General features: G+C 37.8%; 5 protein-coding genes across 5 annotated transcripts; 2 read left to right on the forward strand and 3 right to left on the reverse strand.

The window, feature by feature from the left end:
- Positions 1-231: 231 nt before the first annotated feature.
- On the reverse strand, positions 232-6,526 carry LOC140238319 (carbohydrate sulfotransferase 1-like). Its single transcript, XM_072318254.1, has 2 exons — positions 6,447-6,526; positions 232-1,240 (listed from the first exon to the last, which is right to left on the reverse strand). Exons 1-2 carry the CDS (start codon positions 6,524-6,526, stop codon positions 232-234), a joined length of 1,089 nt encoding a protein of 362 aa, XP_072174355.1.
- A 5,310-nt stretch (positions 6,527-11,836) lies between these two features.
- LOC140238320 (carbohydrate sulfotransferase 1-like) lies at positions 11,837-14,232 on the reverse strand. Its single transcript, XM_072318255.1, has 2 exons — positions 14,139-14,232; positions 11,837-12,987 (listed from the first exon to the last, which is right to left on the reverse strand). The coding sequence occupies exons 1-2, from the start codon at positions 14,230-14,232 to the stop codon at positions 11,837-11,839; spliced, it is 1,245 nt and encodes a 414-aa protein (XP_072174356.1).
- Positions 14,233-23,846: 9,614 nt separating this feature from the next.
- Positions 23,847-25,703, forward strand: LOC140237974 (E3 ubiquitin-protein ligase TRIM45-like). Its single transcript, XM_072317903.1, has one exon. The coding sequence runs from the start codon at positions 23,847-23,849 to the stop codon at positions 25,701-25,703; it is 1,857 nt and encodes a 618-aa protein (XP_072174004.1).
- An 18,471-nt stretch (positions 25,704-44,174) lies between these two features.
- On the forward strand, positions 44,175-46,028 carry LOC140238019 (uncharacterized). Its single transcript, XM_072317946.1, has one exon. It carries the CDS (start codon positions 44,175-44,177, stop codon positions 46,026-46,028), a length of 1,854 nt encoding a protein of 617 aa, XP_072174047.1.
- Positions 46,029-51,929: 5,901 nt separating this feature from the next.
- LOC140238321 (carbohydrate sulfotransferase 11-like) lies at positions 51,930-52,838 on the reverse strand. Its single transcript, XM_072318256.1, has one exon. The coding sequence runs from the start codon at positions 52,836-52,838 to the stop codon at positions 51,930-51,932; it is 909 nt and encodes a 302-aa protein (XP_072174357.1).
- Between the last annotated feature and the right edge of the window lie 19,251 nt (positions 52,839-72,089).

Below are 72,089 nucleotides of genomic sequence, written 5' to 3' on the forward strand. Positions count from 1 at the left end.
TATCATTGCATAGGGCCCCGTTTTAATTTTTTTGGGGACATACGGTATACTTGGAATTTATTGATTATTCTTAGTCATACAGAAGTTTTCTACAGTAGCTATTGGTCATGATGATATCGATTGTATCAATGACACATCGCACTAACTGCTCTAGTATACTATAATGACACTGATAGTGATACGCAGTCATCTCAGATGAGATCCAGACATTTGTCTCATACTCATATCAGATCACGAAATATCATATGCCAATTTCCTCATAACGTGTCGACACTTTTTCTCGACATCTTTTCTCATTGCTGTTGGAATGCTGTTTTTCCATGCTGTTACAACCGCTGATGTGTTTCTGTGGCGGGAAAATGGGTTCGCCTCCTCGGGAGTTTGGTTTGTATTTTGCTCGATCCAATCCATCACGTCTTGGTGAATGGGAAGTCCAAGCGCAGAGTAAATGCGTTTCGTCTCTTCCACAGGGTTTCTGGCAATGTCCTCAAATCGAACCATAATGTATTTCCCTTTTAGCCACGAGGGAGGATTGTCACGATATTTTAAATTTCGTGCCATGTGCTGACACAAATCTAGAATTTCATCTGCGCCTTTGCCCTTTCTTAGTATGAGATCAACATTTTCTTCCTCCAGTTTCCATCGGGAATTCATCACCGCCCGCGGGTCTCGTATTAGATGAAGAATTTTCGTGTTAAGAGTTGGATCCTCAAAGAAGCTTTGCAGCTCTTTAATATCCATAACCCTGATTGTTTTGAACACGGCAAATGAATGATCTAAGCACAACTGAGATATGACATAGCCAACTTTCTCTGGATTAACACTATGTCTTTCACACAGCGAGCTGGATCTGCTCAAGGCATTACTCTTACCACACATGTTAAATCTTTCAGTTTGAACCCACTTGGTTGGTTTTGGATATGAGGTAGAATAATTGCATCGCAATATATGGTTCCAGATATTCAAGGATTCCTTCACGACATTCTTCGGTGAAAGGCGATGGTATAAAACATCAAATGTAATGCAGCATAAAGGTTCAAACAAGTAGAATATTTGTGGATTGGAATTGAAGAGTTCTCCAACAAAGGAAGAACCAGACCGTTTAGTCGAAACTATGATGACCTGAGCTGGTGGTGGCGAGCTGCCAATTTGTAGATCATGTTGAGCAACTGATGGTGAAGACTTCCAAGTTTGAGACTTGACTCGTGAGACAGGATGTTTGGGTCGTTGAGGTGATACTCTGGTATGGAATTTGGAAGAATTGTCAAATTCATCTGAAGTACGTTTTCCAAAGATGCCTTTTGAAAATTTCCAATGAAGGCTTGAATTTGTTATCCCACCCCCAGCTGTCGTAACAGAACTGATGATGGTGCTGTAATCTTAGACAAACAAACAAAAAGTGGGGAAATACAATGTAAGACAAAATCTTTCTCTTCAAAGGTAAAAAGGCATGATATATCATGCTTTCAACATTTTCAATTGATAATTGCAAAAAGGATCAAAATATTACACATTTCATACCTTTCCAATACAGTGCACTCCCATTATAACAAACAAGGCTATAACTAAATTCGGGTTACAATGAAGTAAAAATTCAGGCCCCACTATTATCCATGCTATATTCTCTACTGTTTATTTGTTCCATTATTACGAAATTTCAATATAACGAAAGAAAACTGCTGGTCCCGAGGACTTTGACCCCGTTTACAGTGCGAGGCTGGGCCGCGGCTCGGCCGTGGCCGAGCCCAGCCCCGCTTCAGTGTAAACGCACAAAAGGCCAAATGCGAGGCCAAAATTGGCCTCGCATTTGGCCTCGCTCTGGAGGTGGTCGCGGCCGAGCCTGGCCTCTTCTTGGTGTAAACGCAAACTGGGCCAAATGCGCGGCCAATTTTAGTCTGGCTTCCAGACCCTCTGCCCGTACTATTTCGCTATTCATGATATTACCCCCCTCAACGTGGAAAACTAGTATAGTTTAAGTTGGTTTTGTCCTGCAAAGGATTTTTCCTTCGGCAAAGGCCTTTGCCCGAACGGCGACTTCGTCGCCATGGAATCCAGTTGGCAAAGGGTCTGAAAACCAGGCTATACCAAATTGCGCTTGTTTACAAGCAGAGCGCCACTACGACAAAATATTGAAAGGTTTGAATTAAAAGCGCGGCCGAGCCCAGCAGTGTAAACGGACAAAATTGCGAGGCTCGGCCGCGCAATTGAGGCCGGGCTGTAAACGGGGTCTTTGTTATAATGGGATTGCACTGTACCTTCATTCTTTCCATCATGTCAGTAATTATATGTAGGTAATCTTGCCATCAATATTGAATTATGAAATCAACAACATCTTATATCTGTACATCTGGCAAGCACTAATGTTACGGAATGACTAATTAGCAAGCATTGCCATCTTTACTCGGCTTCCTGAAAATACTTTGTGTCCAAATTTGCATGTGCTAAGGTGATGTCAACAAGAACTTTCAGATGTAATGTCCTAACCTAAGTCCTAACTGAATGGTTTATGTTATCAAGTCACATGCCAGGGGTGGAACCAGGAATTCCTTAAAGAGGGGGCGCCTTTACGAAATAAAGAGGGGGGCGCACGCACCCCTCCCCAATTTTTCTTTTTATTTCTTTTGTTTTGGCAAAAAATAAAGGGGGGGCGTGCACTTGGTGCACTCCCCTGGTGCGCTCCCCCCTGGATCCATCACTGCATGCACACATGCACATTACATACATATGATGATACATTTACAGAAACTGAGGTCAGTGTGCTATGAGGAAAGATAGGAATAAAAGCGAGTCATTTCTTATGAATCAATTCCAGAAGTTCACAAGCCACTGTGGAAAATTGGTGTAGGGCCCCAAGTTCGCTCACATGATAGGCCTACTAGAAGCAGTACAACTTAGTGGTAGTTAGGACACAGCTGACACAAAGGTCTTCCTTGGATGAGATCCTCACAGCAATTTTATTGTATGGTTCTTGTCCACGCCCTTGACATTCAATGAATATTCATTGTATGCAAATAAGTCAACAGAGGATCTGAATATTCAAGAGGCTCAACAAAGGATCTCATTAGAGGGTGAATTACTATAAATGACTCATATATGTAAATTTGTAACAAGGATGGCTGCACAAATGAACATTCATTACAGGGAAAACCAATCAGGAGAAATGAAGGGAAATTCTAACAATGGCTCATGTACTGGTAGAACATGAAGATATAATTATGCCTTGGTGGGTGTAAAAGGAGAGTGGAGTGTATCAGATTGTGAAAGAGGTATGACATGGTGGATGGCATAGGAAGAGATAAAATCTGTCTGAGCTCACTTGGCACAGGGAAAATAAATTCGGTTCAAAAGCTCTACATTGCCAACATTGTATTATGCCAATGACTTACCCGACTGGTACAGAATTAGGTATAAAAAGGTGAAAACGCCAAGGATGATGATGGGCAAGAGGCAGCGCCTGACGAAGACCCATGCAGAACTCATAGTCAATAGTGCCTGAATGGTGATCACACAACCATCCTTGTTCTGAAGAGGATAAAAAAAAATAACCAATGCTAGGTTAAAACAAGTGCTCAAAAAGTTTTAAGGTGTATTTCAGAGCATGATGATCAGTGTGCCGTTACTCTCACCAATACAAATTTACATCGTTTCATCTAAATCATCAAAATGAAGTGTACCGCAGAATTTGACTGCATTCTGCAATACTAATATCATTCTATCGTATTTCCATTTTCAAGATGGATTTGTTTTATACAAATGTGCTTCCACTATGTACACTAGCTGTATTATGTTATGCACCCACAATGCAGTTTAAAGGGATCGTATAGTTTTGGTTGAGACCTAATTTCAGATTTCTAACATTTTTTGGTGAGAAAATGAGAAACCTCTTATGAAATATGAAAGAGCATATAAATCCATGAGGAATTCAACGTTTGTTTGATAAAAATTGGTTTTGAAATGGCTGAGATATCCAAAACAGAGCGATTCTAATAAAGTGTGGGACCCACCTTTTATTACGATCGCTTTGTTTTACCTTGTTTTTGGATGTTTCAGTCATTCCAAACCGATTTTCTTCAAAGAAACTTTGAATTCCTCTTAAAATGGTATGCTCTGTACTATTTCATAAGTGTTTTCTTGGTATCTCACAAAAATTTAAAAGCCCAATTATCATCTCCACCAATACTATACTATCCATTTAACATGGCTCCACATCACATGTCCATAACTTTTTCATACTTGTACAAATTGCTTGTTTCTGTATACAAGTATGCATACTAGCACCTTGGTCGGACAGTCCCTGTGAGCTGATCAATAAAAATCACTGTCGGACCAGTAACTTTTTCCGGAATGGACCAGTAAAACATGGACAAACTGGGTACCGGTAATCTGGTACCTATGCTGGTCTGACAGATAGGTCGACAAGTAGAAAAAAAAAACTGGGTTAGTGTGTTCTTATTCTTATTCTTATTCTTATTCTTCTTAAGTCTGCCTCGTTTAACTGAACTGAACTGAACTTGCAAACTGAATTATATTGAATGCCAAAACCAAAATACTGCCAGGGTTTTAATGTTCAAATTCATTTATTTGTCTCTCTTCAAGATGTATAACAAAGAATAAACATATTCTCGCAAAAGAAATGAAAATTAGACAAAAGGAAACAAGAATGTGGCAGAGTAGAGTTTGAGAGGAAAGAAAGATGAGGTAGCCTTGGTTGAAGCAGAGCTTGTATTGTAAGGCTCCTCTGAAAAGTACAAGGTACATGTATGTGATTTGAATTAAACCTTATAAGTGGCTTAATTAGCAACTGGGGGAAAAAATAATGAACATGAAAAATAAATACACAGAATACTGCTTAATATATATATATATATATATATACATACATATATATATATATATATATATATACATACATATATATATATATATATATATATACATAATTTGTTTTTCTTTGCTCAAAGTTTTCGCTATTTATTATTACAATTGTTTCTGGTCAGTTTTTCCTTCCTTGTTTAAAAAAAAAAAATATATATATATATATATATATATATATATATATATATATATATATATATATGTGTCGTCGCTGGGGTGACAAGACCTTGTATCTGCAATTTTGGCGAAAATGACTTTTTCAGATTAATGGTCAAATAGTAGGTTAAGTGATGTCCTGTCCAAATCCCAACTGTTTTACTACAAAAATGAAGCCACCACAGTATGTCAAAGGAAAGGCTATCCCATTCGCCACAGTGCTTTGGCCGCCATGTTTTTTTGCTCTCCTGAACATTTGACATTTTGTAGATACAAAGTCTTGTCGCCCCTGCGACGATATATATATATATATATATATATATATATATATATATATATACATACATATACATATAAACAAAAGCAAGAGTATGAGAAAGCTTGAGAAAGAAAATATATAGTGAAAAGAAAAAGAGATGAAATATAGAGATTAGGAGGTCAAATGAGCACGAGATAATTTATGTATAACCGTTGGTTAAAATTTATGTGGAATTTACATTTATCGCATCATAATAACGTAAATGGTTGAGATCATATATGGCTATTACTGTGAGGATGTTTGACTGCTGTTTATATTGTTTATCTCCTACTGAATAATTTAGGATGCACCCTAAATTATTCATGCAATAGGAGCTGTTTTATTTGTATAATAACTCCCTGCAATTTTAACTGGAGACATGCCAGCGTCAGCATCAACATTAAGTCTGGCTCACAACAGTATTCAGCCCTATAGATTAGATGATCAGACCCTGGGTGTTTATAGAATGTATTCCTAAAATAAACCTGTAACCTCATCTTTCATTTCTCTGGCCATTTACACAGGTCATGAGGTAGGCTCCACAGTGATTACTAGTACTACTAGTAGTGTGTCATCTAAAAATTAGTGCCCGTCATCGTAATAATACTCGTACAATGTTATAGTTTTCATCATCTGCCCTCAACTTCTGTTAAATTCATGAAATTACAGTGACAGGGCTATAGTATAGCGTTAGTCCCCCCCCCCCCCCCCCCAATCAACCCTTACTATATTCAGGGAGGTGAGAGTCTCACCTCCCTGCTATATTCTAGGCCTTATTAGTCTATGCACACAAAATAATAGAGTTCATATGGTACACGATGTATTATCGTTCATAAATCAACTAACCTCTTTGCTTCGGTCTAGAGTCTCCGTGTTGGATGACCGTGAGGGCCAGGATCTCCTGACCTGGAAATCGGCTTCTTGCGCTTTTGCATTTTGACCAAAGATCCTACAAAGGATCTTTGATTTGACCGCAAATTTTGCGGTAGCAAAACAATAATCAGTTCATAATGCTGAGTTGGTCACAAGCTGGCGCTATGAACTTGCCACGTATACAGGAACACTAGCCACGTACAGAGCCATCACGTTGAGGGACTCTCGCCACGTTGAAGTTCACCCATTCAGTATCACTTTGCCATGGGAGGTGGACAGGAGGAAGATGTTGTTGACGGCTGTCGCCAAATCTGACATCGACATCCTGGTCCAATCATAGGCATAAATCCGGGTGGGGGTTGGGGGGGGGGGGGGATGCTCCCACCCCTGCTCTCGGGAGGGGGGATCCGACCTCTATATGTATACTCCCCCCCCCCCCCATTAAGGAGAGAGAGAGAGAGGGGTGGGGGTGGGGGGTGGGGGAGGGAATGCATCCCCGCTTTTGAAGAGGGGGGGACTCACCCGCACTACCTCCCCTCACCCCCTGCCCACCCCGAGATTAGAATAATGAGAATGATGATGATGATAATAATAATAATAATAATAACAACAACAACAACAACAACAACAACAATAATAATAATAATAATAATAATAATAATAATAATAATAATAATAATAATGATAATAATAATAATAATTATAATAATAATAGTGATAATAATAATAATAATAATAATAATAATAATAATAATAAATAATAATGAGATTGAAGAAGAACAGAAAGAAATTTTAATAGGGCCTATTTCAGCATAACACATGACGTTCGCAAGCCCGCCAAATAAGCATACAATTACGTGTGTCTCTGGGGGAAATCAGTGGCACATCAAGTGAAATATACTTGACAATGTATAGGTCTGATAAGTTGTGTAAATGACATTTCAATAGCGTCATGACCATGTAGATCCCTACCTTGGCCGCCATATCAATGAATTGATTTGGTATGAAGTAATTGTATAAACGACAACTGATTACATTAAAGATTCTTGATACTTGTCGAGCCTAAAAGGGCCGGGGATGTTATCTTTCGTCGTTTATTACAATTACTGAAATGAAATATGTAAGGTTTTAATTCGCTGTAGGCTAAGATTCATATTTGTGAATGAGTGAACCCGGAAAACACTGGCTCATTGATGATGAACAGCAGAGAAAATTAACTCGTATGCACAATATTGTCAAGTTAGTGTCATGTCATGGCTCTATAACATCCTTACTTTCAATTAAACAAACTAACTTGTTTTAGGGCGCATAATGAAACGATACGTTGTTAATCGTAAAATTTCTTAACGAACTTTGAAGCCATTCAGTTATTCTGTCTCTAAAAAGAAAAAAAAATCATAAGCGATCTGTCACAGGCATGTCACAAAGAGTAACAGTTAAGAAAAACCTCAAAACATGCAAACACAATAAAATAACATAAACCCAGACATATACCATTGTCTGCTAGTTATATACCGAGTAATGAGTTGAGAACATAATTACATATGTACAACATTGTTTATTCAATAGCAAAATTTTTCATATTGAACTTTGCCGAATAATCTAAATACAACAACTTGATTGCCACCGATCAGAATCTAACTCATTCCAGAAAGAGGGGCCGGTATAGAAGTAATTGTCGTAAGGGCTAAAACTGTAAGAACCGGGGGGAAATGATATTTAGGATCCAGTGTGTATTGTATGGTTCTGGATATCAATTGCTTTTAATGAACACTGCGGGAAATTATTAATATACTATAGGAAGATCGCCAATATTCAGCTTATACATAAAATTCCAACGTGATACAACTCATACAAATCAGATTTTTTTTTTGTATGATCCAAAAATGGGCACGATTTATAATCCGCAAGGCCTTTTCTGAATAAAAAATAACGAATCAATTTCAGTCTTGGAGCAATTCCCCCAAGCCAAAATTCTGTAATTCAAGTAACGTAATAGAGTTGATTCATAGAAAGAATGCAATATTGGCTTTGGGCAGAGATATTTCAGTTTGTGAATAGAGTCCAACATTTTTACGCAATAATCAAATAATCGATATGAACCTTCCATGAAAGATTGCTATCAACAGAAACACGTTTTTAAAAAAAATGTTGAATCTATTTGGTTTAACTGCAATCCTTTCATTAGTACTAAACCTGGAAGAGACCTTGTTGAGTTACTTAAAAAAAAAAATAGTCTTATTTATATTGAGCGATAATTTTGTTCGCCTGAATCCACTCAAATGCCAATTGCAGCTCAGCATTCGAGGAATTGAGCAATACATCGGATCTGAGTGAGAATAAAAAAGACTTGTGTCATCTGCGAACAGAAGAAAGGACAGTCAAGGGGGTAAGTTCCGGGAATCAATTTTCAATCAAGACGGTAAACATATATATATATATATATATATATATATATATATATATATATATATATATATGATAAGGATATTGACCAGGTTGTGTTAAATTATCAAATTGCGATAAATCATGTTATTTACATGTTGCACGACTGACTTATTTGCTATTAAAACCGAGTAGCTGGAGGATGTGATGGGAGGGAGTATCCCCCTCATTACGAGGGAGCTATATCATTTGCATTATGAATTGAATTCAACAATCTGGTGCACACTTAGAATGGCGTGTTTGGAAAGTTTTCAATGTGAAAAAAGGACGATACTTTTGGGGAGTTTTCATACTAAATTGCAAACACACACACACACACGCACACATACCCACATACACACAAACACAAACAAACAAAAAGCACCTTGAATTCTCTGCTCCATTGATACAAAACAAAACAATTGTTCAGCGGACTCTTCCCGTTATAGTTACATTATACAACGGCGTATAATAGACATTGCAGGTCCACAGCCCAGAACAATATTCTGATGTTCAAATAACAACAACAACAACAACAACAACAACACACACACACACACACACAACGGAAAAAGAAAAACAAGGAAAAGTAGCAGCTCTCCAATTTCTGTATAGGGGGTACAGATATAATTTCTACTGATATTTTGTGGGGAACACTCGAGCTAGAAGGCAGCGAAAAGAGCGAGCGGGGGACAGGGTGCGGGAGGGGGTATCCCCCTTGAGCACGAGGGAGATTTTGCATTTTTAGCACTGAATGCAATGATCTGGTGCACACCTTAGGGGCATTTTTTTTTTTCAAAATTCTCAATCGAATAGGAGGAGAAACTAATATTCCTGGACATTCAAATGTATTATTGTGATATCTGTTATCCGCGTGTGTATCTTAAATTTGTACTATGGTATAAGTCTATGGGATATGGATCAAAGGGGATGGTGTGGAGCCTTTGCGCTTTTAAAACTGAATTTCTACGATTTTGCGAACACTTTTGGGGAGGTCTGGAATACTGTCTATTGAAAAGTAGGAAAAATGAACATTCAAGGCAATGTACAAGGCCAATGTGGTATAATAATAATGATAATAATAATGCAGTGCTTATATAGCGCATAATAAATCACTATCTTAATGTCTCTATGCGCTTTAAAGAGAGGCATGAAAATGGAAAAAGAAATGTATACTGTTCAATGTCCCGTACACCAAAACTCATTCATAATACTTTTGAAACAGAAATGTCTTGAGCACAGTTTTGAACTTTAACACTGTGGAAGCTTCCTTTATATAATATAGGACAGTGTTCCACAGTGTGGGAGCAGCATGCAGCATAAGCAAAAGTTCGGTCACCATAAAACTTAGTTGTGATAACAGGACATTGGAGAATATTTTTCTGAACCGATCTGAGATTACGAGAGGGGGCGTACCTTACCAAGGACTCACTGAGATATTCTGGTGCCATTGAGTGCAGGCACTGGTAAGTCAGTAACAGTATCTTAAAAAATATGCGTGATTGGATGGGGAGCTAATGTAGCTGCTTCAAAATGGCACTCACTTTCCACGCCTGCGTCTTCATAATATTTATATAACTTATATTAGTCTATAATACGAAAATGGAAAGAAGGGGAGGTGTAGAAGGGGGTATCCCTCTCCCACAATATGGAGCTTTTGCATTTCTAGAACTGAAAATTCAACTATGTGGTGCACACTGTTAAGGGGAATATTTGGATTTTTTTTTTTAATCAAGAACAAAAAATTATATTCAAGGACATTGACTAATGGCTAGATTATGGTATCTGTGACCTCTTTTTCTGTGTGTGTTTTCATTTTGAACTGTGTTTATGGAGCTGGAACAAGGGGGAGGGTGTGGAGCTTTTTCATTTTCAAAGTGATATTCAACGATCTGGTGCATAAGGGAAATAAATCGAAAACGTTCAATCGCAAGTAAGAAAACTTAATATTCATGGAGTGTGAATGACTAAATTTTGTGCGTCTTTTCACTAGTGTATATAGCCTATCCTATCCCTTTTGAGATGGTCAAAAGGAGGAGGGTGTATGTAGGAGGGGGCATCCCCTCCCATACGATAGAGCTTTTGCATATCATAGAACTGAAATTCAACTATCTGGAGCATGCTTCTGGGGGAATGTGAAGAAAAAAATTTAAATCAAAAGCTTGAGAAACAACTATTGAGGTCAATCAGACATGAATGACCTGATCAGATCTCTTCGTTTTCGTCTTTTCACTGTCACTGACTGTGTAAATAGTTTATGACGCTTGAACTAGCGGGGGAAGGTACGGGATGGAGTTCCACCTCCTTCTCAAGGGAGCTTTTGAATTTTTAGACTTGAAATTCAACGATCTAGTGCACTGTTTTGGTTGAATTTTGAAAACATTTTCATCAGAAAAGTTCGACAAATAAATATTTAGTGATGGTAACCGAACGGCTCAATTTTGTGCAGTGCTATTTAAAGGGCAAGCGTCGACGCGCCCTTCAACGACACAGGCCCTCGCTTACTGTTCATGTATTATAATTTCAAGATTACAAGACAAGTAGTAATACAGATAGTAATAAGATTTATGCATCAAACTCCATCTCCATTGTATACTTGTCTTGATAATAGGGGCCTATTTATTGACATTGTCCCAGAAGAGGCAGAAGAAAATTGTATTTAGGGATCAGAAGGATGGAAATAAAGACGAAGCGACGATGACGAAGATGACGATAAGGATTGTAATACTGATAATAATGATGATGATGATGATAATAATAATAATAATGATTATTATTATTATTATAATCATACAAATCATAACAAGTGCCGACCGATACTATCATTATTATCGTAATATTAATGATAACAATATTGATAATAATGATAGTAATGATAAAAAGATAAGAGATATCATAATCACGGTATACCCCCATTTACCCTCCCTCCTCCCTCTGTCTACCATTTGTCCACGCCCCTGCATGTATGCAGGAAATGAGAGAATAGTAACAAAGGATATTCAAGGATGAATGTTTGTTTTCTAATTTTTCGAATTAACATTTATTATGTTATATTTGTAAGTCACATTCAAGGAATTTGGTTGAGTAAGTTTCCTACTCTGCCTAATCGCCATGATGATATTGATTGTATCAATGGCAATGACAATAACGCTATTGATAGTGTACAATGCAGTCATCACAGAAAATGTTTGTCACACTCTGTCAAGAAGATTATGGAACATCGTACGAGAGTTTCCTCATAACGTCTCTGCACTTTTTTTCGACATCTTTTTTCATTAAAGTTGGAATGCTGTTTCTCCATGCTGTTAGCACCGCTGAAGTGTTTCTCTGGCGGGAAAAGGGGCTCGCCTTCTTGGGACTTTTGTGTGTATTTTGCTCAATCCAATCAATCACGTCTTGGTGAATGGGAAGTCCGAGCTCAGAGTAAATGCGTCTTGTCTCTTCCACTGGGTTTCTGGCAATGTCCTCAAATCGAACCATAATGTATTTCCTTTTTAGCCACGAGGGAGGATTGTCACGATACTTTAAATTTCGCGCCATGTGCTGACACAAATCTAGAATTTCATCCGCGCCTTTGCCCTTTCTTCGTACAAGGTCGCTGTTTCCTTCTTTTAGTTTCCGACGCGAGTTCATCACCGCACGTGGGTCTCGAACTAGATGGAGGATTTTTACGTTTAGTGTTGGATCCTCCAAGACGCTTCTCAATTCTTTTACATCCATGACCCTGATTGTTTTGAGCACCGTGAACGAATGATCCAAACACAACTGAGATATGACATGGCCAACTTTCTCTGGAGGAACACTGTGTCTTTCGCACAACAAACTGGATCTGTGCAAAGCATTACTCGCAACACACAGGTTAATTCCTCCATTTTTTACCCATTTGGTTGGTTTCGGATAAGATGTTGAATAATTGCATCGCAATATATGGTTCCAGATATTTAAGGATTCCTTCACGGCATTCTGCGGTGAGAGACGATGGTACAAAACATCGAATGTAATGCTAAATAAAGGTTCGAACATGTAAAAAATCTCTGGATTGGAATTGAAGAGTTCTCCCACAAAGGAAGAGCCGGACCGTTTAGTCGTAACTATCACAACCTGAGCTTGTGGCGGTGAGCTGCTATCGCGTAGATCATATTGAGCAGGTGGTGGTAGAGACTTGTGCGTTGGAGACTCGACCTGTGAGACAGGATGTCTGGGTTGTACAGACGATACTTCGGTGATGAATTTAGAGGTGCCGTTATGTTCAGTTGCTGAAGTCAGTTTTCCAAAGATGGCACTCGACATTTTTCGATAAAGGCCTGAATTTGTTATCCCATCCTCGTCTGGCGTTACAGAATTCACGATGGTGCTGTAATCTTTGACAAGAATAAAAAAGAAAATAAGTGGGAAAAGACATGAAGACAAAATACACACTGATATTTGTATTCAATGCATTGGGGAAATCATGATGATTTATATCTTTAATTACAATTAAGTAGTCACGAAAAGCATCAAACTCTTACAATGTTCATTTCCACCACCATTATTCTCCCATTGTATGTCTATAGTCGGTTGCCTTACCATCAAAATTGAATAAACTATACGTCCTATTGAATCTGTCCATTTGACAAGCTTTAAACAAAGTGTGCACTCATGGTACAAACTTTACAAAATGAAAAAAAAAATGAAATTAGATTAATTTACATACTTAATTATATCAGTCACATTGGGAGAAAATACTCTGCAATGTGAAACGTCAGTGATATACGGGGTCTGGGACAAAGTACTTGACAACCGAGGATCACTACCTAAAAATTGTGATTTTTTTTTTTTTTTTATCAGCCAAATGCTATAAGCTTTCTCATCAGTCTCACCAGAAAACACTGACACTGTAAAATGATGATTAACCGTGTAACATTCTCCACGTCACTGATATCAACAATAGGTTTTCTCCCAAGTGAGATGACAAAAGTGCTTCTAACTTTATTCCAGTGAGTATTCGAGGACGAGAAAGCAAAAGAAAGTTAGCTGTGATAGCAAACCCATTTCACGCTTGCCGCGTGCTCAGGACATGTCATCACATTTTCAGATGAAATAATAATAATGATAGTGATAATAATAATAATAATAATAATAATAATAATAATAATAATAATAATAATAATAATACAATGATGATGATTATAATGATAATAATAACAATAATAATAATGATAAAAACATTAATAACAATTGCATTTATATGGCGCTTCATACCAGTGGTCCTATAAGTGCACTGGTGCTATTTATACAAGAAAATAATTGGTTAATGTCCTGATGTAGGCTGTCTGAATTATCAATATAACGCATCAACGTGAACATAGGCAAAGAAGAAAGAAAATTGCATTTACAGAAATTGTGGTCATGGTGTGCTATGAAAAAAACAAAACAAAGAAATCTTTCGAATGCATTTTCACTGCTTTTAATCCAGTTGTAGGGAATAGGCAATGCTGGTTCGTATAATAATTATACTGTGAAAATGACTTACCATGCTGGAACAAGAGGAAGTAGAAGGAGACAAAAACACCAAGGATGACGACAGGTGGGAGACAGCGCCCGACGAAGCCTCGTTCAGAACTCATGATTATAGCGCTGTTGACTGCTGATCATGTAACCATCCTCGCTCTGCAATGCAGTGGAAATAGAACAAAATTATCAATGTCAGGTCAAAACCAAGTGTGGGGAGAAGTATTTAGATGCAATTCAGAGCATTCATCCATGCAACTAAGTGTGTAGTTATTGCTGTTTTGACAACAGGAGGAATTTCATTTCATCGATATCCTGGCGATGGAGTCACGTGTTCACACACCTCTCCTCACTCCTTCTCTGCCCCTTCTCCTCTTTCTTCGTTCTTCTTTGGGTCGTAATAATGTCACCGTATAGTCTTTGTTCTTGCTACAATTTTGCTTCTTTTGTCCATGTTTGAATAGGCCTATATATATTTTTTTCGGGGGGGGGGGAGGGAGGTGTTTTAGCGTGACCAATTGTGTGTATTTTATTGTTGAGTTATACGGTTTGTATTTCCTCTGTGTATACTTGAAAAAAACAAAACAAGTATCCTATCTATACGATATGTTTTTGTGTACATGTGTCTTAGTTTTGTTATCAAGAATGCACTCACAGCATCATAGATAAATTCGGGATACATGTGTTGTTTGCATGCCGGGTATGTAATATATATATATATATATATATATATATATATATATATATAGCCTATCTGAGTGGCCCACGTCTAACAAACTCCGTTTTTCAGTGCATAGGGTCTCTCTTTTCTATCGCTCTATTATGTACTTTTTCTCACTATTGCAAAATATCTATCATACTCATTCGTATTAGCATGCTTTATGACTTGTGTACTGTTTACAAATCGTTAAACAATTTGTCAAAATGTATACTTGTTACCCTGGATAGGAATAAAGCATGATAGAATTGGCGTGAATCGAATTGGGATCTGTGAGGTACCTCACCCTATGGATGCAGTATAATATATAATTACGGTGAAAGTATAAGTGACATTAAGATAATACGCAAAGAGAAACACACACATATACACACACACACACACACATACACACACACACACATATACACACACACACACACACACAATCCTCCCATAAGATTGTAGAGCAGAAGAAAAAGGGCATACGTCGTATATACCAGTATTTTTCTTCAGGAAACGAAACTCGGATAATCGGCAGAATAAGTACCTAATTATAACTATTTTGAAGCACTAAAGCTGGGTTTTTGTTTCATCTGCAAACGATAAATAATGCCTTCAATACATATTACAGTATAATAATATATGAGCGCAAACGAATACAAATCCGCATGGATGAACAGGCATATCATATTTGTATATAGGCTACTGTACAGCAACGTAAATGAGCAGGTATGTCCATATGTGCTGAGCATGTTCACTGTATTTCACTTCTTCAAGACTTAACTTTGTTTTGAAATGACTCTAACCAACCTCAGTTTTATGTACTTCACTCTTTGTCTTCACCAAGACAAAATAGTATAAATTGTATCCTTCAGTCGTCAGAAGAAGAAATTTCTGTGCTGAGACAGAAAACTGTCTTAATCCCAGATGTTTTCTTCGGAAATGATGTTTCTTTCCTAAACAAATTTATCTTGTTAGGTTTGTACCTTTCCAAATATAGGGGCCTTTAGTGGAAGTGACAGACAAGAAGATGGAAGGTCTATGGTCCTTATACCCGTCTATACGGTTTGCTTTACAGGGGTCGTATTGATCGATAATTGGTTGAAAAGTATCGATTATTTCAATGTCTATCAACTTGAGCAGCATTCCCGTTAGCACCTATCATGGGGACCGAGAGGCTTTAATTGGAATTTTCGTGTGATTTCGTCGCCTGTAGCTTATAAGGGACATTATTAAGCTGCTTAGGGACTGTACACATTTTGTGTGTGCATTCAAAACAATGATTTTGAACATTATGCTCTTGTATGTTTAGTCAAAACTGCGCCATTGATTATGTACCATGAGGGTAAAAACATTTCCTTGATTAATATAGCGCTGTTTTGCACTTGCGTTCATTCTTATGTTATGTCTTGGGAATCATTTTGAGCTATTGAATTCAATTTCTTGCAAGCTGAGATGTCAGGATTTTATGTTACATCCGTCATGTTTTATCATAGCGGTCAGAATGACCTGCAGAGCGATAATCATTGAAGTATGAGTGATTCATATTACAGGTAGTTTTCCCTTTATTTTTCAGCTTTTTATGTTTGGACAAAATGACTGCTAAACACAATGCACAGTTGTGGTGGTTTGATAACAATATGCATAGCATTGGCCATCTGACACTCGCTATCACGATCTTTTTTATTTTATTTTTTATTTTTTGGTTTGTGTGTGTGTGTGTGTGCGTGCGTGTGAGATTTTTGGAATGTGTTTGTGTATATGCTCACCACTATCTTTGCACGTTTTTTCTGTGATTATACAGGCTGTTTGTCTAGTGACGAATAAAACAATATGAATGCAACCTAAACTCCTCCGTCCGATCTGATGAGTTGAGCATGGATCCCGCCTAAAAACAAAGGCATGCAAAAGGATTTGCCGTTAGGAGGGACAGACGTTTTCTTCTGCCGGTGTATAATATCTGTACGATATTGAATATAGTGTAAAAATCATGATGCTCACAAGTGCAACAGGAGTGCGTTTTATAACTTCATAGAACTATAGTTATTGCCATTTTTCAACACTTTTAGGTAATCATAACAAATTAATCTGTGAGATACCGTACTCGATAGTGCAATATAATCATAGTGAAAGCATCAGTGATGACAGAAACACAAATATAAACCTTCAGTAACATCGTCGAGCAGAATTAAAAGTGCATAATAGTAATACCTGTCAACTTCTACCGGAAACAAAACCAGGGAAACCAGCAAAGACGTACATACTATATATATATATATATATATATATATATATATATATATATATATATATATACATACATACACACATACATACATACACATACGCAGCTACAATGCATGTCAGCGTAGTCAACATAGATATACACAGTACACACACACACACACACACACACACACATACACTGAAGTGAGTGACCCGTGGTGAAATGAAATAAACTCAACTCAACTCAACTCAGCACACAACATGAGCTACATGACTCATATGTTTTTGATATAATTATGTCAACATGAATGAACATGCATGCATGTGAACATAATTATTCCGCCATTTCACTTCTTCTCGTTACGCCTTACCTCTATTTTGTATGGCACACACCAAGCCCAATTTTCTCCAGTTCACTCTGTATGCGTCCTCGCCCCATCACTGTCGGACAAAATGATACCAACAATATCCAACAGTCGTCACAACATCAGAAGAAATTATCTGTACTAAAATTGATTACTGTCTCAGCCCCCAGATGTTTTGTTCTTCACACTCTTCTTTCTCAGAAGGTATAACGGAGTCATCTCGTCAGCTCCGTAGCCTATCACTCTTTATATAGGGGTACGAATACGTGTATATGGCACACGAGAAGATAAAAGGTGTTCTCTTCTACCACGGCTTGTCTTCCAGGGGACTTAGCGATCGATGATAGAAAAGTATCGATTATCTGAACGTGCTCAAAAGGTGAAATTTGCGTACGGTTTCTTACATAGCAGGGTTAAACAGTACTTCACGGATCTGTTCGGGGAAAAAGCACAGCTGGCCTCACTCCGGAATACTAAGTGAATTTCCGCTGGTTTTAATGGAATTTTCGTCTTCTTGCGAGTTGAGTGATTGTTTTACCGATTCTGCGGCTGGCCATAAAGACAAGCATGTTTAGATGACACGACGTGAAGTTTTCGAAAGGTTGATATATACAGAATATGTTTGGTCAGAAGTAAAAATTTGTGATTGAGCTCGATATATTTGTTGTATACTTGAGCAAATTATGGCAATCACGTTATCTATACCTTTCTAGCGAAGAAGTGAACACTTGACTGTTTGTAGACTCCTATAATCTTGACAGTGCTAAGAAGGGTTTTTGTTAATCTGTATCCAATTACTTTGGATCAGTTCTAAAGGGTTCAAACCACCTTTTAGGCTCGTTCAAAGAAGTCTTTCCAATACACCACAATAATTTGCGGAAAAGAAAAAACAAATATCCATCAGTCTTGGTTCCAGATGTATTTGCTATGTTGTCCCATGGACATGGTTGTCCCTGCCCAGATTTCCTTAAATGTTAAAATTTAGGCTTATGAGAGCAGGTACCAATATAAACCTTTGTCAAGTCAACCTTATTTGCTGTATGAGGGTCCGATGTAATTCAGAAGATGAGACCGCAGTTTCTCAAACGTGAAGTCCCATATTGGAGTCTGCTGGCACAAGCGGTTGTGCCCCGAAGCATGGCCTGGTCTCATTACCTGCATGGTCCTTCGGAGAGGATGTAAAGCCGTCGGTCCTAGTCTGCTCTTAATAGTAACCTGTTCGGATGCTTTCTTGCTTGCCATACAAAATAAATGCAAAAGACACATCAACACACGCATAATAGATTACACTAATACCATTCTTCTTGTGCCGAATAAGTTCTTCGTGTTCATACCCGGTGCAGCCCAGTTGCTATGTAACTCAGAACCCTTTTGAATTGATTTGACTTTATTTTATTGTTTCATATCTCAAACACAAATAATATGATACAATCAATAAAAAATATTGAACATAAGACTAGACATAGCGGCATAATTCAAAAAGAAGACAATTCATACAAACATGAAATATGGGGGACCTACTAAAAAGTAGAGCTTGTAATGTATAGGTCCCTTGATGAAAATGTTCGTCTTGTAAAAAACCTAGTAACGAAAACTATGAAAGGAAGGAAAGGGACGTAAAAGAAATGAGAGCAAAAAGAGCAAGAGAAACAAATAACAAAATGCATCAAAAATAACGAGATAGCCACCTGTAGTATGCTTAAAAGATTCCTCGTCACCCGAGCAACATAGTTACGTAACTGTAACAATGCGCAAGATGCACATGATACATAATAATGATAATTATTATTATTATTGATTATTATTGCTGAAGAAACAAAGCAAAAGAAAACCATATAGTCTATACTGTAAAGGTGGGAAATTCTTAGGTTTGGTTGAGACCTAACTTCAGGTTTCTAACATTTCTTGGGTAGATAATGAGAAACCTTTAGAAAGCTGTAGCCCTTTCCAAATTTATATGCACTATAACATAAGTAATTTATATGATATCCAGAACTTTTGCCACTAACATTTGACTAACCAACTCAGATATTCTAAATAATGAAGAATTTCTATGTTACCAGACATATTCTTATATACGGGACAAATTTACAATTGAATTTTGTAAAAGTTCACGATTAGTGACAGTGACGCAGACTTTGTTTCTATGAATTGCTATCAGTTGTAACATTCGTCTTTACAATCACAATCTATCAAGTTGATTGATCAAGTTGACATGTTTAGGATGAATGGAGGTCAAATAATTTATCATCTTTATTCGATCAGAAATCCTGTTAACTCTTTACTCACCTGTATTGCACGATCTGGCACTCATACCTCTTGTGACTTTTGGCACAACGGCTCTGTCGCCAATAACAGCTTTCAGCACAATCAAAGTTTCAAGACACGAAGAGCACTCTTTTTCTATTGCATTTGAGATACTCACTCTTAAGCAGACATTATGTATGTTTTAATACCAATAATCGCTTGCTAGTCTGTCATCAAAAGAAATCGTTGGACGGATACAACCGGCTTGGCTAGTTTGTTTGTTTGTTTTTTACACGTATTCTTCCGAAGAATCCGAATTATAATATGTTCGCTGGGCCAAAACATGGTACTTAGCCATTATTGGGGAATTTGTTTGTTTGTTTGTTTGTTTGTTTGTGTGTGTGTGTGTGTGTGTGTGTGTGTGTGTGTTAATACATATTACGCTTTGATATGTCTGTTGAATATCACAAAACACTTTAGATGTGATTATACAATTTGGCCAGATTTTAACATGATTGTGTGTAATACACTTGTCACTTGCGATTAATTGACACTTCAATTTCGCTGGTCACACAGGAATATTCAACACCGGCAAAACAGTGGTAATCAAATATGAAATACTTGAAAGCAAAGGTTTTCTAATTCTATTCACTGCGCAATATCTTTTATTTTATTACAGAATGCGCAGTACGAAGCGTTTGAAATGTATACGAGGGAAGTAATGTATTAAAAATTACTTATGAAGAATTAAAGAGACTTAAAAACCTGCTCTATCATAACTATGAAACCGTGAGGGTTGAACATGATTATTTCCGATATTTTCATATTTTGAAAATGTCTCGAAATATTGTAATGAACACCGGTGTATACCGAATTATTTGGCAACTATTAAGCCGTTGTGTCACATTGGCAAGATGTTCTCCATGTAAACAATGAATGCACCATGTAAAGACAATACATAAACAAGCACGCGCACTTCGTTTACTATTAACAGTGTTCATGTTACGTCCATTTTAATTGATGTTTGTTTGTTTATTTTTACTGTTCTATATTCAACGTTTTAACAAAAAAAAAAAACATATAAACATAACAAGAAATTACATGAATGAATCGTCGAATACAACAAGTAAGATAATTAAGACATGTGAAATATGAGGAATCTATACATAGAGGCATTGCTTGTAGGGTGTAGATTCCGAGAAGCTCAATTAAGGTGAATTCTTAAATGAAATTTATAGTTGAAAGGAATGACATAATCATGAAAGAAGTGCAAAGTATTCACAGGCATATAGACAGCCCATAAAAATAGAAATTATCGTTATAGATATAAATTCAGAAAGTAAATTTTAGTTTATGTTACTAAAGTAACCATCGTAATTGTTATGATTTTCTAGAGCATTATAGGGGCCTATAAAACGTGTCAAAATCACTTTCGCTTTGATTCATTCTTATTTCATATCAGGGACTTAGAATTTGCACAGTCCTTCTAGGACATAATTTTCACGCAAGCTGAAAGAAAGCAAATAATATAAAAAAAAAAAATCTGGTGTAAATCAGGTTGCTACAGCGCTACTCAAATGAAGGCAAAGTCCAAAATTGATATAATGAACGGTGTATAGGCCTAGGACGCCATATTACATTAATACTCTAAACACAATCAAACGAAAATAGTTTTCTAAATGAGTTGATCTCAGTTTCCTTCTGTGATGCCTGTCCTGATCGTTGCTGTACTCTTTTTACATAACGACGGTAACTATATAACAACCGTAATTCATATATCGTTCCAGGGAGGTGACCTCACCTCCCTGATCGTTCTCTTTCCAATGAATTTGCCAAAGTTCGTGTCGCAAGCGTACCTCGCTTTACGAGGCGATATATTACATGATGGGCTGTGACACACAGTGGGGAAAACCCGCTGCCAAGGTATATTATAAAGATCACAGTGAAAAGGTCATGATAAGCAGAGGTGCTCCTTACTTGATAGCTCCAGACCGTTTTGGGGAGTGCTTTGTAATGATCTGTCTTTCGTTTATCTAAACTCTTGATACTTTGTCCGGGTATTTAGAAAGTAAGACCAAATTCAGTCGAAGCTGTGCTCGCCTCCCTTCAGGCCGAACCGATTACAGGTAGTGATCTCATGCCTAAATGTACTTCAGAACCAGACATAAATCAGCAACATCGAACCCGGAAGTACGGCATACTTGGTAAGCATAATCTAGATAAAACGATAGCCACACACGTACACATTGTATACTTGTGCGTAACGCGTATGGTTTTACAAATAATGCATGATCATTTGATATAGGCTCAGTAAGTTAGAATTGATTCTTCCTTGTTTGTTTGGCTAACATTTCTGTTGTGGTTTTGCTGTTTGATTTAAAATGTTTAATCCCTCAACCTCTGTGAAACAGAAAAGCTGGAACATAGGCTTTCTTGTAAATGCTATTTGAACAGAGATATTACTCACTTTCTGCTTTGGAAATAAATCAGTGTCTAACGATCTTATTACAAATCTATGCAAGAAGATAAGACGTTAACGAATTAGGAGACACGAATAGAACTTGGCACAAGTCAGAATTCTTTAGGACTTCATTTATCTTTTCTTTTTACTGTGTTAACAGTGCGACCTGCTAAATCACTTCCTTTTCATAGACAGAAGCACGCGAGAGAGGTGACTATTCATGCTTGTATTCTGAACTCGATCGTAGTGTCTGCAGATAAAGAACAAAATTAGTCTAAATGATATTGCTGTTAGACACATTTCCTTTCCTCAAATGCACTTTAACGTTAGATAGCCTCTTGGAGGATTTTAACATGACAGTGGAAAACTTAGGAAGATTATAAAAACAAGGCCGTTGATAAATTGTACACTACGTATAGCCAACGTCAGCGAGCACATAATTTTTAGCTTGTGTGAGGAAAATTGTTGATAGGGTTACACCTTGGGACGTTTATATTCATAATGCTTACTGGCGATATCCGTCTCTTCTTCGTTGTTCTCTTTATATGGAGACTTTGGTATCAAGGATGTAATTGCGTTATTCCTCAAAAAATCAGTTGTGGATATTTCATGACCTAAAAGCGAGCAGAAAGAGGAGCAACAGGGGTGTTGGGTGAGAGCGCCACTCTGTCACTGCTTTGACAATATTCTTTCTCTATCTCTCTTTTTTTTTTTTTTTTTTTGCTCTTTTGTGGGGGGGGGGGGTGAGTCAACTTCTATTTAGATAAGTATATTCTAATCACAAATGAAAGGATGCTCTCCTAGACCTAAATGACGTAAGCATCTCTTCATAAAAGTTCACACAAGACAGCACTAAGTGTTCAAGCACAAATGGGGTTATTTACAGATAATGGCTGCAAGGAGAAAAAAAGGAAGCTATGACAATCAAATCGTTCCTGTAGTCTCATTTCTCTCGACGTCAAATAAAAATGGCATGTGCATAAACCTAGTTATGAGATTAAGTCCACAGTAACTACTTGGATCACAACTGACTGCCTTCTTCTCTATCCTCAGTTACTTTATTCTGTTTTTCTCCGCACCATTTGTTGATACAATTTCTTTAACATCGAAGGCTGTTACACTTTCCTATGAAAATACTGCTACCGGCTTTGTTTCTCTACTCGTATTTGATGATCCCAGGATATATATATATATATATTCTGGCATTCTCTTTGTACGTGTATGGCAACTCGCTGGAGGACAAACATTGCGCTATACACAGGGTCATGATTAAATGAGCCATCCCTCAAATAGCAGCTCAGATCACCTCATTACACTTTTGTCAGTGTCATGGCTATGCTTCTTGTTTGCATCTTTTACTAATGTTTATTTCAGGTCTCAAATAGTGATACTAAATTATAGCATATTTCTAAAGTGGTACCATCGTATGACAGACTCGCGGGATAACTGGCTGTGGTCTCATGAGAAGTTGTGGGGTCCACTGAAATGAGCAGACATAAATCAGCAATATTGAACCCGGCAATAAAGCATGCTTGGTACATGATAAATGGTATTCGCCCAAGTATCTTAATTTATTTGTTATCACTCTGTTCGGTCTTACGAATGCAAAATTCTTTCGACATGCCTCTTATTCACTTTCCTTTTCTATTAATACTGATATTATATTTCGGCTAGTCCTTGTTGATATGTTTACCTCTATGTGTTCTTGTCGCTGGTAGGCAGATAACGACCATGGCAATGTTTCATCAAATCAGCAGCCAGAATCTTGAGTGTTCTATCTGCCTGGCACTTTTCAAACAACCTAAATCACTGACATGTTCTCACACCTTCTGCAAAGACTGTCTGGAAAGTATCTTTCAAACTCGGCCAAACCAACAAACTATAGCATGCCCTGTGTGCAGGAAAGAAACACCCATACCCAGTGGAGATGTTAGTAAGTTACAAACAAACATACCGTTGAGTTCTCTAGTGGACGAAGTTAAAACTAAGAGTCCAACATGTTCAGTTTGTGAGATGGACGAAAAGCCACCAGCTGTGTCCTACTGTCAGGACTGTGGGGACAATATGTGTGCATCCTGTGAGAAAGACCATTCTAACTGGAAACGGTTCTCTAACCACACAGTGGTGACAATGGAGGAGGTGATGTCAGGAAAAGTTCCGCTCAAGAGGCGACGGAAATGTAAGAAACATCCTAATGAGGATGAAGACTGTTTCTGCCCTAATTGCCGGGAGTACACGTGCAGTAAATGTTGGATGCTGAAGCATTTGCAAGAAGGACACAAGCTGGAAGAGGCAGCTATCCATGAAGAGAAATTAATGAAAAATATCGACAAATTGAAAGAAAGAACAACTTCAAAGAAAACAACCGTTGAAACCCATATCGAGTTCATAGAGACACAACGGAATGAAATAAACACTATGCTGAGAAAGCTCAGTGATGACATCGACAAGACGTACGAGGAATACATGAAACTACTGTCAGCCAGAAGAGAGGCCCTGAAATGTCAAGTGAAACGATTGTCTGAAAAATTTGAGAAGGAATTACAAACTATGGAGGAAGAGAGTCGGCAATCAGTCAGTCAAATGGACGCTATGGAAGAGCTGGTTAATAACGGCATAAAGGTACCGCTGGAGAAAGACGCGTTATTTGCGCACGACACGCTGTGCGAGAACTTGAAGAGCTTTCTTGGACGAGATGATCCTGACGACCAATCAGCGAGAGGTGTGACAGAACGTGCTCAGAAGATTTCATTCCGTAGATACGTGAAGGTCAATGAACTTTGCCTTGGAGACCTGAAAAGGTGGGATGCCAAAGCAGACGTAGAGCTCCCAGTCAAAGACAGCATGAACTGTATGACTCGTGTACGAGACGGTAAGATGATGGTGGTGGGATCGGGTCTAGGTGGAATCCATTTCTATTCCCGTGATGGCGAGTCACAGCAGAGCGTGTTGAAGGATGTCTTCTTTGTGGCTAACATTGGATTCCTGTCTGATGGTCGAAGTGTTGTACGAGACGAAGAAAACAAGCTCTCACTCTACACTGCACAGTGGGAGAAGCTCCACGTCACGTTCGAGACGATGAGTGAGGATGAAGGAGATTATGGTGGTCTCACTGTGGATAGAGATGATAATATCTATGTGGGTTATAGGAAGCTCAAGAAGATCCACGTATTTACCCCACAGGGAGGTAAGGCAGTCAGGGAAATATCGTGTGATGGACACATACCTATGCAATTATTCTCCTATCATACTACGGGGAAACTGAATCTGACAGACTCATTAGAAGTCGTGTGTCTTGATAGTGAGGGGAAGATGGAGAATGTCTTGAAGGAGGAGGGTACGTCTGCCTGGCCAGCTGTTTGTCGAGATGATTCGGTCATTGTAGCCTGGGTAAAGCACAAGGAGGATCTCGTCAGTATCGCTCGATACACGATGGATTTAGAGCACGTGCACAATATCATCACTGATTTTAAGATACAAAAACCAGAAAGACATTGGTACTTTCTACAAGAGTTTGAGAGTGGTGAGATAGCTCTCTGCACTCCAGATAGACTTTACATATTTCAATCGCTATCATGTCAAATTTGAATCTCGCAATCGATGTTATTATTTTTGTTTCCACATTTCTTCGGAAGAAAATCTGTATAGAGATGATTTATCTGAATGGTAATACGTACATTAACACTCAAATTATATGGTTATTGGTTTTACGTGTATATACCGCACCTACCTATACTACATGAATGATCATTCATATATTATTTATACTGTTGCTAGGTATTTCGAAAGATTCAAATAATTTAAGATAGGATGAGTGATATTTTCCAGAAATCAAAATTCAGTAACATCGCGTGTTTCCTGATGTCATTTCTCATAAAAGCTATAATTCTTGTTTGTTTTTTTCTGTGCATGACACTGTTTTGTTTTGTTTTGTTTTATTCAACATTTATAGTATATGTGTGTTTCTATGCCGCGCTGAAGTATGAATACGAACTACCACATTGACGTGTACATTATGGTATAATGATATATATATATATATATATATATATATATATATATATATATATATATATATATATATATAAATGTATAGCGGGATGATGCTGATACGCGTACAGTAAGCCTCTGTCATCATGGGAAGAATTATAATTGTGACAATAATGAGGACAGAAGATGTTGCAGGATAGCGTCGATACATTGATGACATTAATTTCATCTGGTGTCGTGATCAATTACCCCTTAATGACTTCATCTCTTTGATCAACTCATTTCATCCCACAATCAAACTCACATTTGAAACATCTACTATACACTCAGGTTCCCTTTTTGGACGTTTTGATTTGTATTTACAATAGAACACTCCACACCATCCTCTACTCTAAGCCCTCTGACAGCCATGCTTATTTAATTCCCGAATCTTGTCATCCCTCCATACTTTGCAGAGTATCCCCTATAGTCAAGCGTTACGCATTCGTAGAATCTGCCTAGAAGAGGTGAATGCCTCACAAGGAAAAGCACAACCACAAGCGCCACTACAACAAAACAGATGTCCAGAAAGCTGTAGATGAAGCTTCTACCGTCCCCCGAGAAGACTTTTTTTTTTCGTTTCACCCAAATTTAAGAAAACTCTCTCATGTCATGCGTGAACACCTCCCTCATTATTGTCACGATTATAAATATATATGTATATATATATATGTATATACAGTATATATATATATATATATATATATATATATATATATACAATATAATATATATATATATATAGGTTTTCCCATCCATTTTCGCACTTTTGTCATTCAATTTCAAAGATTTATTATTCAATTTCGTCCCGAGAAGCAGGTGGAACGCAAATCCTAACTTCAATTTCGTCAATTGTCATTGTAATTCGTTTTTCGTCAAACATTTCCGAAGACATAGCATTCAGAATCGTCAACTGTCATTCAAGTTCGTCCCTCCCGCTGACGGATCGCAGAATGTGAAAATCAAATTCGTCTTTGTTCACACAATTTCATGAATTTTTCATTCAAATTAGTCCGATCTTGTCGATTCTTTATTTTGATGGTGAACCAACTTTAAGCCGACATATTTTTACTTTCTCTCGTAAACTGTATCGTTACACATTATTCCCTAACCATTTACTTTAACAATACACACGAAAACCAAGACTGCCAACGAAAATGATTGAAGGATAAACGACAGTCAAAAGTCATAGCCCAGGACAGTACGTCAGTGTCACATTTTGAACTTTAACTCGTAATGTTCAGGTTTTCGCATCATAATGCATGAAGCAAAGTTTAAATTTTGTACCCTATGGAAAGCAGCAAAGATAATTATGTTATCCATTCATTGACATTAAACAGGCGACAATTCTACACTTAAATTTTTTCTTTCATCATGTTTGCCTAGAAATCGTTTGTCAGTGGTTTCGTTTGCGAGACGGTATACGTCTGTTTGTATCAGTGTGTGTGTGTCTGTATCTGTGGTTCTGTGTGTGTGTGGGGGGGGGGGCACTTGTGTGTATGTTAACTCCTGAATGTAAAATGTGAACGGTTACAGAAAAAAAAAACAATACATGAATGAATGGAAAATCACATCGGGTAGAGATATGAGACGAATTATGAATGAAAATTTAACGAAAATGATTGACAAAAGACGAAATCGATCCTGCTGTTTTGAGTGCTGCGAGTGAGACTGACGAATTTGAACTGTAAATGACGAAAATGTCTGCCAAATGACTAAATTGAATGGACTTTATTTGAAAATGAACGACGAAAGACGAATTTGAAAGTAAGATTGGCCTACTCCCGACATTCCGCGACGAAATTGAAGTAAAAATTTGTGAAATTGAAAGAAAAAAGTTTGAAAATGAATGGGAAAACCTATATTATAGACACGCCTTTGTAATAAGGTTTGTAAAAGATGTTCTAAAACATGAATGTATGAATTTTCTTTATAGTCTTGAACGTAGCGTTTCCTCCCTTAAGTAGACATATCTTTTAGCTATTGTTAGGGAATTTCGTAGCAGAAATTTCAGTGTGTTATGCTGGTATGCTGGCAGTTTTATAAAGAACGTTTTATTCTCTCTCTCCCTCTTTCTCCCCCCCCCCCCCTCCCTCTCTCTTTCTCTCTCATTCTCTCATTCTCTGTCGTCACTTGTTCATGTATATGATTGTGTCTGTATTTTGAGAATGGAATTATGTTTTCGCAAAGCACAGTGTCTGAGAAATTGTACTTGCATTTCAAGTCTTTTATTCGATGATAAAATACCCACAATGTACTACAAGTACGCACGATCAATTACCGATCATCAAATCAGTAATATTGTTATGGTTTACCGTGTACTTAATCACTGGGCAGCATATACGAGCTCTATACGGTGGACCGTTGACGCTTACTAACTTGTATAGGCCTACTAATTGCATAAGTTCCCATTGTCACTGAAGAATAGTGATAATCGCTCATGCCATACTACAAAGTAGCCACTATAGTGTGTATTAGAATAATTTCATTGTCTACACCATGCAGGCGTGTCATTTCATAAAATAATAGCAATGATTATTAGTAAGAGCTATACGAAAGGGTTAAGCGTAGCTCCACCTCATGCTCTAGTGAATCGATAGAAAGGTGAAATCTTCATTTATGAAGCTTTAATTTTATATCGAGTATCTTTACTTTGTTCATCATAATAAGAATTATAAGATATAACATGAATAGTCTTCGATGAATGAAACCAGATGAAGAATACACGAGGAAATACGATGCTATACATTTCTCTCATTAGAATAACGGTAACACCACAAAGAAAATGGTGTCAAACATAACGATAGAAAAATAATGCCTCGTTCATTGTTACACAAAAAGATAAGTTTGAACTCTTTTGATGTTCACTGTTTGTTAGCATATTCCCCGTGTAAAACACAGACAGAGATAAAATGAAACATACTATATGTTTGTCTTACAAACAGTTTAAACGAAGTCATAGAGAAGTGTCCATGGCACAATGTGAGGAGAACTCCTCCACAGGCATGCTGACAGGAAAAATGTAGTAAATGTGGGATTGCTGATTTAGTTCTCACTGTTTAACACTTGCTAATCTTGCTTAACCATTCTTCAACGTGTAATACACCAAGGCAAGTCTGTCATAATTATTTTGGAAGTCATCGTAATAACAGTGACAATAGTACCTGCTAAAATGCCATTGATATTCCATGTTTTGAAGCTGGTTTCTTTCAGCTGTTGAAGTTCAACAGAAGGGCTGTACCTCAGGTTGATGTAATGAAGGAGTTGCATCAACAATACGATTCAGCATCATGAAATAAAGATTATCCTATTGAAGAATATAGCACAGACTGTCTACTTCAAGCGCACTACATACCTTCTCTGATGTCTAAGCTCCTTTATAGTCTGTCTTTTTTTTTAGAATATAACATAAGCTGCCTTATACTGAAGAAAACAACACAGTCAATCAGATTAACAGCCTTTTAACACAAAAAGCGTTCGATTGAAAACAAAACTGAACAAGCAAAAGCTATCTGCCGTGGCAGGTATATGCATACATGGGTGTCAGATGCACGGCAAAGTGTATGTCAAGGAATTGGTTAGAACTCAGTTCAAATGCAGCATTCTCAATTTTGACAAAACTATTGAAAGACATGACAACATAAAACACCTTATTCGCGTTACCGGAATGTCTTAGTCCGAAAACCATCCAAGTTCCGTCAAAAGTAGCTCTCATATTGCATTTTATATCGTGCATTTAGATCGTTCCAGGAGCGCTCCTGAACCCCTCTTAGCTCTGTATGAAATAGCAAGTCAGGACCTGGAGCGCTCTAAAGGTATGTCCCTCTCGAGCGTAGGTTCAGGGCGGAGCACTCCTGAAAAGCCGTAAACTCTGTATAAACGGTCTCCAACGTTAACAGCGCTCCAGAAGTGGTATGCGGCTAGATCGTGGACAGAGTTTACAAGTAATAATTATTATAGACATGATGCCCCATTAAGTTATCGAGTGTCTATTAATGTGACATTTAAAGCACTCAAGGAGCGCTCCCTCGCTGGCGTGACTGGGGCGTGGCACCTGATGCCCCCTCTGCATGGACGTGGAATAGAATGCTCACATTCCATTCGTCCTGGTTGGACCAGGATGTTACAAGAACACTGTGGTCCTAAGATAAGATACGGATTGTCCACATTCTCCAAAGCATTCCTATAAAAGTAACTACTCTTACCAGCAGCTTGTTTAAATTATGTTCACATGAGCAAAAACATTACTCGTTTAGCTCTTTCCGGTCGGATAATGAAAATGCTTTTACACTGTACTTAACCCTAATCGATTGTGTTGAGGCTTCGCTCATCATGAAAATATTCTGGAGTATAGTGGCACTTGTATACGGGTGTCAATTATACTGTCGCTTAAAACTGTCACCATTGTAAGATGTGCATGTTATTCCATTTCTAATTTGATGTAGAATATTGTATTGATATAGACAAGCACTAAGTTATACAAATCTCAGATTGTCTACTTTTTTGTCCACAAAAGGACAAAGCAAGATAACGGCAAATAGAATGTTATATATATAGCGTCAAATCACGTTCTTAGCGGAATACAAGTTATAAAGAAACATGTCAGGAAATTCCTCAATCACCTCAGCTGATTTTTTTTTTCAGGAATGTTCTTCCCTTAAATATATTGCACGCTCAAAATTACTGGAACGATCAGAGTTTTAAATTCTATACGAGAATTCACCATTCATTAAGCAAGGGAGAAAGACTCTTCACTTTTTCATATAATCATGGTCAATCACAAGGTTTACTATCACATGCAAAACATATTCTCCTTGCTTTCTTAATTATCCCTTCAGTTGCAGGTTTAGGGATAAGCAGGTACGTTTTATGTGCTCGAGTTCTTAAAAAATGGCTCCATTGCTTTTCATAGATTTCAATTAGCCCTTGAGTCTTCATCCACTAAAAATTCCGAAACATTTCAGAACTTTTTGTCCCGAACAAAATCTGACTCTCACTTTGTCGCGTTATGAAAGTTAAATTTTCCATTTAGGACCATTGTGATAACACAATGACATTAAAAGCAATGATTGGCTAGATCACTTTAGAATTTCAATAATGTTTACTCGAGTCGAGCACGAAAAATTATGTGCACAATGTCACCGTTGTCAACAATACCGAACTTTACCTTTGTTGCCTGTGTATTGTAACTGTGTGACAAAATTGTCTGTTGGTATAAACTTAAATCCATCAACATGATAACTGTGTACCTAACAAGTCGTTAGACTAAAAAGACGTAGAATAGTCAATGTTTACATCTCAAGGATAACATTCCCAAATTCCAGATAGGTATATAATAATGATATCATCTGTGATCCTTATAGTATTGGTATTAATGTCAGGTGTACTGATTAAACTTAAATCAAAGTTTTAGACCCATATACAATGTAACTTTGAAAAGGGAAACTACATTGTTGAAATTCATTAAGTTATTAAGTTCATTTAGTTGCTGACAAATTCAGATTCAGATTCAGATTTATTTATTGTCCATTTAGGAAATTCTTCTTGTTGGCAGGTGTACACGTGGGAATATCTTCATACATACATTCGTATATTCATGTACATGTACACATAATACAATTTTCAATATATACATAATCGTACAAACGTAATTTATACTCACAATACAGTAAACACATACATCATTACACATGGTTTACATTTCATCACAATTAATTATAATTACCGATCATCAACAAACAAGAGTTTAGAAAACATAAGCCCGTCCTTTCCAAGGGAGTGCATATTTTACGTAACCGTTGCACACCCACACACAACACTCGCACGTTCTCCGAAGGATAACACTTCGCGTCGCGCCTTTAGGCCTCACGCTCCTTTTCCGGGCTCCCATAGAAACCTGTGTTTAAATGCAGCATATTCCATGAATCATAAAAAATTAATCGAATCATAGAATTTTTTTAAATTGAAGCAGATGAAGGAAAATTTTCTCTGCTTTCAAGCAAACAACATATTTTGGGATGTTTTCCAGCTCTAAAAAAAGTTAAGAGCCTCCATACGAGACTAGTCATCCAGTCACTCTCAAATATGATAAAAATAGCAAATTACCTCATACATCAATAAAAAATCATTAAAAATACAAAAAAACCTGACTCATTCAACTTCTTCATAACCTGCAGAAGCTCCTGTCCTCAAGCAATATCAAACACTACCAAAAGTGGCAATTTTCCACTTGACTGATTTTTAATGATTTTTTTTTGGTAAACAATAACATTACCTCATCTTCGTACTGCCTTCCCGGTAGGCAATGCGCGAGTTGAATGTACATTCAGCGGTGTACACACTTTGATTTTAAACACACACAGACACATATACACACACGCACACACACACACGAAAGCACACGCACACATACACACACACACATACACACACACACAAACACACACACACGCACACGCGCACATATACACACAGTCGCCCCATCTATTATATTTAAATAGAAACTCAGGGGACAGTGCATCCAATCATGACCTATAGTAGTATACATAGGCCTACATAAACGCACACATATCCCTTCAAGCATTCACAATTATATACCCTACAGCAGATACAAAAAAAAAGAACTCAAAAGAGTGAAAGTTACAGTTCACATGAACGTAAAACAGTTGGGGAAAAATGATAAATCACAAACATCGGATTTGGCGCTTGTGTTTTGCTATGAAACTCGTCAAATAGATAGATAATTAACAAATCATAAAAGTGGTGAAATTAAGGGGAAAAAACTAAACATTCAAAATGATCAAACTTATTCATCAATAGCTGAAACTGAAATTACACTGTAATTACTTGTATGTATCATGCGGTTGAAATATCATATTTTTGCGTCTTAGATATACATGACCAGTTGACAAAAAAAAAGCATACCTTGGCTCTTTATATGAGACCGTAAGGCGAAATATCTTAACATTAAAACGGTCTTCATTTATTTCAAGGTATACTAAACTAATTTGTAAAACTCTATTTTCCTTGTTATGGAAGACAACAATTTACAGTTTTCAGTTGGAGAACAGGTCAAAAGTGAAGCATTTCAGAACAGCTCTAATTCATTTTATTCACTTTAGAAAACATTTCAGCGGAGTATCCAAATAGTTTGAAATCCATGAAGTATTTGTCCCAGTACAGGCGTTTCATATCAGTCGTCGACACATTGTCGAAATATGCTTTGACAATGTCGGGAACAGAACTGTTCGTGCTAAGAAGCGTTCCCGGCCTGGGCAGAGGGATAGAAATCCCGAGCGCTTTCAAGATATAGGTCGAATCACTTTCAAGCGTCTCATATTTGCCGATGAAGTCGTAGTCGATGTCGCATGGAAGGCAAAGGTCGTGTACTCGCATCCAGTGTCTGTCGTAGTCTCTTGACTCCGCCTGCACAAGATAGTGGACAAAATCTGCCAAAGTCATGTTGTAGCGAGACATGTTCCTGCTCATTTCTGTCGCCCTCGCATCCCCGTACAGATCGCGTATGATTTGGAGTGCCACGGCTGTATACATGTCGTCTCTACCTATTAAAGCTCTTCGGGATTCGGGAGAGAGTTTGTTACGGAAAGCTGAAAGCAAGCGAGTGAACGGATGGCGAACAAAGAGGAACTTTTTGTAATGTTGGAGAACGTAGCGTCGATGCGTCACATTTGTGTACTTATGAACGTAATTGAGAAGCATTCTCCCACTTTTACTGACTCCAAGATGGCTAAGCGTCTGATTGTGAAGCATGTCATAGCCGGCGAGGGTGAGAAAGAGGCTTTTCCAGTTGGAACAGCCCACCTTAGGCACGTTGCAATAAATAACTTTGTATTTCTCGTCGACGATGAGAAACTGGCTTGGATCCTGCGCCACGTCCCGCGGTTGGCGGGATTTCGCGCCATACCGATCGCACGTTGACTTCACTCGATCGAGTCGCGAGCGATAGCTTTGCTACAACCTCTTCGTCTTGTCCTCATCCTCTGTCAGCTGCATAAAGAAAAAGGAACAATGAATGTTACGTAAATTGTTAAGGTAGCAACTCTTTCTGGAATGGCAGTTGTCATGGTAACAACAAGAGTCCTCCAGCTTTCTGATTGGCTGTTGCTATAAACGAGAAGTTGCTATTCTAGCAAGGGTCTATATCCCAGCATCTTTAATGAAATGGGCCCTTGATCACAATATTTTTATGCCCACTTCCAAAAAAAACAAAGAAAAGAATTCTTCCTTCATTTTCTCCCTCTTCTCCTCCCCTCTACCTTTCTTCTGTCTTCCACTATTCCTCCTCTCTTTCTCTCTTTTTTCCTCTTTTTTCTGTTACCTTTCATAATACTCCTCTTCTCTATACCCAAACAGACCTTTTCAGATCTACACCCATAGTGAACCGTAAACTCTACATTTACCTTTGTATTCACTACGCCATGCAAATTACCTCCTTCAAAGAATTTAACTTATCACAGAAAAGCGCTGAGATGTGACGGATTTAAACTGCCTTGGAGTTTGTAAAATAAGGCGACTGGTCGAAATTCTGCCGAGGTTGCAGGAATTTTGTTGATAATTCAAAACAAAATTCATTTTGGCTAAACAAAAAGGCTAAATATCATTACGAATTAATAGCTACTTGCGAAGAAAACCTCACCAATCAATATCAGCAAATAAGTTGTGACATTATTTTCTTTTAAAGAATACATGTAACACAGTATCTTATTCATGCTGATACGAATTTTGCAAATTGTAAAGCGGCATATCGATCTGTCATTGTGACGTCATGTGATTCCACTTACTGGAGCGTGTCGGCTAACGTGGATTACAGATTGAACTTGGGAATTCTCCGTGAAAAAGGATTTTGTGACTGTGGGCAAAAGAGTACGTACAAATAAGTATACCGCAGTAAGTGATGACATGCATAGAACGTTATCATCTACTAAGTTTAGAGGGGATTACTTATAATGGGTATAGATGCAGACTTTTCATGGTACCTTCAAATTTGTTCAAGATTTATACAGGGTTCAAAATACACATAAGATAACCCCACTTATCTCAATGCATTGCATGAATCTTGCAGTATATGAATATATTATATGTAATATATATATATATATATTGTAACGGAAATGTTATTTTATTAAACAACTGGCAGGGAGACTACTCCTCCTCCTCCTTCTACCTCTCTCATCTCCCCCTTTGCCCATCTCATCCTCCCTCATCTGAACATGTCTTCATCCTCTTTCCCTTTCTCTCCCCCAGCACAGCCACCTCCCATCTCTTAACACATCATCTCTTTCCCCCTCTCTCTTTCCCCTGGTACTCTCCCCGGCAGGTTGGGTTCTTATCTATGTTCAGTAATAGGGCAGTAGCTTAAAACAAAGAAAGTGTTGTGAAAGTGCCAGCCTCTCCGGAACCGACCATGGACAAAGCACAGAGGCAGGGGCAATGTCAAGGGTATAAAAGGCCATTGCACTGCAGTCTTAGATTGAGAGAGCTTCAGAGTTCACAGAGTATAGAGAGTTCCGAAAAGTTACAAGAGTTACAAGAGTTATATCAGGAGCTCAGAGTTTGTACACCAGAGCTAACAGAGCTACTACAGGTGATCCTGCAATATATGCTTTTCAGTAATACTTTAGATAATTTGAATATGGATATTTGTTTTGGTGATGCTGTTTTAGAAAGTGTTTTCCATATTAAGTTTCTCGGAATTACAGTCGATAATAAACTCTCTTGGAAATTTCATATTGATAATGTCTGTAAGAAAATTTCACGTAACATAGGTGTTATTAATAGACTAAAATTTTCTATTCCTCAACATTCGTTGTTTACATTGTATTCATCTTTGATAGTACCCTATTTGAATTATGGAATTTTAGTGTGGGGAAACACTCATCATATATTATTGGATAGGGTTTTACTGCTACAAAAGAAGGCTCTTCGCATTATTTGTAACACCGTTCCATATTCTCATACAGATCCTTTGTTTTTTCATAATAAGATTCTGAAAATTAAAGATTTGTTTTTGTTTCAACTCGGGCAATTTATGTATACTTATAATAATAACTGTCTTCCGTCTATCTTTAACTCCATGTTCATGCGCAACCGGACATATCATGGATATCCAACCAGACAGTCAAATGAATTTCATTTACCTTTATTAAGAACCGTGCTTGCTCAACAAACTTTTATTTATGTAGGTCCAAGATTCTGGAACTCCCTTCCCATGGACATACAAAATGCACCGTCATTGAATTCTTTTAAAAAGAGATTGAAGAGTTTTCTTTTGAAGTCTTATAATGCAACCGAATAAATATAATTCTGTAATGTATTTTCTTTCACTATAGGCAGCATTCTCTTGAGGCATCGACCACTTTTTTACCGCGTTTAGTATTTTTGTATTCTTCACGTGCCCTCACGGTTGCAGTCTGTTCCGCTGGAAAGCAGCTCAACACTGTTTCACTCTCGAAAACGCGTGGCTATTTGTCTCTGTGGGCTTCGCCCCTTGGTGTATGCATCAAAATAATTTAGGTTTTTTCTCTCTCTTTCTCTCTCTTCTCCCCATTTTCTGTTCCCTATTTTCACACTTTTGCTTTCTTTTTCTTCTTTCTTTTTTTTTCTATTCCCGACTTTCCCAGTTTCCCGCAATCTTTGTAGTTGTAAGTTTTTCACCCCCTTTACTTCCCCTCTTTCCCACTTTTCCCTCAGAGGTGCCCACATGTTACAAGCATAGTCTTTTGAGTGGGTACCTCCACTTTTTTTTTCACAGAATGTATAAATAGAGTGTATGTTTCTTTTTGTACCAAACATAAGGACATGAGCATGTTGTTATCCCTGTCTGACTATGTATATATGTATGTATATAATCAACGACTCGCATGCCAAATGTATCATATTGTTTTTTTGTACATTCTGTTGGAAAAAGAGTGAAAAAATAAAGTTTGAAGTTTGAATAAAAGGAAGCATAACAGCTTAACAGCAAGGTAACTACAATGGCTCCTACTTTTCTTATTTACTAGCCTACTTCTTGATCATGTTGATGGTGTATGAACTATGATCTGTATGAGTGAAGAAAATGCATGGTGCTGATTGTGAGAGTGGGTGACTCTGTGATGTGCCTGATGCATGCCACAAGCTGGTATATTTCCAGCTCCGAATCCTAGCTCGCTGAAGACACAGACCGCACAGGGAAAAACGCTACAAATGGTGGCAACGGTGGGATGTCACTGTGGCATGATGATGGTAATCACTGTGTTCACCAGCTTTACAGTCATAGCCATGCATTTATAGTCATGTACGTCGTATTGGTCAGAATTACCAAGTATTATATTGCCCTGAATAGGCAATAGACTACATGACATGACAGATTTAAAGCTTAAAGAGATGCATACAGGCTTTGGCTCTGAATGATGCTAGTACTAGTAGGTGTACTATACAAATGACATGCCTAAAAGTAAAGCAATAGTCTTTTAGAATAATTATATTAAGAGGTGTGTATTTGTGTAATGACAAGAATTATAATAATTATTCTCAGCAATGGCTGTAACTATTTCTTTTAGAACTCAGTAAAGAATAATATGGAATGCCGAGGTATGTAAGACTCTTAAAGCTTGCCAATATACTCGTAGCCACCCAGTAAGACTCATGAACCAGAACCCATATTTGTGAGGAATCACAAACCAGAACTCATGAGCAGTAGCGCTGGACAGTCATGAGTATTCACTCATGAACCAGAAATTGTTGAGTAGACAAGCAAGCGATAATTATGAGCGGTACTTGCAAGCCAATACTGAGTAAGGTGTGACTTGAAGTCATACCAAAGAGAGAATGTGTGCAGCTAAGAAGAGTAGCTACAGCATAGAAAGCAGATGAATTAGAAATCTGTTCAGAAAAAGAAAGAAAAAAAAACCATGAACATTGTGATTATAAGTTGATATATACAGAATATGTTTGGTAAGAAGTAAAAAAATTTGTGATTGAGCTCGATATATTTGTTGTATACTTGGAGCAAATTATGGCAATCACGTTATCTATACCTTTCTAGCGAAGAAGTGAAGACCTGACTGTTTGTAGACTCCTATAATCTTGACAGTGCTAAGAAGGGTTTTTGTTAATCTGTAACCAATTACTTTGGATCAGTTCCAAAGGGTTCAAACCACCTTTTAGACTCGTTCAAAGAAGTCTTTCCAATACACCACAATAATTTGCTGAAAAGAAAAAACAAATATCCATCAGTCTTGGTTCCAGATGTATCTGCTTTGTTGTTCCATGGACATGGTTGTCCCTGCCCAGATTTCCTTGAATGTGAAAATTTAGGCTTGTGAGAACAGGTACTAATATATACCTTCGTCAAGTCAACCTTATTTGCTGTACGAGGGTCCGTTGTAATTCAGAAGATGAGACCACAGTTTCTCAAACGTGAAGTCCCAGATTGGAGTCTGCTGGCACAAGCGGTTGTGCCCCTAAGCATGGCCTGGTCTCATTACCTGCATGGTCCTTCGGAGAGGATGTAAAGCCGTCGGTCCTAGTCTGCTCTTAATAGTAACCTGTTCAGATGCTTTCTTGCTTGCCATACAAAATAAATGCAAAAGACACATCAACACACGCACAATAGATTACACTAACTAATACCATTCTTCTTGTGCCGAATAAGTTCTTTGTGTTCATACCCGGTGCAGCCCAGTTGCTATGTAACTTAGAACCCTTTTGAATTGATTTGACTTTATTTTATTGTTTCATATCTCAAACACAAATAATATGATACAATCAATTGAACATAAGACTAGACATAGCGGCATAATTCAAAAAGAAGACAATTCATACAAACATGAAATGTGGGGGACCTACTAAAAAGTAGAGCTTGTAATGTATAGGTCCCTTGATGAAAATGTTCGTCTTGTAAAAAACCTAGTAACGAAAACTATGAAAGGAAGGAAAGGGACGTAAAGGAAACGAGAGCAAAAAGAGCAAGAGAAACAAATAACAAAATGCATCAAAAATAACGAGATAGCCACCTGTAGTATGCTTAAAAGATTCCTCGTCACCCGAGCAACATAGTTACGTAACTGTAACAATGCGCAAGATACACATGATACATAATAATGATAATGATAATGATTACTATTATTGATTATTATTGCCGAAGAAACAAAAAAAAAAAAAACATAGTCTATACTGTAAAGGTGGGAAATTCTTAGGTTTGGTTGAGACCTAACTTCAGGTTTCTAACATTTCATGGGTAGATAATGAGAAACCTTCAGAAAGCTGTAGCCCTTTCCAAATTTATATGCACTATAACATAAGTAATTCATATGATATCCAGAACTTTTGCCACTAACCAACTCAGATATTCTAAACAATGAAGAATTTCTATGTTACCAGACATATTCTTATATACGGGACAAATTTACAATTGAATTTTGTAAAAGTTCACGATTAGTGACAGTGACGCAGACTTTGTTTCTATGAATTCCTATCAGTTGTAACATTCGTCTTTACAATCACAATCTATCAAGTTAATTGATCAATTTGACATGTTTAGGATGAATGGAGGTTAAATAATTTATCATCTTTATTCGATCAGAAATCCTGTTAACTCTTTACTCACCTGTACTACACGATCTGGCACTCATACCTCTTGTGACTTTTGTCACAACTGCTCTGTCGCCAATAACAGCTTTCAGCACAATCAAAGTTTCAAGACATGAAGAGCACTCTTTTTCTATTGCATTTGAGATACTCACTCTTAAGCAGACATTATGTATGTTTACCAATAATCGCTTGCTAGTCTGTCATCAAAAGAAATCGTTGGACGGATACAACCGGCTTGGCTAGTTTGTTTGTTTGTTTGTTTTTTAAACGTATTCTTCCGAAGAATCCGAATTATTATGATCGCTAGGCCAAAACATGGTACTCTTCGGGAATTTGTTTGTTTGTTTGTGTTTGTGTGTGTGTGTGTGTGTTAATACATATTATGCTTTGATATATCTGTTGAATATCACAAAACACTTTAGATGTGATTATACAATTTGGCCAGATTTTAACATGATTGTGTGTAATACACTTGTCACTTGCGATTAATTGACACTTCAATTTCGCTGGTCACACAGGAATATTCAACACCGGCAAAACAGTGGTAATCAAATATGAAATACTTGAAAGCAAAGGTTTTCTAATTCTATTCACTGCGCAATATCTTTTATTTTATTACAGAATGTGCAGTACGAAGTGTTTGAAATGTATACGAGGGAAGTAATGTATTAAAAATTACTTATGAAGAATTAAAGAGACTTAAAAAACTCCTCTATCATAACTATGAAACCGTGAGGGTTGAACATGATTATTTCCGATATTTTCATACTTTGAAATTGTCTCGAAGTATTGTAATGAAAACAGGTGTATACCGAATTATTTGGCAACTATTAAGCCGTTGTGTCACATTGGCAAGATGTTCTCCATGTAAACAATGAATGCAACATGTATAGACAATACATTAAACAAGCACACGCACTTCGTTTACTATTAACAGTGTTCATGTAACGTCCATTTTAATTGATGTTTGTTTGTTTATTTTTACTGTTCTATATTCCACGTTTTAACAAATAAACCATATAAACATAACAAGAAATTACATGAATGAATCGTCGAATACAACAAGTAAGATAATTAAGACATGAGGAATCTATACATAGAGGCATTGCTTGTAGGGTGTAGATTCCGAGAAGCTCAATTAGGGTGAATTCTTAAATGAAATTTATAGTTGAAAGGAATGACATAATCATGAAAGAAGTACAAAGTATGCAAAAAGAAAGCCCATGAAGATAGAAATTATAGTTATAGATATAAATTCAGAAAGTAAATTTGAGTTTATCTTATTAAAGTAACCATCGTAATTGTTATGAATTTCGAGAGCACTATAAAACGTGTCAAAATCCCTTTCGCTTTGATTCATTCTTATTTCATATCAGGGACTTGGAATTTGCACAGGCCTTCTAAGACATAATTTTCACGCAAGCTGAAAGAAAGCAAATAATAGCGCTACTCAAATGAAGGCAAAGTCCAAAATTGATATTATAAACGGTGTATAGGCCTAGGACGCCATATTACATTAATACTCAAAACACAATCAAACGAAAATAGTTTTCTAAATGAGTTGATCTCAGTTTCCTCCTGTGATGCACATCCTGTTCGTTGCTGTACTCTTTTTACATAACGACGGTAACTATATAACAACCGTAATTCATATATCGTTCTCTTTCCAATGAATTTGGATGTCGCAAGCGTACCTTGCTTTACGAGGCGATATACAGTATTACATGATGGGCTGAGACACACAGTGTGGGAAAACCCGCTACTAAGGTATAGTACAAAGATCACAGTGAAAAGGTCATGATAAGCAGAGGTGCTCCTTGCTTGATAGCTTCAGACCGTTTTGGGAGTGCTTTGTAATGATCTGTCTTTCGTTTCTCTAAACTCTTATTACTCTGTCCGGGTATTTAGAACAAGTGATTTAGAAAGTAAGACCACATACAATCGAAGCTGTGCTCGCCTTTCTTCAGGCTGAACCGATTACCGGTTGTGATCTCATGCCTAATGTACTTGAGAACCAGACATAAATCAGCAAGATCGAACCTGGAAGTACGGCATACTTGGTAAGCATAATCTAGCTAAAACGATAGCCACGTAACGCGTATAGTTTTACAAATAATGCATGATCACTAAATATAGGCTTAGAATTGATTCTTCCTTGTTTGTTTGGCTTATGCTGTTTGATTTAAAATTTTTAATCTCTCAACCTATATTATAATTTGTAATACATTTGTGAAACAGAAAAACTGGGACATAGGCTTTCATGTAAATGCTATTTGAACAGAGATATTACTCACTTTCTGCTTTGGAAATAAATCAATGTCTAACCATAACGATCTTATTACAAATCTATACAAAAAGATAAGATGTTAACGAATTAGGGGACACGAGTAGAACTTGGCACAAGTCAGAATTCTTTAGGACCTCCTTTTTCTTTTCTTTTAACTGTGTTAACAGTGCGACCTGCTAAATCACATCCTTTTTGTAACTTAGACTGAACCACGCGAGAGAGGTGACTATTCATACCTGTATTTGGAACTCGATCGTATAGTGTCTGCAGATAAAGAACAAAATTAGTCTAAATGATAATGCTGTTAGACACCTTTCTTTTCCCCTCAAATGCTAGATGTAGCCTCTCAGAGTTTTTTAACAGCGGAAAAAATTACAAATATTATAAACACGAGGCTGCTGGTAATTTCTACACTACATAGCCAATGTCAGATAGCATACATATATATTTCTTCTTATTATTATTATTATTATCATTATTTTAATAGCTTGGGACGTTTCAGTGCTTAATGGCGATATCCGTCTCTTCTTCCCTGTTCTTCTTCATTGGTGACTTTGGTATCAAAGATGTAATTGTTGTTTGCTGTTTGTTGTTTTTTATTGTTCCATATTCCTGATTTCAACAAATAAATAAACCATAAACATAACAACACAAAAGCATGGATGAATTGTCAAGACTGCATTTAAGACAATTTAACATGTAATGAAGAATCTCGTACATAGAATCATTGCTTGTAGGGTGTAGATTCCCAGATGCTGATGTGAGATTAATTCTTACTTGATATTTACAATTGAAATGAATGAAAATATATGAATCGGGGAGATATAAACGACGAAGAATTAAAAAGAAAAAGACAAAGAAAAGACAAAGAAAACAATGTCCGCGGCACAAAACTTCTGGAGAGTTGCGTGATCACCCGAGCGAGGTACAAGTCAGATACAGTGCACAATAGCAAAAATACAAAATATGCACAAAGAAGGTCCACGAGATAATAAGAAATCGCGATCGCGGCACATGTTACATAATCGATAATGACAGAAATACGAAGTATGAACATTGAACAGAGAATATCGAGAAGGATTGAAGAATAACTATAAGTATGAATTCAGAAAAACTAGTTTAAGTTTATGCTTAAATGAATAATAAGTGACGTCGATTGGATTATTTCTCTATCCAAATCATTCCACAATTTAGGTAATTGCTTTATTCCTCAAAGAATCAATTGTGGAGATTTCATGACCTAAAAGCGAACGATATTGATGATATTTAAGAGTTGAATAATTGTATAAAAGTTATATATATATATATATATATATATATATACTGATAGTTCTTGTATAGTTGTAAATGTTGAGTTAATGTATTATGTTGTTATGGTGCATATGTTATTGTATGTTAATATGAGTTAGTCTCATTTTCTTTTTGTGATATCCATTGTACAAATAATTTCCAGAGTGGACAATAAAGTAATAAATCAATCAATCGATCATTTGCTTCAGCAAGAGGAGCAGCAAGGATGTTGGGTGACAGCGCCACTTTGTCACTGCTCTGTCAATATTCTTTCTCGTTTTTGCTCTTTTGTCGGGGGGCTGAGACAACTCCTATTTAGATAAGTATATTCTAATCACAAATGAAAGGGTGATCACCTATACAGAGCTAAATAACGTAAGCATCTCTTTATAAAGTTCGCACATGACAACATATAAGTTCAAGAGCAAATCGGGTTATTTACCGACAATGGCTGCAAAGAGAAAAAAAAGGAAGTAAATCATGGTCATTAAATCGTTCACGTAGTCTCATTTCTCTTGACGCCAAATAAAAATGACATGTGCATAAACCTAGTTATGAGATTAAGTCATCAGATAACTGGCTGTGGTCTCCTAAGACGTTGTGGGGTCCACTTAAATGAGCAGACATAAATCAGCAATATTGAACCCGGCAATAAAGCATGCTTGATACATGATAAACGGTATTCACACAAGTATCTTAATTTGTTTTTCATGACTTTGTTTGGTCATACGAATACAAAATTCTTCCAACATGCCTCACATTTACTTTCCTTTCTATTGATACTGATATTATACTTTGGCTAGTCCTTGATGATATGCTTACCTCTATGTGTTCTTGTCGCTGGTAGGCAGACAACGACCATGGCAATGTTTCATCAAATCAGCAGCCAGAATCTTGAGTGTCCTATCTGCCTGGCACTTTTCAACCAACCTAAATCACTGACGTGTTCTCACACCTTCTGCAAAGACTGCCTGGAAAGTATCTTTCAAACTCAGCCAAACCAACAAACTATAGCATGCCCTGTGTGCAGGAAAGAAACGCCCTTACCCAGTGGAGGTGTGAGTAAGTTACAAACAAACGTACCCCTAAGTTCTCTCGTGGACGAAGTGAAAACCAAGAGTCCAACATGTACAGTTTGTGAGATGGACGAAAAGCCACCAGCTGTGTCATACTGTCAGGACTGTGGGAAATATATGTGTAAAGCCTGTGAGAAAAGTCACTCTACCTGGAAACCGTTCTCCATCCACACAATAGTAGCCATAAGCGAGGTGCTCTCAGGGAAAGTTCCGCTCAAGAGGCGACGGAAATGTAAGAAACACCCTAATGAGGATGAAGACTGTTTCTGCCCCAATTGCCGGGAGTACACGTGCAGTAAATGTTGGATGCTGAAGCATTTGCAAAAGGGACACAAGCTGGAAGAGGCAGCTATCCATGAAGAGAAATTAATGAAAAATATCGAGGAATTGAAAGAAAGAACAACTTCAAAGAAAACAACCGTTGAAACCCATATCGAGTTCATAGAGACACAACGCAATGAAATAAACACTATGCTGAGAAAGCTCAATGATGACATCGACAAGACGTACGAGGAATACATGAAACTACTGTCAGCCAGAAGAGAAGCCCTGAAATGTCAAGTGAAACGATTGTCTGAAAAATTTGAGAAGGAATTACAAACTATGGAGGAAGAGAGTCGGCAGTCAGTCAGTCAAATGGACGCTATGGAAGAGCTGGTTAATAACGGCATAAAAGTACCGCTGGAGAAAGACGCGTTATTTGCGCACGACACGCTGTGCGAGAACTTGAAGAGCTTTCTTGGACGAGATGATCCTGACGACCAATCAGCGAGAAGTGTGACAGAACGAGCTCAGAAGATTTCATTCCGTAGATACGTGAAGGTCAATGAACTTTGCCTTGGAGATCTGAAAAGGTGGGATGTCAGAGCAGACGTAGAGCTCCCGTCAGTCAATAAAAGCATGACCTGTATGACTCGTGCACGAAACGGTAAGATGGCGGTGGGATGGGGTCAAGGTGGAATCCATTTCTACTCCCCTGATGGCGAGTTACAGCAGACCGTGTTGAAGGATGTCTGTGTTGGTAACATTGGATTCCTGTCTGATGGTCGAAGTGTTGTACGAAACGAAAAAAACAAGCTGTTATTCTACACTGCACAGTGGGAGAAGCTCCACGTCACGTTCGAGACGATGAGTTATAATGAAGGAGGTCATGGTGGGCTCACTGTGGGTAGAGATGATAATATCTACGTGGGTTATATGAAGCTCAAGAAGATCCACGTATTTACCGCACAGGGAGGTAAGGCAGTCAGGGAAATATCGTGTGATGGACACACACCTATGCAATTATTCTCCTGTCATACTACGGGGAAACTGTTTCTAACAAACACTTCAGGAGTCGTCTGCCTTGATGGTCAGGGGAAGAAGGAGAATGTCTTGAAGGAGGAGGGTACGTCTGCCTGGCCAGCTGTTTGTCGAGATGATTCGGTCATTGTAGCCTGGGTAAAGCACAAGGAGGGTCTCGTCAGTATCGATCGATACACTAGTGATTTAGAGCACGTACACACCATCATCACTGATTTGAAAATACAAGAACCAGAAAGAGCTTGGTACTTTCTACAAGAGTCTGAGAGTGGTGGGATAGCTCTCTGCACTCCAGATAGACTTTACATATTTCAATCGCTATCATGTCAAATTTAAATCTCGCAATCGACGTTATTAATTTTGCTTCCACATTTGTTTGGAAGAAATAATCCCTATAGAGATGACATATCTGAATGGTAATACATTAGCACTCAAATTTTATGGCTATTGGTTTTACATGTACCGCGCCTACCTATACATGAATGATCATTCACATAAGGTTTTATTCATACTGTTGCTATATTCGGAGGGTACAAAATAATAATGATAGGATGATTGATATTTCCAGAAGTGAAGATTCAGTTAACATCGCGTGTTTCCTGATGTCATTTTTCATTACATAAAGCTATAATTCTTTCTTTTTTTTTTCTGGGCATGACACTGTTTTGTTTTGTGTTTATTCAACATGTAATGGGATATATTATGTCAGTTTCTATGCCGTGCTGAAGTATGAATACGAACTGTGAAATTATGGAATGGTGTATACAGACCACATTGACATGTACATTATGGTATAATGAAATGTATGAATAATATGGACACGCCTTTGTAATAAGGTTAGTATAAGATGCTCTAAAACATGAATGTACGAATTTTCTTTACAGTGTTGAACGTATATAGCGTATATAGCGTATATAGCATATCTTTTAAGCTACATAGTTAGGGAATTTCGTAGCAGAAATTTCCAGTGCTGGCTATGCTGGCAGTTTTATAAAGAACGTTTTATTCTCTCCCTCTCCCCCCCCCCCTTTGTCTCTCCCCCCCCCCCCTCTCTCTCTCTCTCCCTCTCTCTCTCTCTCCCTCTCTCTGTCGTCACTTGTACATATGTACATAATTGTGTCTGTATTTTGAGAGTGAACCTATGTTTTTCGCAAAACAACAGTGTTTGGGAAATTGTACTTTCATTTCAAGCCTTTTATTCGATAATGAAATACACACAGTGTACTACAAGTACGCTCAATCAATTACCGATCATCATATCAGTAATAATGTTGAGGTTTATCATGCAATCACTCGGCAGCATATGCTAGTACAAGCTCTACGGTGGACCGTTGACGTTAACTAATTGTACCAATTGCATAAGTTCCAACGTAGCCACTATTAGAAGGATTTTAGTGTCTGCACCATGCAGGCGTGTCATTTCATAAAATAATAGCAATAATGATAAAAATCATAATGACAATACTAAAAGTAATGATAATACTAATAATAATAATGATAAATGATAATGAGGTCTTATTCATTAAGGTCATTCAATATTCATTCATATTATACCAGAAACGCTGAGAATTTTCACATGCCAAAAGTAAGAACATCGTTATTTCAGAAATATGTGTTTTATCAAGGTCCGCTTGTACAGTTGTATGGAATTCAATACCAGATGATATTCGTAAAGTTACCTCTTTTAATGTATTCAAACGTAAACTTAAGGAGAATTTTATACAAAATTATCATTCCTAAGTGTTTGACATGCTTGACTGACATTACATGTATTCTATCTAATGATTAAAACTCACTTTGTTCGTATTGTCTTCGTAATGTAAATGTAGTGTATTGTGTATCATGCTGTATTGCTTTATGTTTTGTTCTTGCAACGGTATATCTGTTCATCTCATTTTTTTTTTTTAGAAATATGACATAATTTACCACCAATGCATTTTTTTAAATTGATTTTCTGGGTCGGCCAGTTTTTAAGGATTTACAACTTAATTCCTCGTTGGCTGCTTCCCTTCAGCTTTATGTATTCTAAAGTTCTGTTTTTTTTCTCTGTGTCTGTCATGATTGTTCATCAATGTCTTTCTGTTCAAATTCGTGATTCTTCCGTCGAGATGTTTTTCTGTGTTGTTTTTACGCTGAATAAATCAATTCAATTCAATTCAATAGCCTGTTCAGTGTTGCCACTGCTTTACCAGAGGGCACTGCTATCATTATCACCCTAGCGTTCCCAGGTACCCATTAATACACCTGGGACGAGAGGAAAGTGGTGGTAAAAACATCTTGTCCAAGGACGTAGGCACTGGGCGGGAATCGAACTCGGGTCCTCCGATCGGGAGTCGGGAGTCTTATCCACTGTGCCACCAGCGCTCCACAGTGCAATGATAATTACATGTAGTAACAGGACTACGCGTATCTCCACCTCACACCCTAGTGAATCGATTAGAAAGGTGAAATCTTCATTTATGAAGTTCGATTCATTGATGACGAGTATCATTACTTTGTTCATCATAATAAAACTTATAAGATACATTTTATAACATGTGCAGTGTTCGATGAATAAAACCAGATTAAGAATACACGAGGAAATACGATGCTATACCTTTCTCTCTCTCTCTGGAATAACGATACAACAGCACAAAGAAAATGGTGTCAAACATAATATACTTTTGTCACAAATTATGGAAACTATAGTCATATACTCATCCTCTTTTTCGATGGTATAAGAACGATGGAAATGCCTCGTTCATTGTTACACAAAACGTATTAAGAGAAAAGATAAGGTTGAACTCTGTTGATGCTCACTGTTTGTTTGCATATTCCCCGTGTAAAACACTGACAGAGAATTAAAATGAAGCAGTATACACTTAGCAAAACAAAAACAAACACACACACACACACACACACACACTTTTGAGTTGACAGAAAAATTATATTATCCCGCTTTAGTTTCCCGCTTTAATTTTGTTTGAGGTAATAATGATCTAAAAAGCATGAAAACCTATTTTTGCTATTTCATTCAGGTCTCTGTGCTAAACTGGTCTTTTGTTACCATTGTTGTCTTGAAGGGCATTTCCAAATGAAAGACAACATGTCAATATTTGTAATATTCTACTTTTGTGCCTTGGAGGACAAAATCGAATGTGTTCACTCATGGGTAAAATTCCCTTTATATTGACCTGCTGGTTTGATGGCCTATTAAATTACCTTTAATATGGAATATAATACATTTATTTTCATCAAAATCTTCTATGAAAAATAAGAACTGGAAAAATGTTTACTTTCTTTCTTTGCTGAGTGTGTATCTTTTGGTCTTAAAGACAGTCTAAACGAAGTCAGTGTATTGATAGAAAAGTGTCCATTAATTCCATGCTTCTCGCATGACACAATATTGGGAGAGCTCTTCCAAAGGAAATGTAGTAAACTTGGGATTGCTGACTTAGTTGTCACTGTTTAACACCCGCTCATCTTGCTTAACCACTCTTTAACGTGTAATACACCAAGACAAGTTTGTCATAATTATGTTGGAAGTCATCGTAATAACAGAGACAAAACAGTACCTGCTAAAATGCCATTGACATCCCTTGCTTTGAAGCCGGTTTCTTTCAATTCATATGGTGAAGTTCAACAGGAGGGCTGTACCTCAGGTTGATGTAATGAAGGAGTTGCTTCAACAATACAATTCAGCATCATGAAATACGTATATAAAGTTTATGCTATTGAAGAAGTATGTAGCACATGCAGACTGTCTACTTCAAGCGCATTACATAGGGACCTACCCTCTCTGATATCTAAGCTCCTTTATAGTCTGTCTTCTTGAAGAATATGAAATAAGCTGCCTTACTGAAGACAACAACACAGTAAGATCAACAGCTCTTTAACACAAAAACAATCGTTTGATTGAAAACAAAACTACAAGAGGGAAAAGCTATCTGCAGTGGCAGATGTATGCATAAATGGGTGCCAGATGCACGGCAAAATTTGTCAGGGAATCGGTTAGAATTCAGTTCAAATGCAGCATTCTTAATTTTGACAAAACTACTTAAAGACATGACAACACACAAAACACTTAAATCGCTTTATCGGAATGTCTTAGTCCGAAACGCATCCAAGTTCGGTCAAAAGTAACTCTCACATTGTATTTTATACTGTGGTTAGATCATTCCAGGAGCGCTCCTGAACCCTCTTAGCTCTGTATGAAATAGACATTCGGGACCTGGAGGGCTGTAAAGGTATGTCCCTCTCGAGCGTAGGTTCAGGGCGGAGCACTCCTGAAACGCCCTAAACTCTGTATGAAACGTTATCAACGTTAACAGCGCTTCAGAAGTGGTATATGCGGCTCGGCCGTGGATAGAGTTTACAAGTGCACTGTAATAACTATAGTCATGTTCATGATCATGACAGTTATTCCCCTCTCGGCTACTTCGCGTGTGTTTTCATCAGATTAAGGGTCTCGCTACTCATGTACAAGAGAGTCTGTCCATCTATCAGATGTCCCATAATGTGTTAACCAACGTGACATTTAGAGCGCTCCAGGAGCGCTCCCTACTGGGGCGTGGCACCTGATACCCCCTCTGCATGGAAGTGGATTAGCATGCTCAGATTCCATTCGCCCTGGTTGGACCAGGATGTTTCAAGAACACATATGGTTCTAAGATAAGACACGGATTGTCCACATCCTCCAAAGCATTTCTATATAAGTAACTACTCTTACCAGCAGCTACTAGTAGTTTAAATCATGTATACACGAGCAAAAACAATACTCGTTCAGCTCTTTCCGGTCGGATAATGAAAATGCTTTTACACAATATCACTATATCAATATATTTTTTTCAGTTGCTTCACCCGAATCGATTGCGTTGAGGCTTCGCTCATCATGAAAATATTCTGGAGTAGTGGCACTTTTATACAGGTGTCAATTATACTGTCGCTTAAAACTGTTACCATTGTAAGATGTTCATGTTATTCCATTTCTAATTTGATGTAGAATAATTCATTGATATAGACAAGCATAAAGTTATACAACCCTCAGATTGTCTACTTTTTTGTCCACAAAAGGACAAAGCAAGATAACGGCAAATAGAATGTTATAGCGTCAGATCACGTTCTTAGCGGAATACAAGTTATATAGAAACATGTCAGGAAATTCCTCAATCACCTCAGCTGATTTTTTTTTTTCAGGAATGTTCTTCCCTTAAATATATTGCACGCTCAAAATTACTGGAACGATCAGAGTTTTAAATTTTATACGAGAATTCACCATTCATTAAGCAAGGGAGAAAGACTCTTCACTTTTTCATATAATCATGGTCAATCACAAGGTTTACTATCACATGCAAAACATATTCTCCTTGCGGTTTTTTCTTCATTATCCCTTCAGTTGCAGGTTTAGGGATAAGCAGGTACGTTTTATGTGCTCGAGTTCTTAAAAAATGGCTCCATTGCTTTTCATAGATTTCAATTAGCCCTTGAGTCTTCATCCACTAAAAATTCCGAAACATTTCAGAACTTTTTGTCCCGAACAAAATCTGACTCTCACTTTGTCGCGTTATGAAAGTTAAATTTTCCATTTAGGACCATTGTGATAGCACAATGACATTAAAAGCAATAATTGGCTAGATCACTTTAAAATTTCAATAATGTCGATGCACGAATAGATTAAGTGCACAATGTCACCAATGTCAACAAAACCGAACTTTACCTTTGTTGCCTGTGAATTATAACTGTATGACAAAATCGTCTGTTGAACTGTGTACCTGACATTCAAGTCGTTAGACTAAAAAAGTCGTAGAATATTCAAGGTTTACATCTCAAGGATAACATTCCAAAATTCCAGATAGGTCTATATAATAATGATATTATCATCTGCGATCCTTATAGTATAAGTAAATACTATCAATGTCAGATGTACTGCTTAAACTTAAATCGAAGTTTTAGACCCCTATGCCTTTGAAAAGCAAAACTATATATATAGATTATGAATTGCTGAAAATCGTTAGGAATATAGTTACTGACAAAACATACTTTGGCTCTTTATATGAGACCGTATAAGGTGAAAGATCACAACATTAAAACGTTCTTCATTTATTTCAAGGTACTCAACTAATCTGTAAAACGCTATTTTCCTTTTTATGGAAGACAACAATTTTCAGTTTTTCAGTTGGAGAACAGGTCAAAGGTGAAGCACATTTCAGAACACCTCTAAATTATTTTTTTCCTTGTCATTTAAGGATTGATATCTTATTAAGTGTTCATTTTAGAAAACATTTCAGCGGAGTATCCAAATAGTTTGAAATCCATGAAGTATTTGTCCCAGTATAGGCGTTTCATATCAGTCGTCGACACAGTGTCGAAATATGCTTTGACAATGTCGGGAACAGAACTGTTCGTGCTAAGAAGCGTTCCCGGCCTGGGCAGAGGGATAGAAATCCCGAGCGCTTTCAAGATATAGGTCGAATCACTTTCAAGCGTCTCATATTTGCCGATGAAGTCGTAGTCGATGTCGCATGGAAGGCAAAGGTCGTGTACTCGCATCCAGTGTCTGTCGTAGTCTCTTGACTCCGCCTGCACAAGATAGTGGACGAAATCTGCCAAAGTCATGTTGTAGCGAGACATGTTCCTGCTCATTTCTGTCGCCCTCGCATCCCCGTACAGATCGCGTATGATTTGGAGTGCCACGGCTGTGTACATGTCGTCTCTACCTATTAAAGCTCTTCGGGATTCGGGAGAGAGTTTGTTACGAAAAGCTGAAAGCAAGCGAGTGAACGGATGGCGAACAAAGAGGAACTTTTTGTAATGTTGGAGAACGTAGCGTCGATGCGTCACATTTGTGTACTTATGAACGTAATTGAGAAGCATTTTCCCGCTTTTACTGACTCCAAGATGGCTAAGCGTCTTATTGTGAAGCATGTCGTAGCCGGAGAGGGTGAGAAAGAGGCTTTTCCAGCTGGAGCACCCCACCTTAGGCACGTTGCAATAAATAACTTTGTACTTTTCGTCGACGATGAGAAACTGGCTTGGATCCTGCGCCACGTCCCGCGGCCTGCGGGATTTCGCGCCATACCGATTGCACGCCGATTTTACTCGATCGAGTCGCGAGCGATATCGTTGCAACAACCTCTTCGTTTGGTCCTCATCCTCTGTCAGCTGCATAAAGAAAATGAAACAATGAATGTTACGTAACACATTGTAATTCACTGCAACAAGCTAATCACAAGGGCGAAAACAACGTTGTGCCACCAGTGAAGATGCACACTAAACTAAGCCGGCATGTCTTGTGTTATATTTGGATAAGAAGAGGCACTGCTTGAAGCTGGAAAGTACTTTCCCTGCTTATGGAGCTGTGGTTTACTAACCATATTATAAGTACACACGTACTCCTCTTCTCTTCTCTTCTCATCCACCGTACTCTGCCTTTCCTCCATCTATCAGACCTGGTCCCATTAAAAAAAAAAAAAAAAATGCTAAGGTAACAACTCGTTCTTGCTGGAATGGCAATATTGTTTTGGTAACAAAAAGAATCCGCCAGCTTCCTGATTGGTTGTTGCTACGAGATGTTGTTATTCTAGCGAGAGTTATCCCAGCATCTTTACTGAAATGGGCCCCTGAGCATAATATTTCTCATGACTGTCTTCCAAAAAGAATTCTTCCTTCATTTTCTCCCTCTTCTCCTCCTCTCTACCTTTCTTCCGTCTTCCACTATTCCTCCTCTCTTTCTCTCTTTTCTTTACCTTTTTCTTTCTCTTACCTTTCATATCTTCTTCTTACTCCTCTTTCTCTATACCCAAACAGACCTTTTCAGATCTACATTCATTGGTGTACCGTAAACTTTACATTTACTTTTACATTTATTATACGCCATGCAAACTAACTCTTTCAAAGAATTTAACTTATCACAGAAAAACGTTGAGATGTGACTGACTTAAACTGCCTTGGAGTTTGTAAAACAAGGCGACTGCAGGAATTTTGTTGATAATTCAAACAAACGTTATTTTGGCTCAACGGCGTAAATCCGTACTGAGGAGTGGGGGGGGGGGGGGGATGGTCACCATCACCACGATTACAAGCCCATAACCGGACCGGCGAGGCCTGGGGGGGGGGGGGGGGAGGGAGAGAAGCTTGGTGCCCCCCCCCCCCCACACACGCACACTTTACAGGGATCGGATGTTCCACTCTTTTGCATGAAATATAAAGTGAGAGGAAAGTGGCAGCAAAAATATGAAGACCTTTTTGTTCTTGTTGTTGCTTTTTTTTTTTGCTTGTCAGATGACTTGCGGCGGAAAATCAGACCTTAAAAGTATGAAGACATTGTTTGTTTTTGAAATATCTGTGAGAGAGAGCGGAGCGACCGGGTTAACGGGGGGAGGGTGTGTATGGGGGGGGGGTGTCCCTCTCCCACACGAGGAAGATTTTGCATTTTCAGACCTGAAATTCAGCGATCTGGTGCACACTTTTGGTGAAATTTTTGTTTTTTTTTTCTTTAAAAAACCAATAGAAAATGAAATATTCACAATATATTATTGAATGACTAAATCGTGGTATTTCAGCTCTTGCTTCGCCTGTGCGACATCACTGCGAAGGCCTACTAAATAGTGGGCCTATCACCGGCGTAGACAGGATTGGGGGAGCGGTTATGAGATCGTGAGGGAGCGAAGCAAGCGAGGGGGGGGGGAGGGTATGGTAGGGGGGTTTCTCCCTCCCACGGTGAAATCTTTTTACATTGAAAATTTTGACATTTTACAGTCCAAAAACTGCCGTTTGTAGCTATATTCTTCGCTTTGGAAATTAAGGGGGGAGGCACACCGTGCGCAACTGCTGTCAATCACTGGCAGCAACATCAGGAGAATGGCATAGCGATTAAATGCGAGCGAGCGGAGCGAGCGAGCTTGTAAATTTTGACATAGGCCCTAATGCTTTTACATGCTAAAAACTGCCGTTTGTAGCTATACTTCTTCGCTTGATTGGAAATCAAGGGGGGCCGCACCGGGCGCAACTGTTGTCAATCACTGGCAGCAACATCAGGAGAATGGTATAGCGATTAAATGCGAGTGAGCGAAGCGAGTGAGCTTGAAAATTTTGGCATTTTACAGTCCAAAAACTGCCGTTTGTGGCTGTATTTTTTTGCTTTGGAAATTAAGGGGGGCGCACCTGGTGCAACTGCTGGCAATTAATGGCAGCAACATCAGGAGAATGGCATAATGCGAGCGAGTGAAGCGAGCGAGCTTGAAAATTTTGACATTTTACAGTCCCAAAACTGCCGCTTTTGGCTGTATTTCTTCGCTTTGGAAATTAAGGGGGGCGCACCGGGCGCAACTACTGGCAGTTACTGGCAGCAACATCAGGGGAATGGCATAACGATTGAATACGAGCGAGCGAAGCGAGTGAGCTTAAAAATTTTGACTTTTTACAGTCCCAAAACTGTTGTTTGTAGCTATATTTTTCGCTTTGGAAATTAAAGGGGGGGGGGGGGGCGCACCGGGCACAACTGCTGGCAATTACTGGCAGCATGCAACATCAGGAGAATGGCATAACGATTAAAAGAAAGCGAGCGAGTTTGAAAATTTTGACATTTTACAGTCCCCATACTGTCGTTTGTGGCTGTATTTTTTCGCTTTGGAAATCAAGGGGGGGGGACACATCGGGCGCAACTGTCGGCAATTGCTGACAGTAACATCAGGAGAATTGCATAACGATTAAATGCGAGCGAGCGAAGCGAGTGAGCTTGAAAATTGTGATATTTTACAGTCCCAAAAATTGTCCTTTGTGGCTGTATTTTTTCGCTTTGGAAATTAAGGGGGCGCACCGGGCGAAAATTGCCGGCAGTTACTGGCAGCAACATCAGGAGAATGGCATAATGATTAAACAATGCGAGCGAGCGAAGCGAGTGAGCTTGAAAATTTTGACATTTTACAGTCCCCCAAACTGTCGTTTTTGGCTGTATTTTTTCGCTTTGGAAATTAAGGAGGCGCACCGGGCGAAAACTACTGGCAATTACTAGCAGCAACATCAGGAGAATGGCATAATGATTAAATGCGAGCGAGCGAAGCGAGCGAGCTTCAAAATTTTGACATTTTACAGTCCCAAAACTGCCGTTTGTAGCTATATGTTTCGCTTTGGGAATTAAGGGGGGCGCATCGGGCGAAAACTGCTGGCAATTACTAGCTGCAACATCAGGAGAATGGCATAATGATTAAATGCGAGCGATCGAAGCGAGCGAGCTTCAAAATTTTGACATTTTACAGTCCAAAAACTGCCGTTTGTAGCTATATTTTTCGCTTTGGAAATTAAGGGGCCGGGGCGCACCGGGCGCAACTGCTGCCATTCACTGGCAGCAGCATCAGGAGAATGGCATAGCGATTAAATGCGAGCGAGCGGAGCGAGCGAGCTTTAAAATTTTGACATTTTACACTCCAAACACTGCCGTTTGTAGCTATATTTTTCGCTTTTGCTTGTCCCACTTTTATGGGGGAACCATCCCCCCCCCCCCATCGACGCCTCTGCATATGAGGGTGCTTTTGTTAAGTGAAAGATCTGCTGCACACTCTTTGATAAATTAGGAAAATATACGTCAATCTCAAAAGTGTACAAAGTCTATCGAAAGGGATCCTGTATAGCGGAGCTTTTGCATGTTTATGATTGCAATACAACGATCTGGTGCGTATAGTTCTGGCGATATTTGGACAATTTTCCATTAAGAAAGTTTGAGATTTGTCCTCATCTCGGGAATTGCTCTGCCTAAACACTTCCGTATGGGCGGGGCAAATGCCCCTTTGCCCCCCCCCCCCCACCCCGAGATAGATTCGACGCCCCTGATCTTCCCTGGGTATGCTCATAGATGTATCCTGACTGAGTCACCAGTCACTGTCGTTTCTCAGGAATGATTCAGGAAATGGAGGGGGTTCAATTATGGCAATATAGTTTTTGTTATTGTTTGTTTGTTTGTTTGTTTTCGTACATATCTTGCAGATGGTCCCCAGTTACTCGCGTCATAGCATGTTTACATATAGGCCTATACTATTTGACTGTCAACGTCTGAGCCATACCTTACAGTGTATGTCGATGTTACTTTCTTCGCGAGCGAGCGAAGCGAGCGAGCGCTTGAGAAAATTATGTATACATTTTCCTACAAGATAGAATACTGTTCAGCTCTGTTACCTGTCTGAAGGCCGGCGTACAAACGTCATGCAATATGCCAAAATTGATACAATCACATTTCTGCTCCTCCATTTTTTTTTTTCAAAATTCAGGGGGGGGGATGATTGTACAGGCCATCCCCCCCTCCTCCATTTCAGGGGGGGATATATCCCCCCTATCCCCCCCCCCCCCGGGATTTACGCCCATGTTTTGGCTGAACAAAAAGGCAAAAATATCGTTATGAATTAATAACTACTATAGCGAAGAAAACCTCACCAATCAATATTAACAATCAAGCTATGACATGCTTATTTTCTTTCAAAGAAGACATGTAACACAATATCTTATTCATGCTCATATTGCAAATTGTAAAGCCGCAAATCGATATGTCATTGTGACGTCATTGTGATTCCACTTACTGGAGCATGTCGGCTAACGTGGACTACAGGTTGAACTTGAGAATTCTCCGTGGAAAATGATTTTGTGACTGTGGACAAAAGAGAACATACAAATTAGTATACCGCAGTAAGTGAGGACATGTATTTTTGTTACGGTGAATAGAACGTTATCATCTACTAAGTTTAGACGGGAGTACTTATAATGGGTATAATATGCAGACTTCTCATGGTACCTTCAAATTTGTTCAAGATTTATAGGGTTATATATGTATATATATATATATATATATATGTATATATATATATATGTATATATATATATATATATATATATATATATATATATATATATATATATATATATATATATATATATGTAAAGTGGTGGAGTAACATGCCCACTTTACTGGAGAGATAGTACAGGCAGGAAGCTGGAATATAGCTTTCCTGCCAAGACATGTAACATAAGTTTATGGAGCAACTTGCCCACTTTAGTGTACATAGAGTTTGTAGAACCAGAAAGCTGGAATCTATTCATTACCAAGATACAATAGCTGCTTGGTACACAGTGTATTATATAGTGCCACCACGCAACCTAAAGGTTGAATGAGTTTATGAAACAAAAGAGGTACTGCCACCCTACTTGAATAGTGGATTTAGTGGCAATGACTGGACAGTGGCAATGACTGGACAGTGACTTAGAGATAGAAAACCACATAAAAGTGGCTGGTATTGTTCTATGTTACTTTGAAGTTTGCCATCTTGTGATGCAGTACAAAGAACCAGAGTACAGCATACATGTAGAATGCTTTGTATTAAGTTTCTTCCTCAATCTCTCTCTCTCCCTCCCCTATCTCTCCCTCTGCCTCTTTGTCTCTCTCTCTCTCTCCCTTACCATTCATGGTCAGTTTTTGTATAAAGTTTTTGTATAAAGTTTCTTTGAGAAGGGTTAGTCAGGAAAGCTTGGGTATGATACAAGAGATGAGTATTATGGGATAGTAGGAGCAGGAGAGTGTACTTTGTATATATTGGAGTTGATACTTCTGTTCGGAGTCTCTCTCCCCAAGCCCTGTGAAGTGGAAGGACGTGTTCCAGTTTCTCCGAGACCAAGCTGTTATACTTAAATGTTTTAGTGGAGAAACTCAACCTTTTGCATTTATACACGAAGTTCCGTCCTGACATAACCAAGTCATGTCCAGTGTACGACAGTTCAAAGTTGATAAGATGTTTTGAATGATATTTTATGGACGCTTTGCTGTACATTCGAAACGATCTGTTATGTTGGTCGGTCTAAGGAGAAGTCAAACGACTACTTAGTGCTTTGTGGACCAGACATACAGTTTCAAGAATTTGCAGCAAGCCCGAAGTTACCTTCATTTGGACAGGGACCCCCCCCCCCAACTGTGAGTCAACTCAACGCAGAGATGTCTTCAAGTCATCATTCGCGGACCCTCTTCACTTCATGAACTGAGCGCTCCAACGAGATTCGCCATCAGTTAGCATGTTAATTCGACCGCGATGTATTTGTGAGCATTTGGCGCGAAAATTGAATGGTAGTGCATGACCCAATCCCCTTCATTGAATATCAGAGTGGACTGATATGTGAGTACATTCTTATCTCTGTCGTGTATGTATAATAACTCTCTTTATTTTTCATGGTTCAGAGAGATCAAACTAATTGCTCTGATGCGTGACTTTGAATAAATCTCAACACCAACAAGGTGATTAATGTAATCCAATGTGTACCACATTGTCTTTGTCACTGCTTTGACGCCCACATATTTGGTTTGTTTAATGTTTCTGTGTGATATATCCATTTGGATGAAATTATGTATTCGGGGTGAGAATAAGCCATCCTGACAAGTGACTTTATTCTACACACATACACCCTAACGCCCCCCTTACATATATATTATACATACGATGTATAGATACATATACATAATTATGACGTATATATATATATATATATATATATATATATATATATATTATACATACAATGTATATATACATATACATAATTATGACGAAAATAACGTCTCAAGTACTGAGTGACGATGGTACATTAAACCATGATAATAAAGTGAAGGGCAATAATAAAGAATATGTCCAAAACATATCTAGGAAATGGGAAACTCTATAAAGCAAATATGAGGTCAATTAAGCAGTCATTATCAAATACCAAGTGTACCAACTTGTATGGTACACATCACAAACTGATGTTCTTTGTTTTCATATAACTGCAGTCTACGCTTTCATATCAAGAAGTGCTGCTATATCATACATCGATGTGTGACGGGGTTATCACAGTTATAACACATTTACTCCTTTTACTGTATACAGTTACGTATAACGCTTTTATTTTTACTCCTTTTATACAATCTGTGTATCCTGAACAAGGATGAATCAAAGCTCTTAAAATCTTCTTGTTTTCGTCTTTAGTCGAACGACTGATAGTCTATCAATCTTTCCCTCCCCTGCCTATCCTGTCGTCTTTATCTCTGAATAGTTATCAACGGAACTGCACAAGAACGATTGCAGCGACGCGTCGCTCCAAATGCGAGGGAGCGCTTTTCACCTCACGCCGCGCGGAGGCGCCGTGGCGCCCCAATACTGTACATTGTGGAAGTATGTCTCACGAGGCTGCCAGATACCGTTACCTGTACGATAGCAATGTACGAATCCTGAAGCTGGCCACGTAGCTCATTGATCTTTAATAGCATGACTTGTTATGAAATACAAAGATTTCTGTAATGCTCTTATCCTTATGTAAACCTTCGTGCCGCAGCATTGGGGATGTTCTGCTTTTGCTTATAGGCCTACGCGTGGTAAAGCAAAACAGCAACAGATAAACTTGACGAAGCGAGAGGCAATAAAATCATATTATTTCATAATTGCTTGGCTTCCATTGCATTTCTTCCTTATCTGATCTATTTAGGCATTTCAGTGAATGCCGATGCACGTGTCTGTGTGTTTATTTGTGTGTCTCTGTGTGTCGGAGTCTCTGTGTGTAAAGGTACAATGCTCGATATCAATACTGCATATATGCACTTTATTTTTTTTTTTACAACAAAGTATAAAACATAGTGTGCTGAATGTCAAATCAAACTGTTTAGAGGTCATAATATCACTGCTTTATTTGGGTAACTCAAACAAGTGCCTTGTGAAAACGTGATACACTTAAAATTATTTTACTGTTCTGTTGACTTCACTCATCTCATCAAGTTCAGCGCGAAATCAAAGCGGAGTATAGGAGAAGTTGAAAAGGTATAAAGGAGGGCTAGAATAAGCTAGACGCAATGTTTTCATCTCCTCTTTCTAATAATTATTTAATTTTAGTCACTTTATCCGGTTTTCTTTACTGGAAAGCAATTGTTTTCCAATATTCAGTCGGTAAGTTGAGAAGTTCACTATTGTTTATTTCAAGAGCGTACTGGAGTGTCTAAAGCCAATTAGTTTGTGTGATCACTATGTGTTGTTGTATGTGAATGATAGCAATGTTTTATGATTTATTTACACAGTATGATTAGCATCTATTCAATACATATTATTGAACTAATGTCTGATACATGTGGGAAGCGGTCATTTAAAATTACTGAAATGATAATGAATAGATGTGTATATAAACGCAGAATCTGATGGGACACATCGTTTGCCCTGCAAAACCTGATGATAACCCTGAAGGGGAATTCCAGACGATTTTCATAAGTTCACATCAAGTAGTAAATTGTGCATAAATCGATAGTTACATGTATAAATTATTTTGTGAAATTTATAGTGGTTCTTAAGCATATAAACCAATACTAGTAGTCTGAAAACCCCAAAACAAATTACACTAGTTATAAGGATAATGAGATATAGGAGGCTCACATATTCCAGCATATACAGTAATATAATTCGAATACACCACTTGCTTAACAAGTTCACCTGTTTAGAATTTATGCATGCTTTCCTTTTTTTCTGCTTCGATGGGCACCCAATTATGCATCCTGATGTGAAGCTGCTATGTCATCATTATTTACATGCACTGTGATTTGTTATGAGTTCTGAAAACATCCCTATTTCTTATCCCATACAATCACCGTATTCTCTAACTGTACTCGATCGGTATAACTTCTATGGAGATATTCAAACGCAAAAGTCTGAAAATCACTCGGAATTCTCCTTTAAACAATCGTGAACAAATGAATGAAGAGATTTGTTTAAAGTCTTGATACAGAATATAGAAAAAGAAATACTCACGACTGCTTCTTTGTGAAATCGTTATATCAGTAAACATGGTAAAGGTATATAGAGCGAGGAGGAGGCATGATGAGCAGATCATTCCGCCGACGAACACTTTACTATCTTTCACATTCATGACGTCAGACCAGTCAGTCACCCCGTTAGTCTTATGACTAACCGTTCATCTGTTTAAAAAATTGAAACACGTAGAGAAAAATAAAACATCTTAACAGTTACACAATTTTATACAGTCAATGCTTGCCAACTTTTGTAGTATCATAGTAGCTACGTCACACTCCCTTCTCGTGAAAGTTACTCTACATTCACCTTTGCTTTAACTTAGAAATGAGACATGAGAAAATGAGAATGGGACAAAACAGGAAAATTTGCCTGTTTTCTTATAAAAGTTCAGATATTGCCGCAAGTTGATGGAAAAGCTCTGAATAATTACAAACTTTAATGAATAACGAATTTACTGCGAATGTGTCGCATTTGTGGCTGGACGGTTTCTTGACCACGTTTTAGCTTTCATACTCTGTAGCTTCCGTTTAAAGGTGGGTTTCACTTATCAGCGCAAGTAAAATCCATAGACGGCAATTATTTGCGTGTCCATTAATTCTTACTCTTGACAGGTTTCACTGCATCAGGCTCAAAGCTGCAAGATTGTCCAAGAAACATGCCTACAAAAGTGGCCTTGCAAGGAAAGATTAGGGATTACGCAGAAAGATTTAAAGCACCAGGACCTTTCCACAAGGACTGTTGGATGATGATTCACGTAGATTAAGTGAGAAGCCACATGACCTCGCGTAACCACGCCTGATTGGCTGGTTCTGTTCTTATCCCTATTACGATTCCTTAATCTCTCCCAAACCCACGAAAGGCCCTAAGGACAAGTCTTTCACTTTAGGCTACCCACTCAAAGACAGATTTGTTGTCTCTCTGTCTTTCTGGGTCTCTCTCTTTATCCTTTACTCAGCTTCAGTGCATGTTAACGTATCATCAAATTCAAAATTGCCTAATTTTACCTTTTCGTCATCCATCATATATATAACATGGTAAAGAAAGAACAATTGAACTGAACATTTCAATTAAGTCATCAATCATGAGTTGAATATCAAATATAATAGCTAATTCAATAATTACCTCTCAAAACTTTAGACTGTTTCACAAACACACACACACACACACTCATACAAACAACGGATTTTAAACTTGTGAACATGCACTTGTCATAACGCAGGCCTACACTGCCCTGTGACTGCAGACGAATGGGAGGTTTTGGGAACGCGTATGTAGATCCATTCGAAACACTTTGTCACTTTGACGCTTTTCTTCTTAGACAATATTAAATTACAGAAAGGTTAGATCGTTATTTGCCATTATCTAATGGTTTGTTACACTGCTGGTTTCCTGTAGACATCTAGTTTACGTGTAATATATAGACTTATTCACTGTTGATTCAGTTCACAATTACAATTTAAGTTAATCCAATAAATTTTCGAAAACTGAAATGAAGCCAGATCGTTAACAGTTTAGTGGAAGAATGCGCAAATATACCACCAGTTTTTATAACATGCCACACATACTCCAAGATATCCCACTAACCAGGAATCTGAAATGAGCAATGACATGTATTAAAGGGAATAATGGTGTGCAAATATGATGGCTTATGGTATGTTTCCACTAACAATATAGGAACCTACTGGAGGCTGCAAAATTGCGATAGCATGATACTTTCAGTAGCGTTTCTGATATCTCTTTTGCAGGGGCAACAGATATATAATATTGGCTCTTACAACAAAGCACACCTTTCAAAGTTGATTACCAAAATCTTTTATCAACAAAACAATACAAAAGACGTCACTTGATATCTGTCCTTTGTTGCTATTTCTCAATTGTTTCTTTTGTCCCAGTGTATTGACTGAAAAGGTCAAGAAATAGGTTCTAGTTTTTACAAGGGTTTACCGATTCAATTCAATTCAATTCAAATGATTTTATTTCCACATAAAGTAAATCAAAGCAATATACATAACGCTTACATGAGTAGATAATATTTTAAGGAACTTTGAATCACATAAGTTTCAGCAAAACATGGATACAATAATTATTATGATAACATCAACTTTGGTTTTTAGATAAATGAACAAGAAGGCAATGCAATTTTATTTTGAAACTCCATATGGAAAAGAAGAATTCACAAGAGAGCATAGCTTGTATGACCAGAGGAATCCCCCCAATAAAAACAAAAAACAAAACACGAAATATTTGCCACATATTAGATTATCAAATTGCCGAGGGTCTCTCCTCGTGAAACTTGGAAGACAGTGTCGTGTAAAGCTGAAGAGCTGTGAAAATGAATTAATAATCATAATGGTGATAATCATAAACTCATTCTTAAGTGTTTTTGGTATTTCTTTGTTGATCATGACGATGATATCACTTTTTACACAAGTTAATTGATGATGATGATGATGATGATGAAACAGCATTTATATAGCGCCATTTATCTGTAGAAACATTCAAAGACGCCAGGCTCCCATATATAATGTGTCACACATCATTCACATTGACACACCATCCTTAGCAATGTGAGTTTGAATTATACGTTGTTGAGTACTCTTGGTGCAGAATTGTGGTCTCGTGATTTAGTTGTTTCCATCCACAATATTACTCTATGTCTATGATGACACATACATTGTGGTGTTGTAAGATCCATTTCAACGTGTAAGGACTGTGAACACCGTTAAGCATTGTTGGACGTTCTGCATGAAGGTGATTGTTCTTACTTCATTCTATTAGTTTCGGATTAGGCCTTTTTCACAGCAACAAAAAAGATTTTGACTTCATGGTATATTGTAAATGCTGCAGCCAAACATTTGTTGTTGATATCATTTATCATCTTTTATTGTAAAGATTTTAGATCTACATTTTGCGACTAAGGTGGTATAACGAAACCATGATCCTATACTGAAATCTCATACTATTTTCGTTCTATTGTTGTATCACCTTCACATGATCGAAAAACATAACAATATAAGCGTCAAACCTGTTCATTTCACGTTGAAATAAGCTGCTAAATTTCATCATGAACATGATGAAGAACTCCCCACCCCTTCCTTTTTAAACTGAGCTATAAGGGGAGAGGGATAATAGCCTTAGTATTTATCTTCTCAATGTTTGAATCGGTATACTGTGATTTTTCTCATACCTGATTTCAATATTGCAAGTTTAATCATGATCAGTATAATCTTTCTTTACTTTGCTAACTTTATCGCATTATTTGCTGCATATAAAAGCTTTCTTCTTCTTTTTTAAATCTATCGCTTTCTCTAAAGTGTAAGTTACTAACGTCGTGAGTTTTGTTAAAGGATTGAATCCTGAGTTCTCTTGAAATTTTCCTTCGTCTAGATGTGAAGACTTTGGCATTTTCCTGCCGCGCAAGCACCCTAACATCGCTCTGTTTACATTTCACAATACCCACGAACGAACATTTTATGCTTCCATGTTGTACTGTTTCGCTTGTTATGTTCGCTTTTATCAACCTTCGATACAAAGAACATGTTTCACTACAAGTGTATCAGATCGCAGCTTCGTTCCAGTTTAAAATGCGTCCACCTATAATACCAAACCATGGCTGGTATATTCCATCACAAAATCTTTGCGCTACATCTCCGTAAACAGTGAAAGGAGGCATCTACGCGACTCGCATCAATACCTATAGTCCACTGGCTGGGCTACCAGTGTGAAATAACTTACCACTGCTGAACATAATATCCAAACTCTTTGATTATGGATCGCTGTAGTCGCAGTACAGCATATTTTCCAAAGGGCATCATCACTATCACAGTGCATTTCACAAGATACATCGCATCATTTGGATACACTACTCATTCCTTGGTCCACGGATAACATGCGTTCGTCACCTCCCGCTTCGTCTTTGGAGGAGATGTTCTAGGAGGTTTGTTCCTTCACCCACACCTTTTTTGTTCTGTCTGTCATTTTCTTCTCTCTACACGAGCCTTTGGGCAATAGATAATCATCTGAGAATAGATGAGTACCCTCGGGATATATGCATTCAATCTATTACAGCGACAAGAACCAGTTTAAGCGGATGTGAATCATCGCTAGGCAACCGACTGACGATGAGAATGGAAGTAGAGCAATAACTGGCAGGCGACTCACAAAGCCGCATCAACCGCGTCCTCCGTGCAGGTGTGGGTTGCGTAATGGCATGAGACCTCTGAACTCAAGTAAAGACGCATCCAGCTTAGAGCTCCCTCTCTGGAGAGGATTATCCCCTCTTAAAAGCCTTGTAGAGTGTGTGAACGAGTTTGAGGAGGGGGTAAAGAAATTGGCCAAACATATCTGCTTCAATGAATCATCACTATCCACTAAAATCTTGAGCACAGTTATATTCATCGCCAATTCTCTATTGGTCAGTGGGAAATCAACCATGCCAAGCATTCAAAAGTTTGGTTTTTTTCTTAGAGTGGAGAGTTTCGAAAGCTTCAGATTGAGGGGAAACACGCGCAGCATTATCGACACAACTAACAACAACAAATTAATGAAAAAGCTAACAAGGCGAACAAAAATCTTCACTCGACAATCTCTTCTGTTCTCCTCTAATATATATCATAATACAGGGCTTCCAACTTTTATACATTGAAATCGGGAAGATTCAAGTTATCAGGGAGACGCTTTTGTGTATAGACCTACCTGCATCTCTCAGTGGGAAAAGACAGAGCACAAATCAGAGAAACTCTTTATATTCTCCTGTATGGACATGACAAAATGTTTCAGTTTTCGGGAAGCCTTTAATAAAATCAGAGACTATAGGCGGCTCTGCATCGCCGTATTGCAATGATTAAAAATGAGAGAGAGAGAGAGAGAGATGTCCTAAAACCATCATAACATTGTCCTGCAAATTTCACATCGATTAAAAAAAATGCGAGTGTGACATTTTGATTATCTGCACCTTCAGCCCATATTCTGAGAAAGCTCTGAAATTCGAGCCTTATAAATTGACGTTTGCGGTTTTGTTTTGTTTTGTTTTGTGTTGTTTTGTTTTGTTTTGTTTTTTTAGGAAGGCGCATGGCTTCCAGAACAATGACAACCAGCAGGACATCGATATAAATTAGGGCGGATCCAAGAATTCCGTGAAAGGGAGGTACCTTTACAAAACTAGAGAGGGGCGCACGCCCTCCCCCCCCCCCCCCCCATCTTTTTTTAAAATTTCTTTTGTTTTAACAAAGAATGAAGAGGGGCGCGCCCGGTGCGCCCCTCTGGATCCGCCACTGCAAATATTTATTTTTGGAATTCTTTTACGATCAACTATCTTATTGAATGGACAACGTCCAAACTTTGGAGTAAAGGTCTGTAATTCGTACAAACTTTTGTTTTTAAATCACATAACGTAATTACTTGGTCTCAAGTTCATGGAAAGTTCCTCATCATAGATTGTCATTCGTGGAAATGAAATACTAGTAGTGGATTCAGTCAGTTAAAATGACATAGTTGTTTAGGTTACTGTTTTATTTCCACTGTTTATTACATAAATTTGTATCAGTATAACGCCAAGATGTCATAGTTTCACGTTGATACTAAATTCAGCTGCCACCAATCTATGGACCACTTTTCAATGGAGAGTCAGTGGCAGTGTGGCCGGAGTTCTCGAAAATAAAAAATCTGCCCTAAGAGGGCGTCATCAAGTTTTGACTTTGAGTAGAACACAGAACTCTACACTCTGTGTGATGTAGAGTTCTGTGGGGTAGAATGAACTCATTCCGGCTCATGAATAGATGTGCGTCGTCCATTCGTTGTCCGTCACAATCTAAAGTGTCAAATTTACCTGTCAAGTGTGGTCAACTTTGTCTGGCCCGTCAGTCTCCATTCCAGAAATTAAATTATAACTATCATAAATTGCTCAAATCAATCATATAAAAACCCAAAATAAAAACAAAAACACTGATGAAATCAGTGCTTATTTATGTCGATGTAGGGCTATATAAGTTTCAATATCACACATCGTGTCTACCTACAAAGTAACTATGGTGCTGGGTTTGCAGTCGATTTTATTGTTATATTCATTATAATTCTTCGACTCCAAAATTAGACTGGGGGTATAAAGATCTAGGTAGGCTCTACATTATGAAGATTTAGACTTGCATATTAATTGTTCAATTCCATTCAATTCAACTTTTATCATCCATTCTTGGGGTGGAATACCCTCGTCAGCCAAAGGCTGGTTTTCAGAGGGGTACACACAGGTTAAAAATACAAACATAACTTTGTATTTTATATTAAGTTATCACTATGCTGGTAAAAATCTAGGGCGCTGCATTTTATTTCGGACCTCTGAGCGGAGTTTGAGAAATCAACAACAATATTGATAATAATAATGATAATAATAATAATAATAATAATAATAATAATAATAATAATAAAGGGGAAATTAGAATAAAACTTCGCAAATTTCAGGAATGTAATGAACTAATAAGTTGGTATACTTAGAAATTAAACACTAAATACACTGCATCTTTTGTGTAATCTATATAATTTGTAGTTGTTTTTGTTTATATTTAACGTGTGTGTCTAAGAAGAATTTATTCATCTTACAGCAGTGACTAGAACGGAACGATGACCAGAACTGATTGATACTCACCAGAGATGGCGCTATACACGAAAGGGCTCTGAAAGACACGATGACAAAGCATTCTCTGTCGAGATCAGAGGAATGAAGAATTCTGCTGCGGATTTAAAAATGTTTCACTTATTACACAGCTCGAGTGGATTCAAAGTGATTTTATGCATGTGGATACAGAACATGTTGAAATAGTTTAGATGATATAAAAACGATAAGATTCATTGTACAATTTAATAAAGATATATATACATTACAGATTAAAGATTGACACTGTTAGTTTGATCTGGGAAGGGGTACAAGAAAGAAACATTCGCGAAATTGAAAAATGAAGTGTTATGCAGTAGACAGAGAGAGTATCGATACAAATTATTACAAGGGGCTCTATACACATAACAGGAGCTTTTCAAATTTGTTTTTGAGTCAGGTCATTTTTGTTCCTCTTTTAGATATGCAAGCAGAAATAATTCAATATTTGAATTTTTATGATGTAAATTCTTCTCATTCATCCAATCGACGTACATAGATCGTTATTATTTGAACAAAAAGGAAACCTAAAAATAAATTCACTCAACGAAACATTGCTACAAATGAGTTCATTTCCTTTTTTTTTTAATTCAAATGATAATAATCACCAACATTAAAGCTGCGTTTGTACCATGTTCCCGGCGGCCACGGAAGCCCCATTTGCCCAAAACGTAGTGCGCCGTGGGTAGATGAGACATTCTACTGTTTTTCCCCTCTTCGCATTCTATGCGTCTTCTTCGATTCATTCCTCGCCCCGGTTAACACATTGCTATCAGACGCTGTTCTTACGGCGTCTGGTCAGGCTAGACTATCAGTATTTTTAGTCGCGTCCCGCTACGAACAACCTTCAAGATTTGTTACGGCCTATCACGTGCCGCCCCGTTTTGTTACGTTCACCCCGTTCTGTCGCTGCATACAAGATCCCTTATAGCACCGGGACTGCCGTGGTAAATTTTTTGACAATCTACAAATCTGACACGGCATCCACGGCAATCACGGCCTGTCGTGTTTGCCTATCCCGTTTTAAGGCGTCGTTTCAAGTCCATCCCGTTTTGTCCACGGTGGCCTGAAGCGGGGTTGCCGTGGTCGCCGGGTATGGTGTAAACGCAGCATTACTTTTATGATTGTCCGAAAGTAAAACCTATTATCAACTGATTGTGACAGGAAGTAACCAAGCCTAAACTAATATGAAAGGGGCGTTGGCAGTATCGATTTGGAATCTATTTATTACGGGAATATCCGGCAAAACTGTTGGAATGTATGAAATGAATTGTCTGTATTATACTTTGTAATTTTAGAAAACAAGGCACTCTGCCATACAAAAACTAAATAGATACGGTAATGAGAGCGATGAAGAATATGAAATAGGCAACAAAGGGGGGAAATTGTATGTGTATTTGCGCAAATGGGAAAAATCGGTATGTGTGTGTGTGTCTGTGTGTGTATGTGTGTGTGCGTGTGTGTGTGTGTTCGGTTTTTGAGTGTGTGTGTGTTGGCTGTTTTTTTTTTCTTTTAATGAATGACTTCATGATTTCATTCTAGATTTGTGTAATGTATTTTTTTTTTATGTATATGCTCTTGTAAGTGAGAATGAGTTACATGATTCAATATATTCAAGGGATATAGGTTTGGTATACAGTGTATGTCAATACTTTCTCGTGAATGAATTATCAGTGGGATTAATTCATAATTGAGTTATTTATGTTGAAAAAAAGGTAGTATATATTGAAAATGGATTTGTTTGTGTTTTGAATTGCATTTGGACTGTTTTGTTGTTGTTGTTGTTGTTCATGTTACACCCAGAATGGATTGATTCATGAATGATTTGAATTAAATCAATAAATATCAAGGAAAAGCAAAAAAAAAAAGAAAAAAAAAAGAAGTAGAGGATGGGGAGCCATAAGTTTGTTGGGAGAGTCTGTAAATGGTGGAGTGAGGGAGACGTGAGAGACATATACCTCCCTTGGAGGGTGTTGGAGTGAGGAATTAATATAATTTCATACCTTCCTTTGTTTTGATTTATAAGCTATCATGAATTAAAACAAAAACAAAACCACAAGAGTGATATAATCTCTGAAGTATTTTGTTTTACGTTATTGACTACAATAATCTGATATACTTGGGATGTTTAGCATGCAGGAGGAAGAATACATAATATATATTTCAAATAAAAACTCCATGAGAAAGTTCTCTCTTAAGTGTATGACGAGGTTGGGCAATATACTCACAGTCAATATATTCCTTTCTTTGTCATTTTTACTTTGGATTTATTTTGTTAAAAGTATATAGTATAGGCACCCTATAGTATATTACTTTTGTATAATGTAAGTTTTTTTTTTTTTGATAATTGAAACAACCAATGAATTAAATGTATTTTATATCGATGATCTCATTCTATATGTTGTAGTCATTTCTGTATTGTGAAAGTATAACATGTACTATTTTGTGCATTCTAAACAAGTACGGAAGGAAATGAATATTCTTTAAAACAAAATGACAACACATCGATATAACCAAACTGCAGAAAATAAGATGATAATTGTTGAATGGAAAATCCAGTTTTCCTCAAATTTCATTGATGCTTTCTACTGATATTTCTACAATCATCAGATCCACGAGTATCTTTGGGCCGACAATTATTCCCTCTTAAGACGCGTGACAAGACTTTCCACACTTGTTTCCTACGCCCACACACAAATACATGTACAAACACCACACCACACACACGCACACACACACACACACACATTCTCTCTCTCTCTCTCTCTCTCTCTCTCTCTCCCTCTCTCTACAACTTATTGGTTCAGAGGTTTGTTTTCATTGGGGTTTTTTTTCTCTCTTTATCATCCAGTGTTGGCAACCTAATCCTACAAAAATTACCTGTTTCGTAGTACTGTTTATTCTTAATAGGCAAATAAGTCACACAGTGATGCATTTTGTCTGTAGAGCACACTTACACTCCCCATGATATACTGTATGTGGTGTGGTATGATACAATCACTAATCATTAGTGATTGTGGGGGCGCTGTGGCATAGTGGATAAGACTCCCGACTCCCGATCGGAGGACCCGAGTTCGAATCCCGCCCAGTGCCTACGTCCTTGGACAAGATGTTTTTACCCACTGTGTCCCTCTCGACCCAGGTGTATAAATGGGTACCTGGCAACGCTAGGGTAATAATAATAGCAGGGCCCTCTGGTAGAGCAGTGGCAACACTGAAGAGGCTACCCTGGGTAAATAAGACCTTATTATTAATCATTACTATCTTGATTGTCCTGATTACTGATGAGATGGGCAGTAAATTATGAATGAACGATGGTCATGGAATGAAAACTAGTTGCATAAACGCAAGTAACAAAATTGATGTGGGTTATTTGCAACTATATTGTACAACGTATAAAATTTATTTCAGTGGTAAACCAATGCATCATTGTGAAGAAAAAGCATACTCCAGTGTATTACTAGTATGTCATTGTGTGTAAATATTGTTATATGAATATGGACCTTGTAACCTCACAGTGTGAGATCCAAATATCTGTAATGAGATTTTGCAGATCGCAAGACTTGCGTGTTCAAACTTTGTGCATGTATACTGGTACAATACTTTGAACTTTGGTCTTCTCTATTTATCCCATCTCTGCCTCTCTCAGAAAGACCCCCTGGAGAAAGCTATAACAATTGCATAACTATTGATCCATTCCAGACTATTGTACGCATAAACAAAACCCATGTGTACTGATGCATCTGTTACTGAAAAATGCTTTGTGGTCAACGCATTTGCGGTGAAATAAGCACGTACTAGTAATACAAAACACATACATTTCCATGTTTCTCTTGGTCTCTCTTTCAGTACATTTCTATTGCTAAAATTAGTATTTTATATCAAATTCCACATCCTTTTTGTCTCTCTATTATGAATATATCAAATACCATGAGCCTTCAGATTGTATCCACTACATGTACATTGTAATGAATACTG

Source organism: Diadema setosum, chromosome 14, assembly GCF_964275005.1.
Source record: "Diadema setosum chromosome 14, eeDiaSeto1, whole genome shotgun sequence".
Classification (NCBI taxonomy): Eukaryota; Metazoa; Echinodermata; class Echinoidea; order Diadematoida; family Diadematidae; genus Diadema; species Diadema setosum.

What these genes read in the sequence shown, in the direction of transcription:
- LOC140238319 (XM_072318254.1), bottom strand. Translation starts at nt 6,526, where the DNA reads ATGTCGATGTCAGATTTGGCGACAGCCGTCAACAACATCTTCCTCCTG. An exon ending in GGCAAAGTGATACTGAATGG is followed by an intron (nt 1,241 to 6,446) that starts GTGAACTTCAAC and finishes ATTCCATACCAG; the next exon opens with AGTATCACCTCAACGACCCA.
- LOC140238320 (XM_072318255.1), bottom strand. Translation starts at nt 14,232, where the DNA reads ATGAGTTCTGAACGAGGCTTCGTCGGGCGCTGTCTCCCACCTGTCGTC. An exon ending in CTTCCTCTTGTTCCAGCATG is followed by an intron (nt 12,988 to 14,138) that starts GTAAGTCATTTT and finishes TTCTTGTCAAAG; the next exon opens with ATTACAGCACCATCGTGAAT.
- LOC140238321 (XM_072318256.1), bottom strand. Translation starts at nt 52,838, where the DNA reads ATGCAGCTGACAGAGGATGAGGACCAAACGAAGAGGTTGTTGCAACGA.
- LOC140238019 (XM_072317946.1), top strand. Translation starts at nt 44,175, where the DNA reads ATGGCAATGTTTCATCAAATCAGCAGCCAGAATCTTGAGTGTCCTATC.
- LOC140237974 (XM_072317903.1), top strand. Translation starts at nt 23,847, where the DNA reads ATGGCAATGTTTCATCAAATCAGCAGCCAGAATCTTGAGTGTTCTATC.